Source organism: Elaeis guineensis, chromosome 4, assembly GCF_000442705.2.
Source record: "Elaeis guineensis isolate ETL-2024a chromosome 4, EG11, whole genome shotgun sequence".
Classification (NCBI taxonomy): Eukaryota; Viridiplantae; Streptophyta; class Magnoliopsida; order Arecales; family Arecaceae; genus Elaeis; species Elaeis guineensis.
Window position 1 is genome coordinate 23,442,975 of NC_025996.2, and position 72,089 is coordinate 23,515,063.

The 72,089-nt window shown below is 35.9% G+C and overlaps 3 protein-coding genes across 6 annotated transcripts; 1 reads left to right on the forward strand and 2 right to left on the reverse strand.

Annotated features, from left to right (window-relative positions):
- Positions 1-6,575: 6,575 nt before the first annotated feature.
- LOC105043355 (uncharacterized) lies at positions 6,576-20,515 on the reverse strand. The gene is made up of 4 exons (XM_010920875.4): positions 20,003-20,515; positions 11,695-11,931; positions 11,376-11,593; positions 6,576-6,988 (listed from the first exon to the last, which is right to left on the reverse strand). The coding sequence occupies exons 1-4, from the start codon at positions 20,252-20,254 to the stop codon at positions 6,814-6,816; spliced, it is 882 nt and encodes a 293-aa protein (XP_010919177.1). The 5' UTR covers positions 20,255-20,515; the 3' UTR covers positions 6,576-6,813.
- Positions 20,516-36,482: 15,967 nt separating this feature from the next.
- LOC105043354 (uncharacterized) lies at positions 36,483-54,877 on the forward strand. 3 transcript variants are annotated; one of them, XM_010920873.4, is made up of 13 exons: positions 36,483-36,835; positions 37,637-37,821; positions 37,888-37,991; positions 41,307-41,387; positions 41,703-41,806; positions 41,912-41,998; positions 45,104-45,306; positions 48,437-48,638; positions 48,758-48,808; positions 48,901-48,999; positions 49,309-49,368; positions 52,052-52,176; positions 53,616-54,877. In XM_010920873.4, exons 1-13 carry the CDS (start codon positions 36,632-36,634, stop codon positions 54,718-54,720), a joined length of 2,610 nt encoding a protein of 869 aa, XP_010919175.2. In that variant the 5' UTR covers positions 36,483-36,631; the 3' UTR covers positions 54,721-54,877. The 3 variants fall into 3 exon arrangements, with proteins under 3 accessions (XP_010919175.2, XP_010919176.2, XP_073111964.1); XM_010920874.4 differs by having other exon boundaries at positions 52,055-52,176; XM_073255863.1 differs by having other exon boundaries at positions 36,600-36,835; positions 37,627-37,821.
- Positions 54,878-63,307: 8,430 nt separating this feature from the next.
- Positions 63,308-70,513, reverse strand: LOC105043353 (4-hydroxy-tetrahydrodipicolinate synthase 2, chloroplastic). Of its 2 annotated transcripts, XM_073255864.1 has the most exons (4): positions 69,856-70,513; positions 69,159-69,245; positions 66,314-66,391; positions 63,308-64,388 (listed from the first exon to the last, which is right to left on the reverse strand). In XM_073255864.1, exons 3-4 carry the CDS (start codon positions 66,337-66,339, stop codon positions 63,461-63,463), a joined length of 954 nt encoding a protein of 317 aa, XP_073111965.1. In that variant the 5' UTR covers positions 66,340-66,391; positions 69,159-69,245; positions 69,856-70,513; the 3' UTR covers positions 63,308-63,460. The 2 variants fall into 2 exon arrangements, with proteins under 2 accessions (XP_073111965.1, XP_010919171.2); XM_010920869.4 differs by lacking the exon at positions 69,159-69,245 and having other exon boundaries at positions 69,856-70,512.
- Positions 70,514-72,089: the final 1,576 nt, after the last annotated feature.

Consider the following 72,089-nt stretch of genomic DNA (forward strand, 5'->3'; position numbering starts at 1 on the left):
TTTTGGAAGATAAAATGTAGGTGAGGGGGTGGGTCAGCTATCTGTCTTTGGACAGGAAGCAACCGTAGAATATGATGTGGCAGGCATGGACTGGCTGAATTTGCCAGTTAATAAATCATCTTAGAATTTTGAAAAACTATTTAGCATTAAAATTTTTGGAAATATTTGTGATATAGTTCATTTGTAACTTTGCTATTTCTTGCTCCTGGTTTAACAGTCTACATAGGATTAATTTAAGATAAAAAATGCATAATGGGACACTTTACATGGCAAGTTCTAGATCAATTAATAGAGCATGCTTTCTCATCAATACAATATGATTAAATTTTTTAAAATATTTAAATATTATTATTTTTTGAATCCAGTTGATCAATAGTGCATGCCAGAGATATTTATCTCATGAAAACTGTATTGCAAATAAGATAGTTTCTATATATAATGCATGACTTTTTCATGTAAAAAGCAAGGTAGTGGAGAACTGCTAGTAAAGCCCATTTATGAAACAAATATATAACAACTAATATGGCATGCAGTCTCATTTAAATCAAAAATACTATGCAGTCAACAAATTACTCTTTCCAATTATTCATCAAATGGCAACACATGAATGATGAATGGCCCAACCAGGCAATATAGCATTTCATGGCATGGATCTATAGGGTCAAGCATTTGATGCCTGGTTTCATGATCAAAGTATCATAACTTCCATGAGCACTTTTCTCGACATGCGAAAATACTCGGGGACCCAACCTTTGGGACCACACATTCGTACCTCTCACTACAATCTGAGTGTGCATCACCCCAATCCCATATACCACACTTGTTGCTACGTGTCTATGTTTCTTTTATAAAAAGAAGTTGTTTATATATTACATCTGGATGCAGTCATGCAAACGCACCACACCAGCCACGACGGTTGGGTGTTGCTTTTGGAGGAGAGAGGCAAGTGAAGCCCAAGCCCAAAAGCAAGGAATCTTTCCGGTTGTCGGGCTGACCTCAGCTATGATTTGCTTCTTCTCATGTTTCGCTGTTCAAATCCAAACAGGAATCCGTACTCCCCAATACGCCCGCTATCAAGTCCCGTTTCCGCTGACCCGCTACTTGCTGTGTGTGGATGAACAGGAAACGCAGTACCAATTGTGTACGGGTTGCATGCTTCCAAGCAAGCAACAGAGAACGTGACAGGTGGAACGGGGCCGCTAAGTCCTAAATTAAACTCAAAAGAGTCAACGATTAATATTAATCCCTTGATATTTATAATGTTAATTCTTTGACCATATAATTAAAATCCCGAATCTCAAATCCAAAATATCCCTTAGCGCAAGCTCTGAAGGTAATTTCTTTGGATTCGATTTCGATTCTTTTTATCCACCCCCATACTTTAGTGTGCTTGAGTTGATTATTCTTCTCCTGATCTTTTTTAAAATTATTATCATATAAACTCTCAATAAACCACTAGCTAGAACTTCCACTCCACATATCGATGGCATAAAATCTAACTTAGTGATAATCTTTTATAGCATCATCTTTGATGAAATTTTTATTAAATTTATATCATAATTATAATACACATTTAAATAAATAGTGATATATTATGGATATTTTTTAAAAATAAATCAAATAGATTATAACAAAAATATCAAAATATGTATATCATAATAAATAACTATATAATAATAATAATAATATACTTGATAATAAATTTATCTTGCATATTGCAAAATAAAATAACCAATTAATTTGCAGAGGTTGATGCAAATTTATATTATAAGCTATGCTTGATATGAAAAGCAATAACATTGTGATTATAGTTTATCTAAGAAAAATATCAAATTTATATCTAAAGTTACATGTCATATTGTTTAGCAAAAAAATGTATGTGAAAAAATATAAAATATTTCTCACTGAAACATAGTAAATTGATCAAACTATAGTGAATAAATTTTAGAAACATTCCGAATAATCTCAACAAAAATTGGAGGAAAAAAGAAGTAGTAATATATTTTTTTAATCAATTTTTAATAAAAAATCTATACGAACTCCTCATAGAAAAAATGCACGTTTCTTTCAATACAGTTATTCATATAGCTTGTTTATATTCTCTTTTTACATTAAAAAAAAAAATGAGAGCACATCTATAAGAAACAAACTTTACTTTTTACGCAACCACCCTCATAATTTATGTATGCATGTTTTCTCCTTAAAAATATATGGATGCATCCTCATAAAAAATCATTTATATAGAAGTTCTCATAATTTTTTTATGTATTATTTTAGATCAAGTTATTGCTAGCTGACCAATGTCACGATCTAAACCATCCAGCTAATAATCGACTTTCTAAATCCTAAAACTCATCCCATTCACTCCCCCACCCGGGCTCCCCCAATGGGTCACTCCGCTGATCCCCCTTCCCCCGAGTCCACTTCTCCATCTCTTCCACCTCCGATCACTCACCTCGCTCCTAATCCCCTCCCTGCCTTCTCCCTCCCCTTCACCCTCTTCAAGTTTGATTTCACTTCTTCGATCACTCACCTCATTCCTGATCCTCTCTATACCTCCCCCTCCATCCTTTTCGATTTGATCTCATTCCTCTAGCACATCTATGACCATTCACCTCTTTTTCGATCTTCACTTCCCCTTCTCTCTACATCTGTTCTCTTACCCACATCGGGTTTGATCTCATTTCTTCAGATATCCACCTCATTCCCTATCCATCCCCCTCTCCATATTTCTTTAGGTTCTACCTTTGCCTTCGATATTTCTAAATGATAATCATGAATCTTGATTCGGCAAACAACTCCGTCTCTAATTGAATTTTCCACCATTCTCTTTATATTTTTTCATTAATTTTTTCACTGATTTCTCTTTTTTTTTTTTTCTCTTTCCAACCACTATCTCCTGCACAATTTCCTTTACAACCCTAACCCCAGCCTTAATTCTAACCCCAGCCTTAATTCTAACCCCAACCCCAACCCACTAACATAATCCTTTTATCCATCAACCCAATACCCCTTCGTCCAACCTGACAACCCAAAAACCCATTAACATGGATCTGTAACCCATAAATCCAAACCCTTTAACCCATTTCTATTAACACAAACCCAAACCTCTTAACTCACTAATTCGAAACCACATAATCCGAACCTATTAACCCATTAACCTGATGAGCCTAATTTCAATTTCAAAAACTTTTTTTTTCCTTCCCTTTGCATCGGTGAGCCCTTCCTCCTGTTTCCTTTCCCTTGCTTCAATAACCTCCTCAAATATCTCCCTTTTCCAATAACCTCCATTCTTTAACTTTTTATTTTTAGTCGAGAGTAGAAGGAAGCTACATCCAGAACAGCAACCCTCTCAATACTCCCCTCAGATGATGCACTTTATGGAACATGGAAGGCGCCTGAAATCCAAGTAGCAACCCTCATACAACTGATAAGAAAATCCTATTTTTTCATACGACGTTATAAAGGATTGGAAGGCTGCACTATCCTGGGTAGTAACCTCCAAGAATATGATGATAAACTAATTAAGAGGAAAATAAAGAACAACGCTAAGTTCTTTATATTTTCTTGAAATACTCGGGGCTTCTTTTACCTCTCTTGATCTGGACGCCAATCCCTTATCTTTCCACTATTTAACCAGAGTCTATGTTTCTCCCATGCTCTTGTAATCCTCCTATCTTTTTGTTTCTTTAGATCGGTATTTAAATGATTTGGCCCTAACCTGGGAATGATCCAGAAATGACCAATCGGCTCCATTCCGGAAATTTTTTACTCCTGAGATTAGAAGTTTCTTTGGCTCCTTTAAAGCATCTATCAATGAAATTATCCTGTTAACCATTCAAATTTCCTTTCCTCGTTTAAATACAGCATGATCAAATCTCTCTCGCCTATGTATAATGTAAGGGTCCCTCCGCCCCATCCTATCACCCATCGAACGTTTTTTTTTTTTTTTAACCGTGTTTTCCTTTCCACAGGTGCACTGGGTGGTCAATGCGGACCAGGGACATGGATCGGTCGTGCGAGATGCTGGTATGGCCGGCAAGGGTCCACATGGACTGATGACGTGGACAAAATCATATGGCGCGACAAGGGTTGATGATGCAGGCACGAAAACCGAGAAATAGAAGATGGCGTGATCCGGACGCTTCAATTCAATGCATCTGCACCATCTTACTGCATCCACTTCAATGCTCTAATTAATTATTGTTTATTGTATGTACCGTAACTAAGAAGGGAGGGTTCAGCCCTTCTAAAATAGCGACACACGTTACCGTAGGGGGAGTCTGGAACTTCTGTTTTATATTTTGTATAGATATCAAGAAAAAGATAAAGAAAGAGTGGATGATGTTGGTTGGAATAGTTTTATGCGCGGAAAGGGAGTGAATTGGTGACGGTAGCCACCGTTCTACGGCACGATCCGTTACTTTATTTCTGTGGTTGGAATAAAATAAGAAGGGGAAGAGGCACCATAACAAGCTCAGAGCTTGCAAGTTGGAAAAGAAAGGTCGGGCCTTTCCAGGACAATCATTAACAAAGCCTGTTTCTGCTGAAGAAGAATTAAATTATTATTATAGCCGTGGTTACCAAGTTAAACCTCCGTGACTCAATCACAGCTGACACGACCTATCAAAAAAAATAATAATAATAAGAGAGAGAGGCGCGGGCGTGCCATCAAGAAATGTAGGTTTGGATGCTCTGCTACTTAATTTTTAAGTTATGTTTGGCGACACTAAATTATTTTTTAAAAAATTATTATAATTAAATTATTAATAATATTAATTATTATATTTGATATATATAAATAATATTATAATAAAATTATTAAAAATTTTGATTGATATTGATATAACAATCATATTATCGATAATATAAAATTAAATTTTAAAATATTTTTAATAATTTTTTATATTTTTTTGATAAAAAATAACAGGAATGATATGAACGTGATGATGACGTGGAGAAATGATGGACGAAGGGGTGTAAAAAATTATGGACACTGAAGAGATGGGGAGAGAGCTAGAGGAGCATTAGAGTGATGGAGGACAAAGACGGAAGAGCTACGAGCAGACAAAAAGAAATAAGGAGCCGTGTGCCGAAGGCGCACATGGAGGAAGATGAGAGGAGGGAAAGGATTGGACAATAAGATTTGTATAATTTTTTTGAAAGATAATTTTATTTAAAATTTTTATTATAATATTATTAAATAATAATAATTTAAATAATTATATTTTTTAAAATAATATAAATTATCATTCAAAAAATATATCTAACATAATAATACAGATATTATATTAAATTATCAGCAATGTAGATAGATCGTGAGTTATCAAATATAATTTTACATCAACTATCATGAATAACCTGTCACATCATATATCTTGGAGCTTGATACACCATTCCTTCCACGATACTGTTGCAGCAACGTTAATACGATACATGATATGCTATGATGATGACGGAAAGCTGCTGTCTCTAAAGTGAATGGCATATTGGCTATTCAGTATGAAACCATACTCCATGCTCCAAAAGTGGCACGCCAGAGGGTCCTATTTGTAGAAAATCCTATTTTCCGATTTGCAAGGTGAAGGAGAAACATCGCATGAACAGAGATAGCTAGCCTTTTTTCTTGCAGTAAAATAGTAAAAACTTGTATTTCAAAGTCACTTTTTCCTTTCTATTTATTCTGACTTATTTTATGTTTTGTGTCATTCTTTTACAATCAATCATAGCCTATAGTTTCATCAACATTACTTTATTATTATTATTATTTTTGGTAAAGTAACATTACTGCATTATTGCCGTTCCTGGTAAGGATGAAAATTTTAATATTTTATTTATTTGTGCAAGGCGTATCGTTCTTGGTTCAATCCCTCGCCTGAGGTTCCCTTCAACAGAATGTGGACCCTTGTTTTAACTCTGAGCCCTGGCGAGCGCTGGGCTCGGCCAGCCAGCAGCGATGGAGTCAGGCTCAGGTAGGAAGGGTCCACATAGCCAACGCCAAGTTTGCTAGTGATAAAGAGGACCGCAACAGCCTACATGATTATGATTTAAGTGACGCCCGTTCTTCGGATTGCACCTACAGATAAAAATAGAATAACAGTCAACTTTTCTTAATTTTTTAAATAAATTAGATGACGGTAGGATTTGAAATCACATTGCATGTTTCTACATCCAGAAACTTTACCAAGCCTGTCGGCACCATGAAAGCATATGTCTCTCAAAAGGGAGCCTGGAAAGGCAAGGTTTCTGTGAATAGGATCAATCAATATTAGGTTTAAAAGAATGGAAAGCCCGAGTGATCTAAAATTGTTCCAAGAGGTCTCGATCTCGATGATTTGGCACCGGGTGTACGCATATCCATCATTCATGTTGGAAAACAGCCTTTAAACATTGGATCAATGATGTAAAAATGTCGTGTTAATAACTTGACAACTTGAGATGATAGCATTTACAAGCAATGGTTAGGTAGATACAATCCACAACCTTTTGTTCAGAAAAGGGGGAGGAAAGGTAAAAAGGAGAGATTTATAAATTATACAATTTTCTTCCCTATGTGAAAAAAAAAAAAAAAAAATACAGTCACAGCTTTCTTTTTCGCATCTGCTACTTATTGTGAAGCTTTTAAAAGCAATATCAGACTCCCCTCCCATCTAACTGTTAAGTGAAGGTAGTGCACGCAAGTAATTGTTCAGATAAGCAGAATATCTGTTAGCGTGTTTGGGCAAACGAGAAAGCAGCAGAGAGTGCTCTATGAATGCTCAACCACAAACATAAACTTCTGTGGTCTACGCATACTTCGATGAATCACCCAGGTTACCTGAGCTCATCCTCGGCTTGAAGGGTTTGAAGAGTTCTCTTGGCATAAACCGTGATGGCTGCAGTGGCAGCTACAGCAACAATGAAGCCAAGAGCATCGTAAATGATCTGCTCCACTGAAAGGAAATCACCTCTACTGGTTGCATCTGCCAAGGCCTGGAGCAGTCTCCCACTGTTCTCACAAGTGATACAGATTTTTTTAAAAAAAAAGCAAGATCACGTTACCTCTTGCAAATGGAGATACTATCTTCGCTATTCAAAAGCAAGAACATATCATAAAAACTTCAAATGGGGTCAGAAAAAGAGTGCAACTAACTGATGTGTTGATTTTGGAGACAACCCAGGGTTAACTTTATTTATCTGCTAAAGTAGCCCGTATGAGCTAGTGTTAGTAACAGAAGAAATGAGAATGCTTTTTGGCTGTATCCCACAAGACACTGGAGTAACAAGTTTTGGTGGCCTCTGTAATGTGTTAGAAATGCTCTCTCGGAATCACATCCAAAAAGAGAACAGAAATCATACCACCTGAAAGATTCTCGACTATTTTTACCCCCCCACCCAAAAAAAAGATTCTCAACCATTCTAGACATTAAATATTTAGGATTCCATCATTGTGCAGGGTACGAAGAGATGTTCAAACAAAGCTATGTAATAGATCACAGCAGTTGTCAGCCAAAATAATAAAACTACCATGAAGAAAACTCACGCAATAAAGGGGAAAAAAGAAATGACTTCAATGGGTTGAACTGTGACACTATTGGTTGACACAGCTTCACCAACTTGCCATCCGATTCCAAGAAAAAGGGCCTTGATCCAAATAAATGACATATCCATTTCCAATGTGAATCTGCCACCTGGCGTGTCAGAAATCAGAGATCTCTTTTCCTTCAATTTGAAGCCAACTTTTGATTGGATTAAGAAATCATTATATACGCAATCCAGTGAAGAGATGATACGGACACATCAAAGCCTTCTGCCCAGGCTATATAAGCTTAATTTTAAGAAATTAATTGTCTCTCCAGATCAAGGAATCAGATGGTGGGGCAATGACTGCGAGAAGAAAGATGGTCGGTTCGCGTTGCTGAACTTATAGATCAGATGGCCACTAAATATGGCTCCCATTATCATTAAGAGAACATCAAGTTAAGATGTCCTTGAATCATTTATTATTACTCCATATGATTTCTTTATATTTATCTTATTCTTTTCAACTTGCATTTACCTCTTGGGCCCTCCTAATCAGTGTTACATGTGAAAATGTGGCAGAAATTGTTCAAACAGTTCTCCGTTATATCCTTAAATCTACTTCATGCCCATCAGACCCTTTTCATAGATCAACATTTTAATCCATGAAACCAACCTGGCCTTACAATTGACACCAAGGTGGTTCTGCAATGTATCTAACCTATACAATTTGTTGAAACATCCAATACATCCATCCATCCCTTTAGGTCATAAAATAAAGCAGCAGATGGAAGCAAGTTAATTATGCAATCATGTTAAGTCAATAGTTATTGTGTAAGACACCATCCATTTCTCCACTGCACTTAATTTATTTTATTCTAGGCAAACGTTTATATATTAATTGTCGAGAACATGTAGCAGCCAATTGTCTGGATTCTGGGATGTCATTGAGAAGTAGGAATCTATGTTATCAAAGGATTTCCTGCAATTGTTTCTCAGCCTTTCGGAAGTATCATGATCATCCAATAAAAAGGTTTCCATTTGTTCAACTGAATGGCTTGAACACCTATTGATTTGAACAACTGATTTCAGAATTGAAGATTCAGACCTTTCAAACTGAACTTGGTTGACTACATCCTTAATCTAATTAGCTGATATTATGTAATCTGCAAAAAATGTGAACCAACAGGTCACCTCTGGAATATCAGCTTGTAGTGACAATTGGAGCTCCCTTGTCTTCTACAAGATCTCAGAGAAAAAAGAATTATCCATGAAAAGATGCATTTGAAACTCATTACCTTACCTGCCTGAGTTTGGAGGACCACCCTCTTTCATATTTTCATACATGCTTTGGAAGTTTAATATGGAGTAATTTGTGAAGTATAATGTATCCCTTTCTTCTGATACATACCATTTGGAATTCGAATAGTATGTTAACTGAGCCCAGCTTTGTTTGCTCGTTATTTTTTTCTCCAAATTTGTAATGGTGTCACATTTAATTTTAAAGCTCTCTTTCTCAACAGTCACTAAAGCTAACTTTTGAAAAAGCTCTCTGTCTACATCATCCTTATGCAAGGCTCTTTCTCTTGTCCTTCTCCCCTAGAATATTTACTTCAAGTCTTCCACCATCTTAGGAAGCATCCATTTTGTGCTTCTTGGATCTCAATCTAGATTCCCGCACCTTAGCACACCCTGTGACTCAAATTTCAATTTTTGCATCTCTTGCACGTGCATGCAAATATCCATGCCTTTGCTTGCACAGTTCTAATAATGATATTGTCCATGCATAGAGATTCACAAACTTGAGACATCAATGGTAAATGGAGATGATGCAAGACCTGATATACTCTTCCGATAGACATATGAGTGGAAGCAGGTATAGATCAGATGTGATCTGAAAATAATCCAGGTTGGGCTACACGTTCCAAGCAGATACCCTCTCTCCAACATGACTAGGTCAGAAATTCGAACATAGCGCCACTGGACCTAACTGTATCGGTAGATTGGCCAATTTGACCTAACCTGCTAAAGCACAGACAAGACCTGACTTAAAGAATACCCAATACACAAAAGGGTCAAGTGTGAGGCCATCAGACAAGCAAGCCGTTAATAAACAGCTTGTGTGTTGCTAGTAAACAAGCCACAATGGATTTTGACTCAACTAGAAAAAAAGGTTATTACCAATTTAAGTTCCTGGAAATCAGTTATCCTGGGAGGAGCCAAGTGGGGACAGACCTAATGTTTGGTAATTTTTTATACAGAGTGGCTGCTCCAGGACTTGAACCTGTGCCATTGCATTTGTTAGCCCAAGCCTTTACCAATGCACTAAGCAAGAGCCCTTAACTTTTATTTGACTCTGAAAAAGGGGGGGAAAAGAACAGAACTTAAGCTTTCTCTAGCTTGATTCAAGCCCAAAAATAAATGCATCCTGAAAAAATAAATGAATCCTCAACATTTCTGGAAGAAGGCCATGGTTTTGAGTGATGAAAGATTTGTGACATCTCATCGCTGTCTATGTTGGGTCGGCACCGGTGCTTTAACATTATGTCATTACTAGGTTATACGTGAGCCACTATTATCAACTGGTGTTTATCCACATGTCTTCATACCAGAAGACCACAATCTATATATGCATGTACTACTAAAAACAAGAATTTTTGGTATTTTCCTCATCATTCTTCTTGGTAGCACCTAACCTTAAAATGACTACAGTGTTCCCTATTGCATTAAGTAACTCATTTAATTGTTGAATGGTGACATGATTCTATAGAATGTAATTTAAGCAACTTCAGGTTGGGCTTAAACTGTGCCCAGGATTGCCCACATACAACCAAAACTTATTCATGCCTCAAGTTTTAGGCCTTGGCACGACTTAAACCAATAAAATTGAAACCCAGAGCCTTGTCAAAGTTGGCCGAGCCTGATGGGCCTCAAGCCAGCCTAGGCCCATTTCCAACCCTAACTCAACAAAAGAACTATCTTATAATATTATGCTAAATCACTTATACAGCATTTTGCATTAGTTGTATTCATTCACGGAACCGCATTCCAAACCTAATGGAAATTTTTCATATATACAGAGGTGTGTTTATCTGCATGTTTATATAGTGATGCATCCATATTTCAAATACCAAATTTAAGTAAATATTACATATGTAAATGGATTGACATGTGCCAAGTCCTTCAGCCAATCTTTCTACACATGACTCCAATAAAACTTATGACCCAGTGTTGAGAAAATAATTTTTTAGCTCCTGCATGGATAAAATAGTATGAAGAAAATATATCCAAAGGGAAGCAAGGCCTGCGGAAGTCAAATTACAGGTGGAAAAAATTTTCTGCATGTGCTATTAGCAGCAGTTCTTCTTAACTCTTTCCATGAAAATAAAAAAGCACAGTCATGATACAATCTTGATCCATAATGCCATGCCTATGCAACCATGTTAGCAGGTTAAATGGTCATATCAAACAACTTATATTAGTGCAAAAAAAAGTTCAATTAGATAGGCAAGAGTTTATTGAATCATGAAACAGTTCACGGGCTTCAACTAGGACTGCCAACACCAAGCATGTGCAATGGAAAAATAATCTGAAGCATCAAAAATGTGCTAAATATGCAATGGTAGTTTCAAACACACTATAACAACCATATGCAAGAGAAAGGTTTGTTTAGTGAGCATGCATAAATACAAGCATAAGCATATATTCTGTATGTATGTACTTACATATAACTAAACTACAATGTTTCAGACAATAAGCAAAAAAAAGAAAATATATTGCAGGTACAGTTATATTGTCAGCTTTTAGAACTACTGTATTTAAAAATAAAAGATGAGGAAAAAAAAGAACAGATATGGTATGAGGAGAGTTCCAACCTGTAAATTGTAAGAAAAATCTCATGCACCGTTCCTACCCATGAACCACATATGTATGGACCATACTTTACGTTTGTTGCCACAGCCGCATAATTAAAAATAAGATATGGAAATGGAGAAATCCTCAATAATGTGACAGCTCTAAATTGATGGAACCAATCTCCTTCACCAGCTAATCTTACAATAGCTGCTTTCTTGGGCCAATTCTCCAACCACCTCTGCATAAGAATTAATGGACAGATTCATGAAGCACTAAATAAAATGCAACAAATTTTCACAAAACAGACATAGACAAAAAGGAAGGGAAGTAGAGACTCACATGTATCCTACGACGAAAGTGAGAACCAATGAAAAATGGCAATGACATCCCTATCGTTATCCCCGCCATAATTAACAGAAAACCATAACCATAGCCAAATGTCATTCCAGCTATCCACATAGAAGGAGCAGAAGGCAACAATAGAGCAGGAAATAATGCAATAGAAATAAAAAGCAACATTCCAAGAACTGGTCTGCTAAAAGTTGTCATTTCCCAGTCCAAAATTGGTATAACCACCTGCCAGAAGAACAAATTTAACCCAATTAAGTCAAATGATTGAGAGAAAAAGGCTAAAGGTTGAGGTATTACCATCACTTTGGCACCATTCAAAAAAAAAAAAAAAAAAAACGTAATTTATTTCCATGAGTAGCTTTGTTGGATCATGATAAGATCTTATATTTCTCATAATTAGCTACAAAGTTAGAACCAATTCAGAATGTGAAGGTGAGGTTCAGAGTGAATGGAATTAGCTTCGCTGCATGGGTGGTATACTTAGCTGCATCAGCATGAGAAGATGGGGAAAACAAATAAAAAAAAAACTCACACGTGGGGTTGTGTGGTCTACAAGTTATGCTGTCCCTCATATAGCATTGAAGTTTCCAAAGGATCAGAAAATTAAAGATCAAAATTATACTGGCAAAGGGATGCTCTTGCCAACTAGCAAATGGTCACAAGTTCATCATCTGATTTGCAAGTTGATAAGGTGATTAAAGTAACACCTGTTTGTGCTGTTCCATACAGCTGAAAATATCTATATAACAATTCAGATGAAATTAGAAGTTGCTGGTGTGAAGATTCTTCTTTTCAATCCAAATTAAAGTCCAAAGGCAACTAAAGCAACTTGATTAAGCAGTGTATAAAAATGAGGGTAGGCAATAGAAGGACACCACACAGACCAGAAGCAGTATCTACATGACTTAAACAAAAGGCTTCTACTTAAATTCAGAATTTTAATGTTGTTGCAGTTCAGCAATAGAAGGACACCATCCAGAGCAGAAGCAATATCTACATGACTTAAGCAAAAGGCTTCTACTTAAATTCAGAATTTTAGTGTTGTTGCAGTTCAGTCATTATGTCTTGAACCTCTTCTTGTAAACTTCGCAAGTAAGGCATATGGAGATTCTGGATGGTGTCTCAAAAATTGAGTGTTTCTTTGTGTAATGTAATTAATCTAAATATTCAAAGGTAGTTATTTACTATATCAGCTCTTCCTTTTTGGTTGTTTTAAAGATACTTTTTTTTTTCTTCATAACATCTCTATTACAAACAAAACACAGATGATAAGTTGTTAATGCACTGCGCTTATATCAGGCTGGCAAAAGCAATGTTTGCTGCGAACTGGTATTGCGAATCTTGGGGAAGATAGTATTACAATTTTACATAACTTAAAATGAAACGAAAGAAAAAAAAACTTTCTTTGAAAAAGAAAAAAAAAGAGAGGAGGAGAAACCTTTGTCTAAGTCATTCAAGGTCTATTTGGTAGCAAGGAGAAAAATCAGCAAAACTAATTTATCTAGAAAAACAAAATATCTAGTTATTTGTCTTTCATGAAAAAACAAAGAAAAAGAAAGAAAAAATAATTTCCATGTTTGCTGGAAATTTTATTTTTTTGTTCCAGAAAAAAAAAGTGCAGTTATCTCCATAGAGGAGAAGGAAGCTTTTTTCCTCTCCATGTCATCCAATTTTCTAGCCAATCAAACAGATGAAGAAATTTAAAAAAAAAAAGTTCCAAAAAAGAATTTCTTTTCCTTTCCAATAGGCTCGCTTACAACCAGACAGTTGCTTACAGAACCATATTTAAGTGAAAATTTCAAACTTAACTAGCATAATAAGCCATAATGATTTTCACCATGATTTTAAGCATAAATAATCAATGACTATATTTTGAAATGTTCAAATTTCTGACAAAGCCGACCATTCCTTAACCTCATACATTTGGCTACCAACTGCATTTAATGAAACAGTCAATAATCTAGAGGAACTACATTAAAAGTTCCCCAATCCAAATACTTTTGAAAATCTGTATTTAGAAATCATTCTCTACCATGCACCTCAACTTTTCCCCTGGCCCTCCTCCCCTCATTTGTCTCTGAACTCCCCCCTCCAAACTTCTTCTTTTTTTTGACATAAGTGATACATGTACTTCAAAAGTAAAGGACAACGAATATCAATAACTGCATTTGACCTAGTAATGGCAAAAAAAGTTATTGAATATTCAGTTGGTAGAATGAGAATTTCAGTTCCATCCCTGTATAGAAACTTAGCCATTAAGGATCAAGTATTCCACTCATTTCACTTTCTAAGATATACATTCTTGTTTATTAAGCAACTTGGAAGTTTTAATGGCTTGCATATCTACGAGATGCATATCTCCACACATGATCTACATGGATCAAAATTGCACATGGTGAAGGCACTTTAGCTGCATCTCAATCTCCAAAAGTAAAATTAGATACCCAAAGATGCAGAAAACATGGGTAACTACTGATTTATGGTTCTTTTAGATGAATCAAGTTCCCTTAGAGCAGAATGTACATCGAATCTTTCAAGTTTTTCTGTTAATAACTAATATTTCATATTTTTCTTCATTGCAAGACTGTAACATGAAACAATTTTATCTTACATTCCTGATTTCAAGTTTCCACTAACATCTTAATATTTTGCTATGGAGTTTCTAGGTTCCTGATGATCTATTTCATTGCAAACTAGACTATTCCAAATCAAAGACAAGGATAAAAATCATAGAAGGTAATGGAAGAGAACCAATCATTAGAAGAAGTTGATTGCAAAAGCCAACAGGGAAAAATGATGATGATCATGATCATGATAAGAATAATAATGGCGAGAGTCAAAGCATTCAAGACTTGCTAAGCAACACCAAGAGCATGAAAAACAGCCAAAACACATAACCCATTAGGGGCTCATCAGGGTCTAGAGTGCCGCATATTGTAGTCATGGTGGCAGGGATGATTGGCATGGTAGGAGATAAACTGTCATGCATGGCATGCTCCTAAATGGAGAAATTAAATATGCAACATTCTGCAAACATGCATGAAAGAAATATACACTAGGGAAATATACTTTTATCTGATTTTTGACCATTTTTATATTAAGGGCACAAATAAGCATGTGCTGAGTCATTCGAACCAAAATTTCTGACTCATATGGGAAACCCAGGATCTTTAAGTGCTTGATTTTGCTGAAGAACGTTGACAACTCAGGCCTTCCCCCAACTAAAAATTGACAACAAAAGGGTACAAAAAGGCACTATATTGTTCTCAGTTCTAAATGCACTCGGTCTCTTATGCCCGTTCCTTTGCCAGTTCAGAAAAAATAAATTCCACCTTATTTTCTCATTAATAGGGCTGGAACCTAGTCCAGATTTTTTAGGGATCATCTCCTCCACAGATCTTTTCCCCACTCTATTCTCCTGTAACTATCCTCTTTGCTAACCACAATGCCTCCAACTACCACCGCTCTCAGCCACCCAATTGTCCTGAAGTAATTTTGGAACTAATTTGAAGACTTCAGGCCCAACCTGGCTTGGCCTATGAGCAACCTTCGATGTCCATCAAATTAGTCGCAAAAACTGGATACCATAATCAATCTCAACATGTTCACCTCCACTTATCTATGAAACATAAGAAGCTAGAACTCTCTCCACATCAAATATCTCCTATAGGGGCAAGCTCATCTCTGCTAGCCAGCATCCTCTAATATATGGCTGAAGTCAAAACTTTTTAATTAAGACATGAAAAAACATGTCGCTTTGATGTCATTTTTCATTCAACTCTAAATGGTTTTAACTGATTTTGATCAATTTTAGATAAGTGTTCTGTTTTATACTATCAAAATCTTAGACATATTCCCACTAGTTTTCTCCATACTGGGAAACAAAATTTTCTGTGTCAAAAGGGGAGGTGAAAATGTCAATAGGAACAGGAAGAAGAGGATGGTAAAAATCAGCAAGAGAATAATCAAGAGCAAGAATGAAATATTAGTCTTCTTCATTCTTTTAGAATAATGCTACGGGGAACCCATTTTGTGCACACAAAATGTTCCATAGCCACATGGCATAAGGAGATTGGTGTAACTTGCAGGAATTATCGCCAAGGGAGGCTTAACTGAACATTAAGTTGCCAACTTTCCTTGTGCACATAATGGTCAGTTTTCTATGTTAAGAACTTGCAATTTTACAGGTTCAGTTTGTCCAAAGATGAAGAAATACAAAACAAGCCTGTACTATCTTTTCTCTCTTCTTCCTACTACTTTTTGTCCAATTTTAAGTTTAATAATCACTTCAAATAGCCACGTCATTCATAATTTTTTGGTCAAGATGATGTGGGTAGTGATTCGGCAAAGCATAAAAAGCATTGTAGGTTGTGAAAGCTTTAACTAGTCATGCATCATGCACAAGTTCCTTTTATTAATATTTTTCTTATGTTTCAAATTAAGAACTCTATAGCTTTAATAAGTAGTAGTATGATTATATCGCATATTATCAAGTAAAAGAATATCCAATGGTTGTATCTATCAAATCATGCTAACCATGTTGTAGTATTTCTATTTGTATTGTTCAACAATCAGGAACAGTTTTCATTTTAATTAATATGTTTAGAAAAAAATAGAATAATACTGTAATACCTATTGTTTTTCCATAACATCTATCAGCCCCATGGTATCATTTAATAACATTTTGATTTATTTAAATAAAAATCAAATTGTGAGAAACATAGCTTTTTTTTTTTTGGGAGGGGGCGGGAGCGGGGAGATAGAGGGATGGAGGGAAAGTCGCCTAGACCAAAAGTACCAAGGTTCAGATTTTTCAGAAAGCATCCATGAACGATTAGTTACTACAATAACACCCACTGAGCAAGACCCTGATACCAATACTATTCATCTCTACAGATCCTAATGGGTCCTATTGGAATTGTTTTGATTGTAATAGCCATGTTTTTTTCCGTAACATCTATCAGCTTTATGATAAATTTTTAAAATATTTTATATATTTAAATAAAAATCAAGATGTGACAACATATAGCTCATTCATTTTTTTTAGTTGGGGGAGGGGGGGGCGCGAGAGAGAGGGGAGAAGGGAAGGAAAGTCACCTAGACCATAATTACCAAGGTTCATATAGTTTTGGGTTGCACTATCCAACAACCCAAGACCATCCCCTAGTTAGCATAATTATAGCTTAACCTTTTAGCATGCTGACTTAGAAAGCATGCATCAACCATTAGGTACTATAGCTACACCCACTGGGCAAGATCCTAGCACCAATACTATTTATCTCTCCTGATTGTAATGACCAATCGGAATTGTTTCGAACATAGAACGATCCAAAACCTATAATTAGAAAATATTAAATTTTGAGATGGAGAAAGTACAGATCTTATATAACAAACATCTAATGCAACACTAGTCTCTTGGCATGAAAATTAGATCAAAATTTTTGGGGCAGCGATGAAGTCGAGACAACATCATATACAATATTGCTCATACAACATTCAAATCAATGAAGTGTTCTATAAAGATCTACAAATTACCTTAGACATAGAAGATTAAAATATAAAACATGACTTCTATTCTATGTGTTTTATCTCTCCTTTATAGCCCAAAGGACATTTGGGAAACAAGAATTCAGTTGTTTCTCTAAAATTCAGAATTTTGTCTGCAAAATAAAGAAGATCACACGAGAAGTCTCTCATTGATGCCCAAAAGCTATCTTCTGCAAATGGATTGTTATTCATCATTTAGAGCTCTATGATCCTGTTACCAAGATAATCCTGGTCACCAGAAACCAACCAGAATTATTCCATGGATGTTCCAATTATCAGGTTTACTAAGACAGAGGAGGGAGGGAAAGTCACCTGCACCACAAGTACCAAGGTTCAGATTTTTCAGAAAGCATCCATGAACGATTAGTTACTACAATTACACCCACTGAGCAAGACCCTGATACCAATACTATTCATCTCTACAGATCCTAATGGGTCCAATTGGAATTGTTTTGATTGTAATAGCTATGGTTTTTTCCATAACATCTATCAGCTTTATGATAAATTTTTAAAATATTTTATATATTTAAATAAAAATCAAGATGTGACAACATATAGCTCATTCCTTTTTTTCTTTTGGGGGGGAGGGGGGGAGAGAGAGGGGAGGAGGGAAGGAAAGTCACCTAGACCATAATTACCAAGGTTCATATAGTTTTGGGTTGCACTATCCAACAACCCAAGAGCATTCCCTAGTTAGCATAATTATAGCTTAACCTTTTAGCATGCTGACTTAGAAAGCATGCATGAACCATTAGGTAGTATAGCTACACCCACTGGGCAAGATCCTAGCACCAATACTATTCATCTCTCCTGCTTGTAATGACCAACCGGAATTGTTTCGAACATAGAATGATACAAAACCTATAATTAGAAAATATTAAATTTTGAGATGGAGAAAGTACAGATCTATATATAACAAACATCTAATGCAACACTAGTCTCTTGGCATGAAAATTAGATCAAAATTTTAGGGGCAGCAATGAAGTCGAGACAACATCATATAAATTAATTTGCACGTTTTCTAAGCAGAATCCTACAATATTGCTCATACAACATTCAAATCAATGAAGTGTTCTATAAAGATCTACAAATTACCTTAGACATAGAAGATTAAAATATAAAACATGACTTCCATTCTATGTGGTTTATGTCTCCTTTATAGCCCAAAGGACATTTGGGAAACAAGAATTCAGTTGTTTCTCCAGAATTCAGAATTTTATCTGCAAAATAAAGAAGATCACACGAGAAGTCTCTCATTGATGCCCAAAAGCTATCTTCTACAAATGGATAGTTATTCATCATTTAGAGCTCTATGATCCTGTTACCAAGATAATCCTGGTCACCAGAAACCAACCAGAATTATTCCATGGATGTTCCAATTATCAGGTTTACTAAGATATTAAGAATGATGCCTGTTATTTATCCTTTTCTTTCTTGTCTCCTTTTATTTTTCATAAAGTGGATATATAGCATGTCTTGGTTAGAAATGATAGGGCAGAATTTTTTTGAGATATGGCTTATTATTGTAGCTATAGAACCATATTATTAGCTATTACAATAATGACAAAATAAAAGCGTTGGGCAAGGTATTTGGGTGCCAATTAATGATCTTGATAAGTTATCTTTCCTCCAAGCAATTTTCAGCTATCAAAAGAATATAGAAGAATTAGAAACAGAAAACCACACACCCGCTCATGCGAGTGGCATGTATGCCTTCCAAGTGATGCTTTGATCCTTAACAAAAACAATGTAGAAAGATTAAGTTTAAAAAAAAAAAAAAGGACTAATGATCCCTCACAACATGTGCGATTCAGATCTCCCAAGTGAGGCTCCACATGCACGAGAGCAATCATTAAGCTTCCAATCCAAACTTCAGCTTGATGAAGATCTTCGAGAATATCTCAAGCAATATTTTGGCACATCAACTAAACAACACCTATGAAACAACTAAACAACACCTATGAAAAGGAATTCAAGATTAATGAATTCAGCCACAAAGGAAAGAGCATGAAAGAGCATCACGTTGCCAGCTACTAGGGTTTTGTGGCATCTTCAACACCTCTCAATGCAAAAACAGGAGACTTATCCAGTTAATCCTCTATGATACATTTTATCGTTCTATGATTCCATGCGTTCAAAAATTTCTTGACATCACAGCTATCATCAATGTTCAATATGCCAAACCCTCAGAATCAGCTTTATGTGTTTGAGTGGCATGAAGAAAATAGTACCGCTTTTCTTGATAGGTAACAGAAGCAATGCAAGATTTATTACCATAAAGAGTTCCTATATTTCGCCATCCTATCATGTTAGCCTGTTTTAAGCCGACACCAACTTTTTTCTTCTTGTAAATGAAAGTTCCTGGTTTTAAGTGCAAGAACCGAAATATTAGAGAGAGAGAGAGATTGCCATGAAATTGAATTAAATCAATTTCATCGTCGAAAGATTGACAGGCTGGTCGTTGGAATGAAATTACTCCCAATTAATAACAAGATCCAATCCAACTGATAAATATAAGCTTTAATTGAAGAATTCGCTTCAGAGAAAATGTAGGTATATAGCATAACGAACCAACGAAAGTAGTTTTCAATCAATGTCAACCCTTTCTTACTGCATACAACCCATAATTCTACATCTCAATGCAAAGCAATAATTGGTTCCAGAAAATATCAAAAGAAAAGAAAATAACCGCGAAGCAGAATATTGTACAAAAAAAAGAAAGAAAGAAAGAAAAGATTAAAGAAGATACCTTTTTGATGATAACCGGGCCAGCGCAGAGAATGAGAGCCGCCGCGCCAGCCAACAAACAAAGACACAAGAGAACCACCTTCACCCACCACCAGAGAGAACACCACTTCCTCGGAGGGCATTGCCCCTGTACCCCCACAAACCTCCCCGCCTCCGAATCGCCCAACCTCACATAATCTCCATTGCCGTCCTCCATTACCACCTTTTCCCCCGAAACCACGATATCATCCACGGATTGTGCCCGATACGTCATCCTCCGCACACAAATCGAACAAGCATCAAAATCCCTCGATCAAGCACCAAAAAAAAACGAATTCCCACCCAAAAACAGGGGGAAACAATAAATCGGGCAGATTTCGTGAAAAAGAAGCTTGGAGGCAGAAAGAAACCCCAAACTAAAAGTTTTCTCCCCAGTTTCTCGCTTACGGAAGCGTAAAGGCTCGGCCTTCGATCAAGACTCCGAATTGGGGGGAGGTGGAGGGTGGGATTGGTTTCAGAGAAGCAACGGCATTGCTCTCGTTGGAGGAATACCTACGCCCGGACGGAGACGGATTGAACGGCAAAAAAATAAAAGATCCAACATAGAAAAAGAGAGAACGAATATAGCGTAGTATATTTGGAAAAGGTCTCCTACTTTAATGTGATCTACTAACACCCAAAAATGAGACCGACAAACAAACCCAATGTCATGCGAGATAACCACGTGGTTCCCTGTGACGAGTTTTAGGGTCTGGTGTTGCGTTATGGAGTGCTAGACGAGGTGGTCCTTTTCTGGATTCCGTTGGTTGTGAAAAAGACGTGTGGACTGGTAGACGGGGGAACAGCTTTTCTTTTTTTATTTGATGAATTAATTTACGGAAATGACCTCGCAGTCGGGAGGCACGGGCAGTGTGTGGGCGCCACGTAACCGAGAATGGGGGGTGTGGAGGATTTGGTGGAGGGAATCGGTTGTGGCGGTGGAGTTCTCACGGTCAGTGATCTGTCATCAACCCATGGTCAGATCGATAGTGGAGAGCTTTGCCGACTCAAGTATTACCGACCGACGACTTTATTCTAGGCATAAGAGCATTTGCCAGCCAAAGCAATCGACCATCTTTATTCCCGAGCGCACGAAGAACAGAAGAATATCAGGATAAGAATTGTTGGACTTTAGAAGGAAAAGAAGGTTCTAAGTTTGGTACGAGATTTATTCATCTAAGGGAATGCATAAATAATAAGCTTAAGATAAACAATGAGATTATTAAATAATTAGTTTCATATATGATCCCCTACTTTGTCTTAAACATGGCATGTTTAATGGGTTGGGATCTTACGTCTAAAGGTTTGGTGAGATGGTAGTAAAGTTCATGCTGATGTGATGGAGTGCAACCATGTGTCATTGGGATCCTTGACACATTATTGACTTGTCAATTATCAAGATGATGTAGGATGAGAGATCAACTAAGGATGCATTTGGTTCGTGGTCACAATCAGAATCAGAATAGAATTAATATGGTTATATTTTCTAATGCGTGTGGTTCATTTATAGATCTGAAATCGAATTCGGAATGAAATTAAATCCTAAAGGAGAGTTGGGATTGGATTTTAATATACTGAGTGATTCTATTTTTTAAAAAATTGGAATAAGAATGAGATTTTCTTCAATCAAATAGGTGGAATGAAAGTCATTCATTTCTATTTTTATTTCAGAGGCTAACTCCTTTCAACTAAACATGATTTTGTTTTAGTTTAAAAAGCATCTCTCTAAAGATGGTGGATCCATCAAATTTCACTTCACAAGTAGAGTAGATTAACTCTACAATATTATAGCCAAAAGGAAAGATACAGAGCTATGGATGAAAGTCTAGAATTAGCTGGTCGCTATTAGCATTTGGATTTATACAGTACATGCGGTTGGTGAGGGAGAGGAGAGAGCACTGTGACGCCAAGATATATAGTTTCATCAATCCAAGGACTTCAAAATAGCTTTCATGAATATGAATACACTTCTCCGAGACTAGCTACTTCGTGATCACAATAGGTTTTGGATGGGAACAGCCACCTATTTGGGTTGACCATGGTTGTCTAAAAATTTCCTCCAAACAAAAATGTTGCCATTGAACTGCACCAAAATAAATTATTATCAAGAACTTTATTTGCAATAAAATCCCGATATGGCTAGATAAAAAAAAATGAAATGTACCATAAATGTCTTGTCTCGGTAATTTTCTCGATGAAAGGCTTGTGAAACACTTATAACTCTTTTTGTTTGATAAGATCAATCAATTTAAGCCTAGTTCTTCAAATTTACCAAGATATACGATACATGATTGGATTACAATTTAGAAGAGAAAAAGATTGATCACAATATGCCCTCTTGTCTCTTCTGGAGCACATGCTTTGTTTATCTTTTATTGAATTTGGTATAAATCAATCAAACTAACTCACCCACGATCCCCACTCATGCTTAAGTAGGTTAAATCCCTCATGATTGGTGATAATGGTGCATAGTGCAACATATGCACCTCCGTTGCAACTTAGTTAACTTTAACTTCATATTTAGATTAGGAAGAACTCATTATTTTGGCAACTCCTTGAGTACTTGAACTTTGAAGACTCGTTTGGTTCGTAGAAAGAACTTTTTTTTATAGAAAATAACTTCCTAAAAAGTGACTTCTAGAAAATTACTTTCTCAAAATATAATTTTGATATATTCGGTTGATCATTGGAAAGTAGCTTATTACAAAATGGCTTAACTTTCGTTAAGCATCTATTTTTCTGAAAAAATTATGCAAAATATATATTATACTCTTAATAAATATAAGATCATGTCTTTTTGCTCTCAAATTTTATATAAATAATAATATTATATTGATATAAATAGAAATATGATATTAATATTATAAAATATAATAATTTATTAAACTAAGATAATATTAATATATATTAATATAATATTAATATTTGAATATAATGAAGTTACCACTAAAGATATATAAATATAATATTATATTAATATAAATATATTCATATAAATATTATATTAATAATAATTTAATACATTAAGATATTAATGATATATTAATATAATATTAATATTTTAATATAATAAATTTATTAATAAAGATATAATTATATTACTAAATATGATATTATATTAATATATAATATATTCATATAAATACTATATTAATTAAAAAAATATTATTAGTATAAATATTAAAATAATATTAATATATTGTAAGTATTATAATATTTATATTAATATAAATATTTAGATAATATTAATATAATATATTAATATTTATAAGGATAATATTAAATGATATTTTCAAGAATTTATATGCTCCATAATCACGTATTTATAAAATCATCATTATCATTATTTTTGATTTACAATCTTAAAATGATATTTTTGGAAAGAAAAAAGGGCTGTCAATTTTTATCTCATAGGAGGTCTCAAAATTCACCTCCTCCATGAGTTTTCACTTTCTATAAAATATAAAAAGTATCTTCGCATGAAAAAAGCTTTTCTATTCTTTCTTCTCGTAAAATTTCAATCAAACAAGAAGACTTCTTTTCATTTTTTAGGAACTGCTACTTTCTCCCTCCACTTCCCACGAACCAAATGTGTCCTAAGAACATTCTCTAGTTAATCCTGCTTCTGCAGGGTCTAAAATTTGGCTTATGAGATGCACTTGAGTAGAGATATGACCTAGCTAACCAAGCTTCACCAATGTAATTAGGTCGCAAGGGGGAGGGGGAGGGGGGTTGGATTGGTGATGTGCAGTGGCTTGATCATAGTTCTAAGCTCTAAGATGAAAGCAAATGTGAGAGAACATCTATGATATTGATGCCAAACTAGTCGAAGACCCGCACGTTACGTGAGACTGAATGTACGAAAATAATTTTTCTTCTAAATTTGATCAGATTGAAAAAAAAAATTATATATAAATAATAAAATAATATTCATTCAAATTCTTAGGATCATTTCATATTCTCAACTAACTATATAAATAGGCTTTAATTGTAAAAATATAATAATACCATACATGAATAATATAATTTAATATAAAGAGGTATTAGGTTTTAATTGTAAGAATATAATAATACTATATATTAATAACATAATTTGATGTGAAGAGGTATTTTTTTCAGGTGGCATAACAAAACTCATTTGAAAAGCTGAGTTGGCAGCACTCCAATACTCCTTCGTACAGTATTATTTTATATATATATATACACACACACACAATAAGTTTAATGTACTTAATTCACTAGATCTGGGAAGGTATTTATGGTCAAAAATACCTATATTCGAGGAGTAGGTTAAGAATACATATACTATCAATCAGTGAATTGGACCGACTGTTTTATTCTTTGTTATAGATTTCACAAGATTCACCATTATAGACATAAATGTAAACACCAATTTCATAATTGATGGTCATAAAGCTAATGGCATGACAAATACAACTTAATATTATTTTATATAGAGAAACCGCCCCATATCTCAAGTGATATGCATCAGGAATTAAGGATGACGTGCATGTTTGATGACTTTAAAATAGGTAGGCTCTTTTTAAAGGGTGATGATTCTCAATGGAGATCATGTACTGTTTTGCCACATCATCACCTTGATTACAAATCTTGCTAATATTTTGGCTAATTATCCTCTATTTGGAGTTCTACTTTTTTCTTCCCTAATTTTTGTTATATGCAAAGTTTTCATCTCATCAAGAATATTGGTCTGTACAAGCATAGGGGACTCGTGGGTATGATATGATAAATATCTTCATTTGTATACTGATATTGTAATACCCCAACCCCAGCAACAAATCTTACCGTATGAATCTCGAAGCATTGAATGAAAAAAAGAAAAATTGAGAGAAGACTCCCTCCTCCCAAATGACTTCTAAACAAAGTTGAAAAACCACCACCGGGGAGGAGTTAAACTCCCACCTTTCGGTCCTATTTAAGGGGAAGAGAGCTTTCCCCTCGTTTTCGTCAAAAATTTAGGCTCATACCGGTGAAATCACCAAAATTTTCTTTTCGACAGCCTCCACTGTGTTCACCGAAAATCGTAGTCGAGCGTCACCTGGAAAGCCAGATAGCGGCTAGCAATAGTTGATCAACCCTCCCTTTCTTTCTCAGTTGTTAGCTCATGGATTGTGGTCGACGAGCTACCTAATTTTGTCGAAAAAGGGACTTGGTTAAATTTCCTATTTTCTTTGATTTTTTGAATTTTTTTGATTTTTTCGATGGTTGTTGTTACCATCGACTGCCTGTCGATGATCCCTTGTCCGTGCTGCCCCGACTTGCATCCTCGACCATCGCTATTATGGGGGAGAAGCTTCCTTGTTCTAAGGTAGAAGGGGAATGGGTAGGTCCCCCATTCCGCCAAGAGAGAAGATGAAGAAAAAAAGAAAGGAGAGAGGTTTCTCTCTGTTTTCTCTTCTTTCTTGATCTTTCTCTTTCTGAAATTATTTCTCTCTCCACCTTCTCTCTATTCTATCTATAAATTTTCTCTTTCTAATTTTTTTTCTCTCTCTATGATGACTTCTCCCTCTAAGATTAGTCTAGTGAAGGACTTTCTTTCGATGATTTTGATTGAGCTTAGTGAAAGATTTTGTTCGCAGTCATCGGATAGCATGCCGACACCTATCTTGATCAAATTAAATTCATCTAAATTCAATTATCCGTGATTTATGTTAGACCATATATATGTTAGTTCGTTCATGATTTGATTAATTCATCTTGATCGGACCATCTGGGATTGCAAATGATTATATTCCACTTTGATTAATTTTTCTCTCCTCTAATATTTTCTCTCTACTTAATTTATGAAATCAGTAAAAAGTCTGAGCTCTATAGCTTTGAGGTCAAATTGATCTATTAAAGAGACTTTGAACTATTTAATTAGATCATGATTGAATAAAATTATCATGATATGATCGATTTGAACTATTGGATGCAGCTATCCATCAATCATATCTTTTTTGATTATTCGTATCCTTTCTAATTATTGGACCTAATTATATATAGGGGTATAGTTATCTGGACAAGAAGATGTCCAGTAGTGGGATACTGTAATATGATCTATAAATTAAAAAATTAAAAAAAAATTATGAAATTATATGGATTTATTGAAATATGTGTAAGATAAGTAATACTTTATTTTTTTTGATTTATCAAAAATTATAAAATATTTTTTGTATTAAATTATTTATGATTTATAAATTCGATATGTTATATTTTGGATTGCCAAATATGCCCTTTTTTTGATACATTAAATGATTTATGATCGATCGTATTGATTTTAATATGGATTATATCGATTGATTTCGATGTCGTCTGATTTATGACTTTCTAAATTAGAATATGAAAAAAATATTTTGATTTAAGATAAATTTTGACTCACAGTCTGATTATGTATCAAACCCCATTGATGGAAATTAAATGCTAGTACTTTGATATCCCATCAATGGGGCAACTAAACACTGGTACTTTGACACAGGTTGTGGTTGGTACTCTGATACTCCATCAGTGGGGTGGTTACATACTACTTCTCTAATACCCTATTAGTGAGGATTATGCATTGATATTTTGATACCCTATCAGTGGGATGGTTAAATGCTGGTACTTGATATTCTGTCAGTACGGATTAAGCACTGGTATTTTGATTTAGTTCATGGCTGTTGAGATGAATATATTGTTATGAAGAAAATCAATTTATGAACAACATTAAATTTGTATGGATCTTATTTGATTAATATTATATATTTTAAATTAATATATTTTATATATTTATTTTTAATATATTATTATTGCTGAATTTATCTAGCTAAGATATACATTATTTATTGCATTGTCTAGTTCATTGTCCTATATTTTATTATTTTTATATACTCAGAAGACTAGCTTGATTTGGGGTTTCGATTTGGAGGAGTGAATTAGAAGCAGAATTTGATATCTTTATTTAGATTATGATTTATTGAGGTTGATAGAAAACTATGAAATATTATTTCATAAGATATTTGATTTAGTTCAACATTAATTATTTGAATTTTATTCTGTTGTTGTTTTATGATATTGTAATGAGATACCTTGCATGCTTATAGAGAGAGTTCTCTATGAATATATGATAATTGATGCAGCCCCTATTTGTGATCTCGAGTTGAGGGCATTATGTATATATATATTAGCAATTGGACACATGCAATATATGCTAGAAAAAAAGACAAAAGAAAGATAGTGAATGATAGAGCTTTATTTATTTAGGAATTTCAATCAAAAAGCCTAATATATATGGGAGTCAAAATAGATGAAGGTATAACTTTAATTCATTTGGAAGTTTTATGAAAGAAACTTAATTTAATTGAGAAAATAGGAGAGAGAGCATAGCAATTGATGTGGTTAAGAAAATGGGATAACAAAGAAAATCCCAAGAGGAACAAGATAGATCATAAAAGTAATTGATGTTAAATTATACATGAAAATGGTGTATCATGATCTTAAATAAATTGCCAATAAATAGCATGGATACTTGATGCATCAGCTCATATATCATATTACACATGAAAATGCATACGTTAAGAATATGCCATACATATCCACCGTCAATGCAGCAATTGCACTTACCAATAACGGTGAGACAAACCTTATATACAAGTATGATATCTAAATGATGTAGAGAGATATCAATTTATGCAATAAAAACAAATAATTTGGGGGATAAAGAATGTCATATAAATTGTAAGCACAATATATTCAATAAGCAATTGATAATTTTGGATTTGATAAGTCAATTAGGAAAAGATTATATAACACAACAATTTAATATTTTAGTAGACAAACTAATTATCTATTTATATCAACCCATCTGATTTTTCAGAATACGGTATTAAGACTATACATCTTCCTACTATACATTGGGTTTATTTCCCACTGATATACACTGGCAATTCAATACCAAGACTGTAGCAACATTTAAAATATCAATTGACCTTGGGACGGAGATGAGAGAGAGCTACAATGATGTGGTATTGCCATTTTTTCTATGTTTTTTCTAGAGATTTTTCCAAATTCTGGATGGGAAAGGCATCTCCTTTTGCTATTCGTTCAATAAGCGATTTTTTTAAAAAAATTATATAGACGAAAAGGACCAGAGGAACCAGCGAAGAAGTCACAAAACTACGGAGTACTTTACCTAATTAATTTTTTAAAAAAAATTATTTATAAAAATAACTTAATTTTTAAATCATTTATCGGATTGATGCAAAAAAGATAAAATATCATTTTGAATGGCATTTTATCATCGCCACGTCACCCACCTTTTTTCCCATTTTCCACGTAGACGACGTCAAAAAAAAAAATTAAAATCGCCAAATCAAATGGCATTTTTAAAAACACCATATTATTTGACGATTTTAATTTTTTTTCAAAAAAAAAAAAAAAGAAAAAAAATAAAAATAAAAATTTTAAATTTTTTTAAAAATAAAAATTATAATTTTGATAAAAATAAAAATTATCATTTCAAATTAGCATCCCCATTTCAAATTATCTTTTTAAAAAAATATCTGAAAAAATTATTGTAAAAAAATTAAAAATACCATAAAAAAAAATTGAAAAGAATAGAAATTATAATTTTAAATTTTAAAAAATAAAAATTTTAATTTTAATTCAAATAACAATCATCATTTAAATTACAATCTCCTTTTCAAATTAATTTTTTTAAAAAATTCATTAAAAAAATGAGAAAAAAATAAAAATTATAATTTTGAATGAATTTTAAAAAATAAAAATTTTAATTTTAATTTAAATAAAAAATATAATTTTAAATTATTTTCTCCATTTAAAATTATTTTTTTTAAAAAAATATCTTAAAAAATCTTAAAAATTTTAAAAAATAAAAAATATCATAAAAAAGAAAAAAATGAGAAAAAAATAAAAATTATAATTTTAATTTAAAAAAATAAAAATTTTAATTTAAATAAAAAATATCATTTCAAATTACTTTCTTCATTTCAAATTAATTTTTAAAAAAAAAGATGTCCAAAAAAATAAAAATTAAAAAGTGCCATAAAAAAGTCAAAAATTTAAAAAAATGGGAAAAAAAATAAAAATTATAATTTTAAATTTAAAATAAATAAAATTTTTAATTTTAATTAAAATAAAAAATATCATTTCAAATAACTTTTCCATTTTAAATTAATTTATTTAAAAAATATTTCAAACAAATGAAAAAAATACTAAAAAAAATTAACAAAAATAAAAAAATAGTAAAAATGGGAAAAAATTAAAATTAAAATTTTAAATTATAAAAAAAATTAAAATTTTAATTTGAATTCAAAAAAATAAAAGAAAAAAATGCCATAAAAAAGTGAAAAAAAAGAAAAAATATGAAAAAAATAAAAATTATAAATTGAAATTATAAAAAAAAATTTAACTTTAATTCAAATAAAAAATATCATTTTAAATTACTTTTCTATTTTAAATTATTTTTTAAAAAATATCTGAAAAAAATTGGTGTAAAAAAAATAAAAACATCATAAAAAAAGAAAAAAGGGAAAAGAATTGAATTGAAAAAAATAAAATTTAATTCTAATTCTAATTCAAAAATAAAAATTATAATTTTGAATTTAAAAAAATAAAAATTCTAATTATAATTCAAATAAAAAACATCATTTCAAATTATTAAATTAATTTAAATTTAATTTTTTAAAAAATATTCCAAACAAAGAAAAAAATACCTAAAAAATATCAAAAAGGGTAAAAATGGGAGAAAATTATAATTATAATTTTAAAATATAAAAATTTTAATTTGATTCCAAAAACAAAAAAAATGCCATAAAAGAAGTGAATAAAAGGAGAAAAAATGGTAAAAAAATAAAAATTATAATTATAATTTTTTTAAAAAAATTAACTTTAATTTAAATAAAAAATTATCATTTCAAATTACTATCTCTATTTTAAATTAATTTTATTTATTAAAAAATTACATAAAAATAACTAAAAATATTAAAAATATCATAAAAAAGAAAAAAAATTGAAAGAAAATGCCAAAGAGAATGACATTTTTTGAAACGCCATTTCTTTTGACATTTTTGAAGCATAAAACCCCAAAAAAAAATCCCTCTCTCCCTCTTCTCCGATGTTTCTTCGATATTTTCTCCTCTCCGATGGCACGACGCGAGCTCCTGGCAGTGGTGAGCTCCCTCCTCTCTCTTTCCTCTTTCTCTCTCTCCTCTTCCTCTCTCTCTCCCTCTTTTTTCTTGGCCCGTCGGCGACAGACGACCGGTGGCGGGCCCGCGCACCCCCGCCGGTTGGTCCACCGGTGGGCCACCAGCGGCTGCCCCGCCCCTCCCTTCCCTTGGCGGCCCCCTCTTCTCTCCCTCTTCCTCTTCTCTCCCTCTTTTTCCTTGGCCCACCGCGATAGATGGCCGACGGCGGGCCCGCGCACCCCCATCGGTTGGTCTGCCGGAGGCCGCCCCGCCGCTCCTTTTCCCTTGGCCGGCCCCCTCTCTCTCCCTCTTCCTCTCTCCTCCCTCTTCTCTCCCTCTTCCTCTCTCTCTCTCCCTCTTTTTCCTTGGCCCGCCGGTGACAGACGGCCGGCGGCGGGCCCGCGCGCCCCCGTCGGTTGGTCGTTGGTGGGCTGCCCCGCCCCTCCCCTTCCCTTGGCCGGCCCCCTCTTCTCTCCCTCTTCCTGTCTCTCTCCCTCTTCTCTCCCTCTTCCTCTCTCTCTCCCCCTCTTTTTCCTTGGCCCGCCGGCGACAGACGGTCGGTGGCGAGCCCGCGCGCCCCCGTCGGTTGGTCTGCCGGTGGGCCACCGACAGCCGCCCCACCCCTCCCCTTCCTTGACCGCCCCCTCTTCTCTCCCTCTTCCTCTCTCTCTCCTTCTTTTTCCTTGGCCTGCCGGCGACGGGCCTACGTGCCCCGACGGCGGCCCCCCGACGGTGGCCCCATGGCGGCACCCCCGCGGTGGGCCCCGACGGTGGGCCCAGCGACAGGCTGTGGAGGGCCCCGATGGTGGGCCCTAACGGCGGCCCCGTGGCAGCGGGCCCCCGACGGTGGCCCTCCGATAGCGGGCCCGTGCGGCCCTGCGGCGTCCTTCTATTTCGATTTTTTTATTTTTTTATTTTTATCTCATTATTTTTTATTTTTATCTCATTAGATTCAGATTTATTTTAAAATTCGATTCGATCCTAATTTAAAAATTTTAAAATATATTACATTTCATGAAAACGTAAACCTGTCAGTTGACCAATGTAGGATATTCTACGATATCTGTATAAAATATATATTTGAATATATATTTTTGTACGAATACCGTAAAATATATACATTGGTCAATTGATTGTCCAATTTAGACAGTTTGAGAATTGCATTTAATTCTATAGGTAATTATATTATTTGAATAATATGCGGAGGATTCGAGAAAATTTCAGACAGTATTTTTCTTTAGTTCTTCTTACACATTTTCAGTCGTGTGGGGAAACTAAGAAAAAATACTGTCAAAATTTTTTTCAGTCTCTTTTGCATATCATTTGATTAATGTAATTAACCTATAGAATTAATATAATTTCTGAATGGATAGGATCTATCTGTACCTATTTGTTGATGATATGATGTATTTATCATGTAAATCTTTTGAAACGATAAAATAATTAGTAATACTAAATATTTTGATTTTGTTTTTGTCATAGGTTTCTCTGAGAAAATAGTTAGTACTCGAGTTCGTGTACTATTATATTATGATAGCATGACACAGAATGATGAAACTGGTGTGCAGTACAGTCACCCTGCAAATCGGATGATTAGAGTATCTTCATCATTATCACGTCAAGAATTATTGGACTATTTATACAGCAGTATTCCTGTAGACAAAAAAAAATATGAAATAAAATTGAAATAAAAATCTCTAATCTATTGGAACAGTTAATACAGAGTAATTATATCTTAGTTTCAATTGATGACGATGAAGATGTCGAAAAAATGCTGACCTTTCCTTTGAAATATTCAGAATGTCGATTTTTAGAATTATATATTGAAAAAGAAGATGTACCGAGCTTTGGATACTATAGTCGGCTTTTAACTCAAGCGGACAATAATGTTGGGCCTTCCTCACCTTTTGTAACTCCTATGGTGCCAATCAATAGTGTTGAGGCCGTATTTGCAGAACAATATTTCACTACTGCCAGTCTTAGTTGTCCAATTATTCAGAGTCCTATGGTGACTTCTCCTGTGTCTTCTGCTATGGTGACTTCTCTTTTGCTAGAAGTAGTGGTAAGTGCGGGAGACATACTTATATAGGAAATGATGACTGGGTAGTCGGTGGAATAAATTCTGATAATCTGAATTTTGAGTCAGATGAAAGTGGAGATGAAGACTATTGGATGGATGAGGACAGTAGCAGTAATGGTGATGATGGTGAAGATGAGAATAATGATGAAGATGTTCAGGCTAATATTAATGTCGGAGAATCTCAACCTCATTTGCACGAACCCCCATAATTTTTTAACGATATAAATTTAGATGATGGTGGTTGTGTTAGTGCTGGTCGAAGATTGAACTCTGACTATCAGTTTTAGGACTCCTTGATGACTGAATTTTCTAAAGGTCTAATGTTTGAGAGTAAAGATTATGTAAGGAGAGCTGTTGATCTTTATCACATTATGAAGCATTGGACATACAATGTAGTTCAGTCGTATTCGAAATTACGGTCCGTACGATGCGCATCATCAGATAATGTTCAAAATTATAAATGGAGGCTTCGTGCTGTATTGTTGAAAAAATATGGATATTTTCAAATCATAAAATATGAGGGTCCTCATACTTGTTTGTTTATGGGGTTGAGTCGAGACCACAAACATATCAGTGGAAGGATGATTGGCACACTAGTCCGATATATTGTTGAAAAAGATCTCGATGTTAAAGTTGAAGCTATTGTGGCAACCGCTAATGATCAATTTCAATATACAGTGTCATACAGAAAAGTATGGTGTGGAAAGCAGAAGGCATTGGTTGATATTTATGGAGAATGAGAGTCGTCTTATGCTAAATTATCTTATTATATGGCTGCATTTCAACATGCAAATCTCGGTACAGTTATTTCATGAAATTTTTTTCAAACTGTGAATTCCAATGTCTGAGTTTTAAATTATATTTTTTGAGCTTTCAAACCATATATCCAGGGTTTTACGCACTACCATCCTGTAATTAGCATTGATGACACGCACTTGTATGGAAAGTTTAAAGATAAGATGTTAATTGCAATAGGAATTGATGCAGAGAATGGATATTTTTATTAGCATATGTAATTGTGGATGAGGAGACGACTGTAAGTTGGAGTTGGTTTCTTTTCCAGCTCAGAACACATATCGTCAAAGATAGAAATGGAATATGCTTATTTTCTGACAGGCATCTATGTATATTAAATACTATCGCAGATGAATCTATTGGATGGAGTCCACCACGTGCCTATCACCGATACTGCTTAAGATATATCTACAGTAATTTCAACACTCATTTTAAAAATGTGCAGTTGAAAAGAGCAGTATGACAAGCAGGAAGCACTCATCAAGTTCGCAAGTTCAACTTTATCATGAGTACGATCAGAACAGTGAATGAAGAGGCTTGGAGCTGGTTGTCCAAGATAGAAAAGGAGAAGTGGACATTGGCACATGATGATGGCCTGTGCTATGGTGTCTTAACTATAAATTTGTCGAAATTTTTAACAGTGTTTTACGAGGAGTTAGAAATGTGCCTATTACAGCTTGTGTTCAAATGATATTTTATCGTTTTGTGAAATACTTCAATACGAGGCATGCCCAAGTCTTGAGATATGTAGAGGAGAATCTAAATAATCTTTTTACTCCTCATGTTGCAATTAAGATTGCTGAAGATCAAGTTAAAGCTAACCAGCACCGAGTAACAGCATTCAACCTTCAAAGAGGCATATATGAAGTGCTTACGAGGAGAGCAAGCACAGGGTTACGAGGTGGAGAAAATTTTTATACTGTTACTTTAGCTGAAAGAAAATATTCTTGTGAAAAGTGAAGCATGTACAAATATCCATGTTCACACATTTTAACTGTATGTCAAGAAATTGCTTTACATTTTAGTGGTTTTGTGGATGATGGATATACAATTACAGCATATATGAATGCTTGGAGTGATGACTTTAATCCATTACGACATGAAGATTATTGGATGCATACACGTATGTTCAAATATATTCCTGATCATCATTGTTTGAGACCCAAGCAGAAAGGTAGACCAAAGTCAACAAGATTACGAAATGAGATGGATGATAGGCAAATAAGAAGTAAGAACCACTATGGCATTTGTAAGGAATAGGATCATGACTGCCGCTGTTGTCCTAGGATACTTCAACATACTTCAATTTCAAGTAGTGGAAAAAATTAAAAGCTTTGAAGATGTATTTTGTCATTGTTTTATGCATTTCTATGAGATTGTATTTGAATATACGTGTTTAATATCCAGAAATGAACTGAATTTTATGTTTAAGTTGTATTGTGTGACAATATCGTGTTTAAAATATATTTCTCATAAAATGAATGGCTATCATATTTCTTATTTTTTAATACATTTGTGATAATATCATTATTTTAGATTCATTAGCGTATTATGGCTTACGATCTGCGGCATTCCGGTCCTCGAGACAGCAATATTCTTAAATTGCAAGAGCACAATCGATCACATACTATTTTAGATGGCGGCGTAAGCATTCCAATCCTATTTACTATTAATTTTTTTTTAAAAAGTCATATACATTATCTAATTATTATATTTTATTGCAGGAGCCCAGACACTTTCATCTACGATGATCCGATGCTGACTTTTGGAGGACAGAGGACATCCCATATAGAGTGCTGGATTATTTATGATATCTTGAATTTTATGGAGTATATCGGATTGGTCGTATACAGATGGACGTTGTCTTATTACTGCTTTGCTTGAGAGATGGCATCTAGAGACACACACATTTCATCTTCCATTTGGTGAGGCGACCATCACTTTACAGGATGTCAGCATCCTTACTGGACTACTACTTGATGGCGTTCGAGTTACCGGAGTTGATCCCACGCTTAGAATTTTTATTTTTTTTTGACATATTTTTTAAAAAAATTAATTTTAAATGAAAAAATAATTTGAAATGATATTTTTTATTTGAATTAAAATTAAAATTTTTATTTTTTTAATTCAAAATTATAACTTTTATTTTTCTCTCATTTCTTTCTCATTTTTTATGGTATATTTTATTTTTTTAAATTTTTAAGATTTTCTTTGTGATATCTTTTTAAAAAATTAATTTTAAATGGAGAAAATAATTTGAATTTATCTTTTTTATTTAAATTTAATTTTTTTAAAATTTAAAATTATAATTTTTATTTTTTTCTCATTTTTTTTCTTTGTTTGAAATAGTTTTTAAAAAAATAATTTGAAATGGGGAAAGTAATATGAAATGATATTTTTTATTTTAATTAAAATTAAAAATTTTATTTATTTTAAATTAAAAGTTATAATTTTTAGTTTTTTCCTATTTTTTTAAATTTTTTACTTTTTTATGGTATTTTTTTAATTTTTATTTTTTTGACATATTTTTTAAAAAAATTAATTTGAAATGGAGAAAGTAATTTGAAATTATGTTTTTTATTTGAATTAAAATTAAAATTTTTATTTTTTTAAATTAAAAATTATAATTTTGATTTTTTCTCATTTCTTTCTCATTTTTTATGATATTTTTTAATTTTTTAATTTTTAAGATTTCTTTTTGAGATATTTTTTTAAAATTAATTTTAAATGGACAAAATAATTTAAAATTATCTTTTTTATTTGAATTAAAATTAAAAATTTTATTTTTTAAAATTTATTCAAAATTATAATTTTTATTTTTTTCTCATTTTTTCTTTTTTTATGATATTTTTTTAAAAAAATTAATTTGAAAATGAGATTGTAATTTGAAATGATAATTTTTATTTAAATTAAAATTAAAATTTTTATTTTTTAAAATTTAGAATTATTATTTCTATTTCTTTTCAATTTTTTTTATGGTATTTTTAATTTTTTTATATAAATTTTTTTTAGATATTTTTAAAAAAGATAATTTGAGATGGGGATACTAATTTAAATGATAATTTTTATTTTTATCAAAATTATAATTTTTAATTTTTTATAAATTTAAAATTTTAATTTTTATTATTTTTTTGAAAAAAATTGAAATCATTAAAATAAATATTATTTTTTAAAATATTATTTATTTTGATGATTTTAATTTATTTTTTTAATATTATCTATATAAAAAATAGAGGATGACGTGATGACGATCAAACGTCATTTAAAATGTTGTTTTGTCTTTTTTACATCAACTTAATAAATAAATTAAAAATTATATTATTTTTATAAATAATTTTTTTTTAAAATTAATTAGGTAAAGCACTGCCGTCGAAGATTGCTACCGTAAAAGCCCAAACTCCTACCCGGATACAGGCACCCGGACATATTTCGCCCCACGCGGCCGCGCCCCGCGTCCAGGCTTTCTGACGCTTCTTGCGTACGAAAGCCGTGATCTTTTCCCTACCTCCGTTACTCTCCCGGCCCCACACTCCTCGCTCTGGAAACGACGGCAATGGCGGTGGACTCCGCCGGCGATCCAGCGAAGGACGACGTATCGTCGGCGTCTTGCCCGTCGGTGCACAAATTGGTGGTGAGCTCCAAGGACGAGATCCGCGCCGTCGCCCGCAAGTTCTCCGACCAGCCCGTCCAGAACCCCGACCCCGGCGTCTGGGCCGTCCTTACCGCCATCTCCAAGAACGCCCGCCAGCGCCCCCAGGTATCCCCTATGTCTCTTTGCCGTCCACTCTCTTGAAGAACTCCTCCAATCTTGGCCCTAATCCTATCCCTAACCCTAGTTTCTTTCTGCTGTGCGACGGCGTTGTGCTGCGCTGGTACGCGTGCGGCAGCACCGGTCCTTTTTTTATTTTTGTTGTTAATTACCCGAACCAATCTTCGGTTCTCCGGAGATTCTGACGCCGTGGAATAGTAGAAAGTCGTTATCTTTTTTGACTGCAAGAGGTTTAGATGTCACGCTATAGGTGATTGACTCTCAGCCACCAACTTTGCGAACTATTCTCACGATTCTTGTTGAGAAATAGCAATCACGTTAGATTGATCATTCATATATTGAAGCATCTCTATTGTTTCCTGGCTATAAGCTGTTTTGACCTTAGGCTACGAGCTTTATACCGTATGCTTGGGGATTTACTTCATATAAAGTCCGTACTTCTAAAGGGTTGTATGCTTTCTCATATGCTTTTCTAACACTTCTTCAAAAGTTGCACTGTAAATTTCTTTGATCCCACAATTGTTTCCGAGTCTGATGAACAAAATCTGATCTTTCATTTTGATCAAGGTGCAACCTTTGTTCCTCATTGCACATGAACAAATCATCTTGATCAGTTCCGCGTCGTGTTTTCTCCAACTAATGCAACTTTTTGGATTCAACTAAAGCTCACAGTTTTACTTGATTTTTCTTACTTTGTCCATGTTTGTCAAAGAACTATGCTTTAAAACTCCTCCATTATATTAATTGTCATCTCTTGATAACCTTGCTGATGGAGATAGTTTATACAAGGGAATGAATATTCTTTTGAGTGCGGATGAGCATTGCCTGGGTCGATGTGTAGACGATACACGTTTCCAGATTGGAGCACTTGCAGTTAGTGCTAGACATTGCAGAATTTTTAGGGACAGAGTAGCAGCTGCTGATGGAGGGCTGGATCCCAATTTGCCTGTGCCAGTTTTTCTAAAAGATACAAGGTTGTACTCATAATTGATTTATCAGATGATTGTATGTACGTAAACTGATCTGCCCTAGCTTTGCAGCACAAATGGGACGTATCTCAACTGGAAAAGGCTAAGAAAACATTCTCCTCAAGTTAGACTTCAGCATGGAGATATAATATCTTTTATTGCTCCTCCTGATGATGGTAATATACGAGAATTTTTCTCATAAAAGTTGCATTATTAATCTGTTTTTTATTATGCATAACAGTGAAAACTTTTAATAGACCTCTAAGAACTGAAATATGTTTTTTTATACTTAAACACATGTTGTTGCCAATCCTGATTTTGAAATTATAAACTATTTATACACCTTTACTGATCAGGGCACTATTGGCGATATGGCCATCAGTTTTATGCTTCTGAGATTGCTATAGCCCTCCATGCAATCAGGACATCTTTATCAATCTTTATGTTAAATAGAAGGAAAAAAATGCAACACAGTGAAAGCAGAATGTGGTGGAAATTTAGGACATGCATATGCAGAATCATCCCCCTTTTGTTTCGTTGAATTGATATTGTGAAACTAATGAATTTTATTTACTGAGAGATTTTGTCAAGATTAGATATTTAAGAGGTGCACAATGGGTTTTATGTTTTAAAAGTGAATTTTGTATCTCCTCATGCAATCTTAAAATGCTTCTAGTTGATGGATTGATGATACTGGAAGAAGATTACATAGGGCAGAGGGAAGAGAAAGGAAGTGTCACAACAATGAATTATTGAAGCACAATTAAATTAGCCCTTAATTGTCAGTTTGCATCAACCCTATGTGTTACCAGGACCCCTCTTCTACTTTCTCACCATTTCCTGCCATTTTTTTTTTCCTCATTCAGCTTGTGAAGAAGGTTAGGAAGGGTTGTGCAGCTTGTCCCACTCAAACCATACACAATCATATACAGGAAAAAAAGATAAGAGAAGGAAAGAAACACAGACATTCTTGTGTGCATGCAATCTTGACTGGCTGTAGTTGTTCATCTTCCACTCAAACCACACACAATAAGGCAACAGGGAGCATAGTCTTTCGTGCTGCTCCCCTTTATTGTCCTAGTGATGATCTTAGTACAACTAATGGAATCCAATGGAATTGCTTAGTTGTAATTGTACTTTATAGTTGGATATGTGGGGAAGAAATCATGACTTAAATCTATTCACGTGTAAAATTTATATGATAAATCCATTGATAAAACCTTGCCCCAAATGGTTATTAGGGTGAATTTAATGATAGAGGCCTTAAGCAATATGAATCATACCCCTCAAGTTCTCAAATTATTAATGTAATCTTTAAGAAATCACACCTTTATAGTATTTATGGGGTTATGTGAAGAGGGTCCGCCTTGGTGCAACAGTAAGGTTAATCCATTATGACCCGAGTGCCACAGTTTCAAAACACAGAAATAGCCTCTCCGCACCCCAGACCCTCTATTGGGGGGAGCCTCATACACTTGGCCACCCCTTTTTTGTGGGATTTTGTGAATCAATTGAACACTTGAGATAGATATTTTGTGTATGGTCACATCTAATGCCTAAAAGGGGAATGTTGATGATGAATTCCAGTTTCCATCCATAATCCAGCCTAGCCATTAAGGGCACATCATTTGAGTACTATATGTAGCACTATGATTGCACCAAGCAATTTGCCTATCCCCAATAGTTTTGTAAGTTTTTGCATAGAGAATATGTCATCTATGGACACCATTACTCATGAGATGGATTCTTAACACTAACCTTTTGGTGAGAAACTGGCTGGTCGGTCAGTATAAGATCCTTCTTTGATGGGTCAAGGAATAACTAGTTGTGGTTGACCACTGTCTACTAGTGCAGCTATACACCTTTAACCTTATGTATAGCTAAGAATGCAGGTGTTACAGCAATAATCTCATGGCTTGCTTTGAAACTAATCTTGTAATCGCTGAAGTTGTCACAAAAAATGGACTCTTCACCTATTCATGTTCCGTGTGACTCATACTCATTACCATATGAGGCATCTGCATGAATGAAAACTATGACATAAAATGTGATCACATCATCAATAATGTGAACAGCTTTTAGGCTCTTCAATTCCACCATTAGGGATGAGACAAGACAAACCAAGCTGAGTAGTAGGCTGCCTAGGTTCAGCTTTCCACGTGAAAGGGCTAATTTAGCTCAAGCTGAGTTCCAACCAAACTTAACAGAGGTATCAAGCTCAGATTAGAACTCACATGAGCTGAGCTTGAACAATCTTGAACAAGCTTCATACAAAGCCAATTTGAGCTTTTATTTGTTTCTGGAAACCTCAACTGTTAAGACTTAAGAGTCTGTTTAGTAGTCGAACTTTATGAACTATTTCAGCTTGTCTTGTTTCCTGGAGCTCAAATGAGCTTATACCAAGCCAATCCCGAGCTGTTCATGAGCATCTTGGATCTTGTGCAGGCCAACAACGGATATTAATGTAATGTGGTTGCAGGCCTTGTATCCTATCTTCTCGTTTTTGCTATATGCAGTATATACTTGCAATCCTAACCACAACTTGGCTGATATGGGAGCCAATATATTGATGCATTTTTAGGTGACAATTTGATTGTTAATATATTCGATAAAAATATATGCTGATTGAGAATAGGGTCATCTTACCTGCTAACCTTGTGCATGAAATTGATATGATCTTCATCCACCACTTATAATAAAAGTTAATCTTTCCTTTTTACCTTGCAAACCTCTTCCTATAAGAATCAGCCACATAGTGCTCATAACCAAGCCCTTCAAAAATGCAGCAGCTATAGTATATTCTAATATTAAGCACATATTCTGGAATTTACTGCATGAGGCCGTGGTCATTCCGCTCCACATCTCTCTCTCTCTCTCTCTCTCTCTCTCACAGCTATAATTACTTTTATATGTTAAATATATGAAACGCTTTGTTTAATTTTGTTTTTAGGAGAAATGAGAGAAGTGCACCTCCCATAATTAAGATTGGTATTATGAAATTGCCTAAATCATAAAAAATCTTTAATTAATTTTGGAGGATCACAGCTGTCCAATCTACTTGTGCATTGCAAGTTGAGATCACAACTACTTACAATAACTCTCCCATGCACTGCACATACCAAACTCTTATGCATTTAAAATGTGAACATATCATATAGCAAAGTTGAGATGCCCTCACTTGCAGAATTGCTTCCTGTGTCCCACCCTTTTTCCCCCTAGATCTTGCGATTCATGAGCTGTTGGATTTATCGAAATTTTTTTGTATATGATAGTGGCTGTTAGCTATCTGGCTTCATTGATATATTATTTGGATTTTCTACTGTGCCCTGGGCTTTTGTTAATTTCAGTATCCTTTATATGGCTACCCTTGTTTCATCTTGTTTCTGTTCTTTAGGCAACACATTCTTTAGCATCTTTTTAACTTGATTAATATTGCTTTATATGTTGTGCTCTTTTGTTTTATTTGTTTTTGTTGTTGTCATGTTTTTCAGATAACTCTTATGCATTTGTATATCGAGAAGTGCAAAAAACCACTTCTTTAGCAACTGGTGCAGCTTTGAAAAGAAAGTCAGGTATAATGTTAACGAGCCACACGTATGTGTGTAAGTATGCTGCTTTGTCTGCGTTCTAATTCACATGCTTTGAAAATTGGGGAATGTAATTGTTTGTTGGAAAAGTTAAAACTCATGCATACCTATATTCAAACAGATATCCATCCATCCATCCTTTCCCACCTGCAATTGCCACTTCCCGAATATGTTCCTAGTCGGGTTGTTCTAGAAAATCAAACTTGTGATTATGTTTGTGCTCAAAAGTGCTCTTTGAGCTTAATTTTGGTCTCACCACTAATCTTTAATATATCTCATTTTGTATATGCAATCCTGAAGAGGATGTTGTTGCTGAAAGCAAGAGGCTGAAAGGTATTGGCATTGGTGCACCTGATGGCCCAGTTTCACTAGATGATGTACGAAGCCTTCAACGGTCGAACACGGTATCCATCACAGAGAATTATAATAGCCCTAGCTTTAATCAGGAGAGGATGGGGTTGATATTCTGTTCGAAAAGGTTTTGTCTTGATTATTTGAAATATATGCAGGAGCTTAGGCAGCAATTGGAATCTCATGTTCTCACAGTTGAGAACTTGCGTAGCGAAAATCGGGCATCCATTGCTCAACATGAGAAGGTATGTTTTTTTTTTTCTCATTGTTCTCTAGCTCTATATGACTTTTCATTTCATTCTCATATGCAAAATTTTGTGTGATATTCTCATATACACAGTTTTCTGTGTTTCAAAATTACTATAGTTTCTCAACATTCTCTGATATTTCCGCATTATTTTTAATTTATTTTGAGCTGCACACTTCTTAGAAACTGAATTTAGTCATATTAAAACAAACATGGCATCTCATATAATTACTGAATGGCATGAAACTTTCCTAGTACTTGTGCTCTGAATGGGGCAGTATCCAATTTTCTTGTTCAGATTAATTGTTTCTTAATTGACACTCGTACATCAAATCTTGAATGGAAAATTTTTGTCTTGGAGCTCAATTAAAATAACATTTCTCCCTAGCAAGGATTCAAGTCTTGGTGGGACATCCCACGGGACATCAAGATGGGGTATCATCCCATGCGTTAGGCCAAGACTGTCTCACTATCGTCCTTGCATCCCGATTGACACATCTTGGGATATCCCTTGTCCTAAGTGCCGGGACAGCGATATGTGATGTTCCATGGGAAAACCGGGATAGCCCTACACTAGGGGATTTAAAACCTTCCTCCTTAGAACTTGTTAATCCATTTATCGTGTGATTTGCATTAAGACTACTTTAAACTTGATTTATAGCTATGTGGGTGCTTGCTAATTTGCTACCTAACATGGAGATACAGTCTCTAGAGTCTAGACATTGTTCTGGTATATTGAGAAGTTTTGACAATAAATTAGTAATGAGCATGCTGAACTTCTTGTGTCAGCCTTGACACATATGTATCAAGGACTTTTCCATCTAAACATACTTGGGAGATATTTCACCTGATGCTTTATGAGTGTCAATGACATAATATGTGTGCATGTTCGTCCCTGTTCCCCTGCTGCCCCACCTTCCGCATCTTTCTTTTTTTCTTATTTCCTCTTCTAATCTTGTTCTCAACATATCTATTTTTTATGCACTGCTGTTTTCTTCTTTTCTTATTGTTTTTTCCCACTTGTCTCTACAATGTTTTATATTTTTATTGGTATGGATCAGGAACTGTAACTGTAATTTACAATTAGACCATCAATTTGTAACTCTAGAGTTTCTTTTTTCTTTCATCTTCTTGTCTGATCTTCCAAGGTATAATGGTTTTATTATTATTATTATTATTATTATTATTATTATTATTATTATTATTATTATTGCCTGTAGCTGTTTGATGTTCAGGAGGGGATTAAATATTTGTTCTCATTACCTGTCCAGTAATGAGCCGTGGCATGTGTATAAAGGAAAATCCTCATATTTTAGGATGACTATTTTATCATAGAGCATAAAATTTGCCATTTTCGGTAGAAAATTGATATCACAAAAAATGAATTGCCAACTTCATGAACCTTTTCCATATGTGGTCAGACAACTTGATTGATTTATTGTATTCCACCCAAATCCCCCTTCGCCAAAGGAGGCTAATGTTTCCTTTTCTTAAGAAGGGGTTATCAATATCATCATCATATAGTCTCTACAACCACTTCCTAAGAGGGTTGTGTTCACAATAGGGGATATGCTTCGAGCTTTCTCCTTGCCCATGTACTAGCAAACTTTTATTCTGAGGAATTAAATTATAGAGTGTTAAGAAGTCTTATAGAGATCTGATGGTGAGGAAACATGGATTGATTTTGGCATGATTCACTCATAGTTTTACTTAGAAGCTTGGTATAGAGGCTTAAGGACATCTACTTGAGGTGATACTTCTCGATTAATCTTTCTTGTCTTATTAATTTTCCACTTTAGTTACTTAAATTTAACACTTTTAGGTCATACTTTTTTGTTTTGCTGAGGTAGAAGCCCCTTGATGTGGATTCAAGCTAGTTGAAGGTAGTCAAATCCCCTAGGTGGTCCTGTAAATGCCTAGGTGGAATATCCAGGTTGCTAGGCATGAGCCTGAATGAAAAGAGAAATTATTAAAGATCAACACAATTGTATGCTTTCATATGTAGTTCCTTAAAATCAATGAAAGCACATCAAAGAACATTTTATTGATTAAGGTTTCTTGTCCCAGCCTGTGCTGCCAAGTACTGTAGTGACCCATAAGGTACCAGTAATATATGGAGCTCAATACAGTACCATACCAGCACCTACAGTCTCACTTCCTGCAGCATACAGTGTATCAGTGTGGGGTTGTATCATTATAGACCACAGTACCACGACTGAAGGTCTTGATATTAGCAGAAAGTAAGTTTGCATAATTTAGTTACTTTATTTTTTTCTTGATATTTTTTCTGTTAAGCGATTTAAAGTATTTAAAGTTCCTTAACATGTTTAAGCATCAATTAACATCTGAGTGGACATGCTATAGTTGGACTCAACTTATCTCTCTTGAATAAATACTTTTTTGCTTAAAGAGGGAATTAATTAAAATTAAGTATCTTCATAAATTAACAAACCAGGTGCTTGCCTGAGACAAAGGCAGTCCTTGGGCTGTGAGGCATCTACCTATGTACTTGGACAGCCAACTTGCTTGGCGCTAGGTGCCTATGTGATTGGGTTGTCTGCATGCTTAGGTGGGAACACCATGTGCCAAGGTGTTCATCCATGACAACCTTGAGCTAGAAAGGTTGAATATCTTGGAATTCTTGAAAATGATGGGATGCTAAAAGATGTCTGCTACAAGCATTTTTTTTAAAATATGATTTTTGCTTAAATGTGTTGTTATTGAAGGAATATTCGAAATATGAAAAAATTTTGCCCAACTTTTAATTTGAGGATCACATTTAGTGTCTCCCTAAATCACAGAAAGAATATTTCTACAGGCTAACAGGTTCATGACATGCACTATTTTTGTTGATTAAAAGTGGCATTTGGCAATTCCTGTGCTACATGAAACATTGGTCTTTGCTGGATATTGAGTTCCATGCAGACGGTTTCATTCCAGACCTACATCTACTTCAAATGTTGTTCTACTTTTTGCGGTCTCTTGGAGGCTCTCTGCTGTAATAATGACCAAGTCGCTTTTGCTACTTTCCTCCCTTATTAAAATGAGACCTGTCATTTTAGCTCTCTGGTGCATGTTTTATTAATGAAATTGAACTCTGCAGGAGATGAAGGAGCTAAAGGAGATGGTATCAAATTCTTTTCTCGATCAAATTAAAGAGCTGCAGCATGTGTTAGATGGGAAGCAGAAAGAAGTAGATATGCTCAACACATTGTCAGCTGAATTACGGAATTCAGTAAAAGATCTTAATGAAAGGCTTAGTGCATCCATGCAATCACGAGTTGATGCTGATGAGATAATTCAGAGGTAAAAGCATTATGTTTGACATTCTAACATAATAGGTGCCCAATTTTTCAATTCAGATTAAATTTGTGACCTATGGTTTCTTTGTTGATTTGAACTTTTTGCCACAGTTCTTAAATGCATGAGTATCAGTGTTTGTTATATTTCCATCCCTGTTATGTTTATGAATTTTTATGCAATACGTCCAGGCACATGCTTAGGGCAGGATGCAATGAGGTGGTTGTTTGTGTAATTATATTATCAAGTCCTGGGAGTCTTTAAATGAATGATAACCTTAAAAAAGAGGTCCATGCAATGTTTAAGGGAAAATGATTGAATATGCTAATACATTTTTTTTTTTTAAGTACCAGTGGGTTCATATTATGTAGTTAGCCATGAGCGAGTGCTGGTATCACCAGTTTCTTGCTGCATACTTGTTCATTTAGGCTGCAGTTTTACTGTAAAACGACTAGTGTCATACACCTAATGAATTTACCTTATTTTTGGTCCTGATTAGTTAGAAGATTTCTTTTATTATTATTATTATTATTTTAAATTTTTACCCTTTGCTGTATAATTATTTGAGTTTTTTTTTTTTTTTTTAAATATCCAACAGTTCACAAATATGGCCCTCCATGCAGCAATTATCAGTTTATGTATTATTTCTGGAGCATATGTATTAAGGAGGGTTTCGTGCAAAGACAGTGTTTTCTTGTAATTTAACTGAGTTGTTAAATGCACCCAAATGAAATAGTTTGCAGGCTAACAATGATATGATCAGTGTGTGTTATGAGAATACCCTTGTTGCTTTCAAGTGCCTTGGAATATTGGAAGGGTATTTAGATAAATTAGGTGGTGTGTAAAGCTCTCCTCTTAGCCCTTTTGTGCTATAACCCTATAGGCCTGCCTATGTATGTGTTTCACTGCCTGACAAAAAGTGTGCCTGCATGGCAGGTGCATTTGCGTGATGCTATATGCTTATGGATGGAGTAAGTCTTAAAGTTGTCTAGTTTTCCTACTTCACATCATGTATTTGTAACTTTGTGCATCTTTCTTTTTCTTAGAATGACATTCTTTGAAGACATGCTTGCTTGTGCCTCATGTCTTCGTCAGATCAGTTTTTTCTTCACTGAGTTCTCTTTGGCAGCTACCAGTTTTCCTCTTTAACAAAATTTTTAGTCCATTCCATTAACACCTTATTGTGTTGCCTTAAATAATATGTACATAGAATTTAAATAAATGAGTACATAGTTCAAAGTGAAATTTAGGCCATCAACCTGTCATCAGAGTGCAAAAAATGCTGTCGGTATGGTTGTTGCCTATGAGCAATGTGATAAGAAAAATATGCAAGGTGTCGTTTATTATGTAATTAAAACAGAAATTTGATAAGATGATTTTGTTGCATTTCACATACAGTTGAAAACCTGAAACTGAATTTGTATGCAAATTCAAAGTCAAACTCAACTGTGAACTCATTTTTAGATGGTAATGATCATCCATTTCTAGAAATTAAAGATATTTTAAAAGCTAGACTTGTTTAAGATGAGACATGGCACACCTAAAGAACATGCTTCTGTTGAAGATGATAACTGTTAGATGGAAGAACTACCATTATCAGATTTGATCAACACAAAGTTTGTGTATGAAGCTATTGTAGGATTCAGGAAAACTTGTTCATCAAAAGAAGTATTTGGTGATCATGTTTCATGTGATGTTTATTTGTTCATCAAAAGAAGTATTTGGTGATCATGTTTCATGTGATATTTATTTTTCGATCTGTCATAGAACAATCAAACCAAGAGAATAGTATCATATCTTGATTATCTATCATGTTTACTGATCTAAAGATGAGGAGTGAAATACCAGACAACCATTTCATCCAATATCAATGTGTCTTAATTTCAGATCATATTTGGAGTGCCATCAGTTTACAATGTTGAAACCTTCATTTATGGGAGTTAATCTTCATAAATGGATTATTGTTTTTAGCCCTAATATTTACCATATTTTGCTTGTGTTTCTAGGATAGTAGCCTTATATAAAGTGATCTATGGCTTTTAGATTGGAACTTTTGAAGAAAAATTCTAGTCATCTTAGAAAGATGGAGCCATGGATGTAATTGTATACCCTTTTTTTAATGAATATGGAGGTTAAGAAATGCTGGGTAGAAGTGAGAATATCCGTGAGACAGTGGATGAATTTTCTAATTCATGAATTAAGGAGTGAATATGTTAAGATGGTGCAAACACCTTTCAGAGTCCTAATGAATCGTGAGTAGTACTATTCTAAATTAAGTATGATGGGTGAAACATTTTTATTTTCTAGATCTTACCTTTTTAAAAAAGAAATGTTGGGGCATTTTTTGATTTTGTGGTATTGATATTGGTAATTTTTTTGTTAGCTATTGTTGTGGGGGTTTAGTCCCACATTGGTTGTGAGTCAGGGGTACTCCGCCATAGGAGACATTCTCTCTCTCAAGAGGTATCTTTTGGGCCAAAGCCTAGGGAACAAAGCTGTGAGGCCCAGCAGCCGCAAGCTTATAAGCTATGGCAACCGCAAGCGTACCAGCTACGGGCCAAGGGCCGTAAGTCTATAAGCTACGGTATGCACGTGGCTAAAGCGGACAATACCTCTTGCTGGGATGAGCCCTCCGTCCGTATGAGCGCCGGAGTTCCTTGACCACAATAAATGACGCTAGAGGAAGGGTCCTCCAATAAGACAGTTTCCCTGACTAGGAGGGGGGCTATTGTTGTGGGGGGTTTAGTCCTACATCAGTTGTGAGTCAGGGGTACTCTGCCTTATATGGGATAGGAGACACTTTTTCCCTTAAGAGGCGTCTTTTGGGCCAAAGTCTAAGGGATAAAGTCGTGAAGCCTGGCAACCGCAAACGTACCAGCTACGGCCCAAGAGCCACAAGCCTATAAGCTACGGCAACTGCAAGTGTGCCAGCTACGGCTCAAGAGTTGCGAGTTTATAAGCTATGGTATGCACGCGGTCAAAACGGACAATGCATTTTGCTGGGATGAGCCTTCTGTCCGTATGAGCTCCAGAGTCTCTTGACCACAATTAATATATTTTTCTGTACTAAGCTTTTCTCACATCCCTTTTTTTTTCTGGATCATACAAAGACATAAAGCCTGATGTTTTCTTGCAGTCAGAAAGCGACCATATCTGAACTTGAGTCCCAGTTAGATGAAGAAAGACACTTGAGAAGGGAGGAGAGAGAAAAGGCTGCAGCAGACCTGAAATCTGCATTACAGAAAGCTCATTCAGAGGCTCAAGAGGAAATTAAGCGGCAGGCTGATGTTTACACAAGACAACATAAAGAGCAGCAGGAAGTTATCAGTAAACTTCAGGTTTGCAGATTATTCTAGTAATATTTAAGTAACTGTAAAACAACATGTAGTCATACCAGTGAAGATGTATCATATTTTTATATATAAATGGTTACTTTTTTCCCTTTGTACATTCTCAGGAGTCAGAAAAAGAAAGTCGTTTGCTTGTGGAAACACTAAGATCTAAACTGGTAACTGGACTGCAACTAAACTGTCATCCTGTCATGTTTATGGTACTGTTTCTTGTATTCTTGTGTTGTAATCATTTGCTTCTCTTAAATAGGAAGATGCAAGGGAAAGCCTTATGATGTCTGAGAAAAAAGTGAGGCAACTGGAAGTCCAGGTTCAAGATGAACAACTAGCCTTGGCTAACTGTAGAAAGGTATGCTGAGCTGCATAAAACTTTTATTTTAATTAGATTTGGAGATAGGCATGAGAATAACTTTGATAAGTGATATTACTTCAACACTTAAATTAATTTTAATTGGTGATATAAAAAATAAAAATCATTTTTTGAAAATTAGGAAATAAGACAAATTTTACCCCTTCCTGTGAGGCATTACATGAGCCTTGTCCTGATAGCAGACCTGCTCACTTAGTGGCTAAAATATACTTATTGTTGCTGATTGTAGCACTATCTACTACTGTTAAGGGAAGCCTCATGCTCTCATTTACTTCTATTGTTGAACAGAAATCAGAAATGCTGGAGTCTGAATTGAAAAGACTGAAGAAGGAACTTGAAAGTGAAAAGGTAGACATAGTATGCCTTTTGTGAATATATTCTCATCTAAGGATTCTGATGGTACGGAGTTTTCTTTGTTTACTGATTCATATAAGATTTTTTACTGATTCATATCAGGTTTTTTCAGAGTTTTCTTCGTAAGGATCCTTTGAGATGGTAAAGAAAAATTACCTCATCCATGCACATGCACATGCACATGTAAAAGAGTGGCATGCATTTAATAGCATCTGTGTGTTCTCTCATTGAGTTGGTCCTGGTATTACTGAATAGCAGAACTAGCAGGTTATATCTGGTTCTTATTCAATGCTTTGATCACCCGATGGAACAGCATGCTCTGAGTGCTGTAAGATGTGCAGCATGTTCGCTCGTGATATAGTGAGCCATGGTCCATGTATTATGTGATTCTTGGATGGGATGTGCGGTATGCATGTTTCTGGGTTTTCTAGTTGTTCACCAGGCATAAGATCTATCTCAGTCCAGTATATTTTTCACATTATATGTGACTATAATTGGTAGTCAGACATCTGTTTCATATTTTTTTTCTCTCTCTCTCTCTCGAACCATTAAAAGAGATCAAAAAAATTCAAAAATTAAGACAATAAAGAAAAATAAGGAACAGTACATTCTTGTCTTTTAGCATTGGAAATGGATCATACACATAGATATAATAAAAAAGAAACAGAATGGTAAACTTTATTAAAACTTGAGGGAATTAAATCATGAAAGATGCTTTTTTTTTTCCAAGGTTTGCTGCTGAAATATTAGAAGAAAAGGTGAAATTGGACAACTAATGGAGATCGGAAATCGGAATCTTAAAAAAATACAAAAAGCAAATAGCAGCAAAATACAGGAAATAGGAAAGAAAAATCTGTCTTCAACAATGGAGCTTCCTTGCTAAATTCCTCCTTTATTCATATACACTTTCTTATTTGTGAGGCATGCACCATTGCTTATTACCGCCCCATGCAAATTTTCCATCATCATAGAATGTCTTTTGATGAATGGGACATAAGTAGGATATAAATTTATCAATATTGTGTTTTGTCAGAATCTTAAAATAGCATATGATTGCACTTTCAGCTGGATCCCAGTAGACTTATCCAATTGTATGATTCAAAGGTCTACATACATGGGGAAATTGCCTCCCGCTGTTCTTGCTCCACCTATGGTCTCAAATGTGTCACCCTTCAAGCACTTCTATGTTTTCCTGCTTTTGTTTGTCAGCTTTACAATGTTCTTTCAGCTATACCTTACAAATATAGATGTCTGTGTAACACCAAAGATAAGAATATAGCTATAACATGCAAGCTTCATCTTATTGATCTTTCTTTGCTGTGCATTCTTTAAAGGCTCCATGTGCTGTTAGGTCTTCCCATCCTTTCTGACCATGCTGCACTTTCCAGCCACTCCTTGCAGGAGCCTTCTTGAATCTTTATTTCATGTGCTGACACACTATCATATGGTTCTTCAATTTCCATCAATTTGTTTTCCCACTCTTCTGCCTCCCCGGTCTAGGTACTTTTAGGCTCTATCCTTAGGTTTTAGCAGGCATCTACCTTTTCATCTCCACTATTCCCATCCTACATGTGACTCATGGAAATCTGTTAATACTAGTTCTGCTGATGGCCTAATTAACCATGCCCCTATTATGTTGAGGAGACTATCAAGGTCAATGTTTTAAGTTTTGGTATTAGGCCTTGTACTGGTTCCTTGACGATACATTATGATATGCCTTCATAGTGATACATGGTGCACTTGTGGAGTTGGCGCAGCACCTATACCATGTGTTGGTATGGTGGCATACTGAGCCTTTGTACTATACTAATAACAAACCAGATTGATATGGTACTCTTTGCATTACCCAATATATTTGATACTCAAAAACCTTGATCATAGTAATTTACATTGTCTACCTTCTGATTCTACATGTCACATTATCATTTCACATAGCTATTTATGGTTGTATGGACCTTGGATTTTTGGATCTCATAGATGCTTGTTTGTAATCATTTTTATTCATCATCTATTATGTCTGACTGGCGACTGGACACCACTCTCCTCTTCTGCACACTTCTGATCTAATTTAAGATTGTCCTCTCAAGTTGATGGTTTTAAATAGCTAGATCTTGCTTCTTTGAAAAAAAAAGGTTGAGATTTTGCTCATGCTTGTGATCTAAGTAAATACTTTTTATGTGAATTCTATATATATATATCAAGTTTTCGACGTCTCACTTCCTAAAATTATAACCACAATATGATTTTCTTGTTCTTGAAGCTGATTTCTTTTTGCTTCAGGTTAGTCAGCATTTATGATTTTTTTTTCTTTTTTTTTTAAAAAATTGATTTGAAACACCGAAACAGCCTCCCTCGATGTGGGGCTAAGGCAACACACATCTAACCCTCCCTAGACTCCACAATATCAGGATCCTTGTGCATTTGGCTGTCCTTTTTTTATGCATGATTTCTTTAATGAATCTATTCATGCCGCTATTTCTTGTACTTCTAAATACCATTGTAGGCATGATATATTTATATCAAATGCCTGATACTTTGGCTGTGTTAGTCATTTGCTGCTTGTGTATATTGAGATGGATTCTATTTTAGCTGCATCATGATTTTGTACGAACTGAGTAACCTTAAGGCCTAAATGCATTTCCCTGCTTTGTCTGAGAATTTTGTATGCTATTCTTAGCAGGTGGCCCGAGAAGAAGCATGGGCAAAGGTCTCAGCTCTTGAGCTTGAAATAGCTGCTGCGATTCGTGATCTTTCTATTGAGAAACAAAGGTTCCAAGGAGCCAGGGAAAGAATAATTCTACGGTAAGCATAGAAAACATTTTTGTTAAAGAAAAACTGGATGCAGATTTTAAAATGTTCTGCATAATAGTTTGAAAGTGAAACATTTTGTTTCTAAATCTGCATCCATTTTTGTGCATACAAGTAAAACACAACAAGATGATAATTTACATAATATGCTTGCTTTTGAGAATTGTTCAAATTCATCTTTCTTCATTCTGGATTGCTTATAATCATTAGCTCCTATGTCTTTTTATTATCTAGGTGAAGCATGGCTTGAACTGATAATGATGCTTACCATGTTATACTATAGTTACATGGAAGCATGATCCTAGCTCTCTTTTGTTTAATCGAACTGCAAATCATGTGTTTCCAAGAGTAAATGACAATTCAAGCTAATACTTTCATGCGTGCTTGGAATATTCGTAAGTGATGGATGCCAAAAGTCATGAAGTAGACCACTGTGCACCAGCTGCTCTACTGAGTGTTCCAATGTGCACTGGTGTCCTCGTAATAGCAAATTTTGGTACAATTTTGTTCCAACCTACATTTTTTTAAATATATTTTGCACCTGGAAAAACTTCAGATGTGTGATTGTTATTGCATTTATATTATGTACTCTTTTTTTTTTTTTGGCAATTATGACATTCTATCCAAAATGCTTCTTAGTTCCTATTATTGAAATATTTTGCTGTATGGACTAAAGGCAACCTAAAGGGGAGTATCTGTAGTATTACTTTTACAGTATGGTCTGCTGAACCATAATTGTATATCTAAAACCAGTCTCCAAATACATGGAATTTGATGCATGTTGAGGTCCTATTGATGTTGTGTATTATTTTGCGTACGATGGCTGTCACATTCTTGAGTGAAATCAGGTGCCAATGTGAACTATGACAGTTTGACCTATAACACTCGTATGGCTCATACAGACGCAGATACATACATACATACGTATATATGTATGTGTGTGTGTGTGTGTCATGTCTCTACCTCGTTTGCTGCATGATCTGTCTACTCACTGGTGGCAATTTTTAATCATTGATTATGACATAAGTTAAAGAAAAACCATCTTTTGTTGAATGGACCTATGGCACCATTTTGTTCAGTGAACTCAGTGTGCACCTCACTGTAGAATGGTTGTTTGGTCCTTTAGTAAACACTGCATTTTATTTCAATTTTTGGGTCAGTAGAAATGATTTGCCAGAAAATGATGTTTTCCTCTCTTTGCTATAGTTAAATATCAAATGAATCATTGTGAAGAGTGTATCCGTTTTTCCTTTACATATTTAGAAATTTTACTGCTAATTACCATTGGGATTTTTCCTTGCATGTAAGATTACATTAGTCCCTCTGTGGCTAACATAAAGGGTGACCCTATTGCTTAGGATATTTGGATTTTTCTCTATATAATAAATAGCATTGTCTCTCCCGTATATAACCCTCTTATGGCTGACATCCAGGGAAACCCAATTGCGTGCTTTCTATTCAACAACTGAGGAGATTACTGCACTGTTTGCGAAACAGCAGGAACAGCTGAAGGCCATGCAGAAGACTTTGGAGGATGAGGAGAATTATGAGAATGCATCAATAGGCATTGATCTGAATGAACCAGCACTGAGAAATGTGAATGTGGCATGTGTCAGTCAAAGAGGAGGAGAAGCTCAACCGAGCAACAATACAAGAGAAGCTTCTGCTGCTGCTACTCCAAAGAACGCCCAAACCATGAATGACAGTTCTGATGATGATGCCGGCACTACAGAGAAGCATGATTTTGACCTGGGAAGCCAAGATGGCAATACCCAAGATTTAGAATGCATGAATGCAGATAGATTGGTTAAAGAATTTGGTCCAGACATTTATGGTGTGGGCCCTGCTGTGGTTCCTGATGGGGAGCCTACAGACACCGAGCGGGTTCTTGGAACAGAAAGCCAAGCTGGTGATGCTTGCTTGGATGAACAAAACACTGCTTTGCAAAAATGCAGCAATCTGGGAGGAGACACGATGCAGCTTGATGATGAAGCCCAGGTCCAGGAAAACACACAACCTCCTGGGAAACTTGAAGGCCTAACTGGTGGTTGCTCCAAGTCAAGACTGGAGGATACAGAGACTGGTACAATCAGGACTGCTGATCTTTTGGCCTCTGAAGTTGCTGGGAGCTGGGCAGTGAGCACAGCCCCTTCTGTCAATGGAGAGAATGAATCTCCACAAAGCATGAGCGATCCTGGTGCTGGTGGCGGAGACGCAGGAACTGCTATTGCTACCGCTGCACTGCTGACCTGCTCTGATGGCCAGGCAGCAGGGAGTCAGAGCAATGGTGTTAATGCAGTCTCTAAGCTGAGCAAGGAACATCAGGTGCTGAATGCGATGATTGAAATAGTCGCCCCTGATTTCAGGAAGCAGTTCCAGGGTGTTGGAGGGGAAGAGAAGAATGAGTCCATGTCTGATGCAGAAACGGAGGAGGGTAGCAACAATGGTGATGCATCTACTAGCAATATGGAAGATGCTTCGGAGGATGATGCTGCAGATGATGACAATGAAGTGATGATTGAAGATTCTGTTGGGTGAATATGAAAGTGAAGATGAGACGATGGACGAGGTAGGTATGGTTCAGGAAGTTTTTTTTTTGATTGTAGATATGTGAATAAATTTTTTCCATGTATTTTAATAGTATGTAGACGTCAGAAGGAAAGACTATTTTCTTGCAATGAATTGAAATTTCTCATGCTTTCAGCGGTCTATGTTGGCTTGACATAGGTTTGTGCCTAACCATTCAAATGGCCGTGTATGAACTGCTATTTCCAGGCAATCAAGTAATTTCAGATCTTGCCAGGCAGGTTTGTTGGCTGATCAGATATGTATGTACCAGCTCTGGCTTAAGTTCATTTCTTTGGGCCCATTTAGAATGTATCTTGATTGTGGAGGAATATAAAGCCCTGGATGTGGGCTATTGTTTGCTGTGAAATTATCATCAACGTTCTTCTCCTTGCTGCTTGTGATTCATGAAACTAATTCAAGCAGAAGGAATATTTGATCGGTCACAGGTTGCTTGAACTAGTGGAGTATACTATTCGCGCTTTTTTAAAATATGTATGTATGTGTGTGTGTATGTATATTTAATGTATGTAAAGGTGCTCTTGAAATTGGTGCCAAGACTTGCACCGTGCACCATGACAGCATGCAGTAAAAGTTGGAAAAGGGTCGTAAGTTGAAACAGAATCGATCACGCATCAAGTACGCACACACACGCACAAACACGAATTACTACATATGTATGTATGTAAAAGGGTGCTTTGGAAATGGTGCGTAGTCTTGCACCGTGCGCTTGGATATTATACGGTGAAAGTTGTAAAAGAGAAATTGATGCGAAAATGATCGAACATCAATAATATATTCCTGGTCACAGGCAAGGAGGTGCTTTAGGAACCGTGTGTTTGGTTGTCTTGCGGTGGGTGCTTTGCTCTTAAGGTAGGTCATGGAAGGTTCCACGTGGTAACAAGGGTAACCTTGCTGCTTGCCTGATGGAAATTGAAAATGACTTTCGTGTGGGGATCAGGGCCTAAGTAGGCCTCTAAATTCCTGATAAATTACTACCATTACTATATGCTGTCATCCTGATGGAACTGTGTCATGGAGGATTCGTAATTCTTTTTCCCTGATCATCGAGTAGCAAGTGCATGGGAAAAAATTCCATGCAAATGAACATGATTTTTGCTCATCTTCTTCCCTTCTCATAGTTTCGGGTATGCTTTTTAGTTACATGTATGCATGTGCTTTATGTCTTTTTTTCACTTGTGATGCAGAGTCTAAAGGAAGCACATGGCAGTTAAAATTCACATCAGGGTTAGGAAGTTAGAAGAAAGTGGAAATGGACCCCATTCTGTCCATCGACTTGATCTGTTCTTCCTCTGATGCTGAGGAGAGTAGTTCGAGAAAACACACCAGTGTGATTCATTTGGAGACGACCATTTGCCTGTCAGGTGATGGTGGGGCCCAACTCACGTGCTTTTCACTTTTATGTATTAATTTGCCATCCATGTAGTAAGGCGTACGTTCTCCACCATTACAACAGGGCTAAACAGGTACTCGTAGTTGTTGAGATACTTTCCGAGGGGACTGCCATGTTCCCTTGTGGCGGGTGTCTACCTACGCTGCGAGTGTGCCCGCAACCCTGGGTGCTTACGTGATGGTGGTCTCTGCGCTCATTTGGTTCGCAGAATTTTTTTTTTTTTAAAAATAATTTTTTAAAACATAAAATTTTTATTTTTTGAAAATAAAATTTTAATTTATTTAATTAAATATTAAAATATAATTTATTATAAAATAACTTATATTTAGATAAGCATCTAATTTTTTGAAAAAACTGTGTAAAATACCTTTGATACTCTCGATAGATATAAAATCATACATTTTTACTTATAAACTTTATATAAATATAAATATTATATTTATATTAATATAAATATAATATAAATATATTATAATATAATATTAGATCATAATAATTTATTGTGTTAATATAATATTAATATATTAATATTATATGAATATTTTAATATAATAAATTTATTAATATAGATATAAATATAATATAATATTAATATTAATAAAAATATAATATTAATATAAATATTAAAATAATATTAAAATATAATAAATATTAATATTATATTTATATAATATATATTTATATAAATATTAAGATAATATTAATATAATATATATTACTATTTAGTATTTCATTCTAATTATCTATTGATATTTTATTAAATTTTAGCTATGTATCTTAAAAAGATATTTTAGAAAAAAAAAGTACCACCACTTTTAATATCATGGGAAGTGACAAAATCCATCTCCCCTATAAATTTTCACTTCTCATGAAATATGGGAAGTGACTTCCCATAAAAAATATTTTTCTACTCTCTTTGCTCTTAAAATTTCAACCAAACAAGAGTTCCCTTCTCCACTTTTTAGAAAATACCTTTTTTTTTCCTTTACTTTCTGTCAACCAAATGAGTCCTCTATTGTGAGGCTAAAGTATGTTAGGATTTGACGCCTCGAGATTCGATCTATATTGAGCCCACAATGAGGTTCGCGATGAAAAACGGAATCCAACGAGATCAAAATCATCCCAAACGGAGTTCGGACGGAGGAGATACATACCCTGGGAGCCTATTTTTCCAGTCCACCGTGGATCGGGTGGTGCACCGAGAGGTCTGTGGACCGTGTGGATGTTTTTCATACATTTCTTACAGTCCATGGCACTATTCCATAAATCGATCGTGATTGGATGGCTCTGGGATGCTTACGGTGATCATCCAACGGTTCAGATCCTTATATAGGCATGATTAGGAGTTCTAATCGCTATCTAACATGAATTTAAACCCTTTAAAAGACCTGATCGGTGAACTGGAGAGTGTGTGGTGGATTTTGTTCAACTAAACACCAGTGGTGGTCTCGAGGCTTGGTGCGGCGTGGATTGAGGAGAGTGCAGGAAAATCGAGAGCCCACACGAAGAGAGAGAGACCCATGGTGCTGTGAGGAGAAAGAGCAGAGGCTCTTAAACAGCGGATAGCAGTTGCTTCAAGGGTTCACGGAGGTTTTCCTAGAGAGAACTTTTGAGAGGGAGAACTTCCTATGAGGGAGAAATTGGGTGTACGAGGGTTGAGGATGAGATCTCCTCTTATAAATTTTTTTTTTCATAGTGAAGTTTGCATGCCCTATGGAGGTGAGCCCTTTTTTAGCTGATCCACGTATTTTGATTGTTTCTGTTTTATTTCTTCTTTTTTCCTGCTATATCGTGCAGTACCGAAAAGATCTTAGGAGGTGGTGTCCTGGCCAGACATCCATCCAACAAGTGGTATCAAAACGAGGCGGTACAAAGACGCAGATTGCAGCGGTGGTGAGCAAGATTGAAGATGGAGAAGACATGATCAATCAAGATGGAGATTAACAAGTTTGATGGAAAGAGCAATTTCTTCTTATGACAGGCAAGGGTGAAGGACGTACTTATCCAGCAAGAATTGATCGATGCTCTCTTGTGCGAGGAGAAGCTGACCACCATGGAGGTGCGGGATTAGAACGGCTATAAATGCAGGCGGTGAGTACCATCCGCATGTATTTAGTGGATGAGGTGGTGATCCATATACTTAGCGAGACTTTTCCGACGGTGCTGTAGTCGAAGCTCGAGGAGTTGTATATGGCGAAGTCTCTCACCAATACTCTTTTCCTCTGGAGATAGTTCTACCAGCTGTGGATGACTGAGGGACAAAGCATGCAGGAGCATCTAAGCTACTTCCAGAAGATCCTCACCGACCTCCTCAGTATTGGTGAGAATGTTAAGGAGAAGACCAGGATACTGGTTTTGCTAGCATTGCTTCCATCTTCGTACGAGTCCTTGGTGACTGCTCTTCTAGTGAGAAAGAGCCCCATCAAGATGAATGAGATCATCGCGGCGATACTTTGGAATGAGGTTCTCAGGAGAGAGAACCCGGCTTCAAGCTCAAATGGTGGTAGCTCAGCTTTGATGGCTTTTGGAGGAGCAGGAGGCGGTAGACGGAGCGACAGAAGATCGCGACGAGGGCGGTCCAAGTCCAGGAGGGACTTGAGCAAAACCAGATGTTACCGATGTGAGGAGTTGGGGCATTTAGCCAGAGATTGCCCTCAACTCAAAAATCAGATGATGGCTGTTGTGGCGACGGCCAGCAGTGATTCAGAGGGAGATATCGTGGAGATATCTGATGAGGTATCTACTTCTTCCCAGCAATGGATATTAGATTCTACATGCACCCATCATGTATGTTGCAGATAAGAGCAATTTGACTTCTTGGAGAACAGTGAGGGCACTGTTTATCTGCTGGATGGATCGAGCCGTGCGATCAGAAGCATCGAGACAGTCAGCTGGAATACACATGATGGTGCAGTGAGGAGATTGGGGGAGGTCTGATACATACATGATTTCAGACGGAATCTTATCTTACTGAGCAGACTGGATTCGAGAAGCTATAGGACGGTAGCTGGTTGAGGAATCCTAAGGGTGCTATGCGGCGATAGGATTGTGCTGGAGGAAAAGAAGGGGAGGAGAGGACATTATTATCTGTCAAGGAGCCCAGTGCGAGGTGGAGCTTCAGGAGCCAGGTGGAGCCCAGTGCAAAGTGGAGCTCTAGGTGGAGGTGGATCGGGCAGGAGAATCGAGAGGATGAGAGGCGACGTCGTAAGGTGAGATTCCTATTGCCGCAGGATGATGCCCCGAGCAGATCTCAGGTCAGGAAGAGTACAGCATACGACAGAGATGGGATCAAGCGGTCTGGCTTGACTCCCATGTTTGCCCATTTATGATTAGCAGACGATTGCCCTAGGGCATGGGGGCGAGGAGATCCAAAAGCTCTCGGAGTTAGGAAGAGGCCGAATATCGAGTTGAGGTGGAGATTGTTAGGATTTAACATCTCAAGATTCGGTCCATATTGAGCCCACAACGAGGTTCGTGATGAAAAATGGAGTCCAACGAGACCAAGATCACCCCAAACGGAGTCCGGACGGAGGAGATACGCGTGTTTGAAGTCGGTACAGAATTCGAGGTGGCGGAGGACCGCCGGCATCCAGCGGCGGGCCGGCGGAGCAGCGGCGGTGTGGTCACGCGTGGCGGGGTGCGGCTCAGCATGCGGCAGGGCGTGGGCTGGGTGGGCCTGGCCCAGGCGCAACGCGAGGCCCGGCATGGGGCGCCAGGCCCGGGCGCGCGGGGCGCAACCCAGGCTAGCGCGCGGGCTGGCCCCGGCCCACACGTGCTCTGGGAGCCTGTTTTCTCAGTCCACTGTGGATCGGACGGTGCACCGGGAGGTCTGTGGACCACGTGGGCATTTTCTATGCGTTTCTCACGGTCCACGATACTATTCCATGGACCGATCACGATCAAGTGACTCTGGGAGGCTTGCGGTGATGATCCAACGGTCCATGCCCTTATATGGGCATGATTAGGAGTTCTAATCATGATCTAACACGGATTAAAACCCTTTAAAAGAGCTTGATCGGTGAACAGGAGAGTGTGTGGTGGATTTTGTTCAACAAAACACTCGTGGTGGTCTCGTGGCTTGGTGCGGCGCTGATTGAGGAGAGCGCAAGAAAACTGAGAGCCCACGGGAAGAGAGAGAGACCCATGGCGCTGTGAGGAGCAGAGGCTCCTGAACAGCGGATAGTGGTTGCTTTAGGGGTTCAGGGGGATCTTCCTAGAGAGAGCTTTTGAGAGAGAGAACTTTCTGTGAGGGAGAAATTGGATGTACGAGGGTTGAGGGTGAGATCTCTTCTTGTAAAATTTTTTTTTCATAGTGAAGTTTGCATGCCCCGTGAAGGTAAGTCTGTTTTAGCTGATTCACATATTTTGATTGTTTCTGTTTTATTTCTTTCTTCTTGCTGCATCGCTTAGTATCGAAAAAATTTTGGGAGGTGGTGTTCTGGCTAGACATCCATCCAATAAAGCATTCACAAATAAAAAGTAAGTTTTTAATCTCTGCCCCCTTACCCTCCCTCCCCTCCAAAAATGAAAAGGAAAAATGGTAGAACACAATCTCAATTTATTAAATTATGAATTTCGATCCCATCATCCAAATTTGATCCGCTTCCAAGATACTCCGAGAGATCGGTACTTTTGGTTGTTAGAATTTGAACCTAATTTCTTAACTCTGGATTTAATACAAGCAAAATCTAAAAATTAATATTCATTAATATATATATATATATATATATATATATATATATATATATATATATATATTAAAACAGAGATCTCTCAATGGAGAGGCCTTTGTTTGACATGCCGGCATTTGGAAATAAGAGAGGGAGCTGTGTGCGTCGCCTAAGCTTCCCTGTTCGATTGCACGTGAGGTTGCTTGTTCGGCTGCTTTTTCGCTTGGCTTCATTCGCTTCAAGCCTTTCACCCAATTAAGACTCCTAAGGATGGAGAACCAGAAGGAGGGGGGAGGGAAATAGAATTTGGAGGAGTGCATCCGCATGTTGGCAGCGGAGCTAGAGGGGGTGGTATATGAGTGGGCGAAGGTATTTTGGGAAGAAAGGCTAAGGAGGTTGGGCTGGAGAGAGAGAGGAGGTTAGGAGGAAGAAGGATTGGTGGAGGGCTCTCCTATTGTGGGTGGAGGATAAGAGGAGTTAGGTGAAGGTTAGAAAGAGGAAAGAGAAGAATGTAAAAAAGAAAATGATGGACATTGTTGAGAGAGAGGAGAGGGTGGGTTCTGTTTTTTTCAGTACTACAAGAAGGGAGAGGAGAAGAGTACGATTTTAAGAGAAGAAGCTGGAGTACTTTATTTGAAAATTTTATTTAGTTTTCTAATTTGGCATTTAGTAATAATTTATAGTTCAAAGTTTAAATAAATAGAAAAAAATATGGGTTAAACTATATTTATCAGTCAACCTACAAAAGAAAAACTATATTTTAGGGAGTGGAAGATAAGAAAAGTGATTATTGTGAGATTAATGAATGATCTGTGAACTATTTTAGACTGTATTATTTGAGTTAATGATATGTTAATTGCTTTAATGATTAAGATTTTGATGAAAAATGATTTTTATCAAATCAAATATATTTTCAGCAGAGATGCATCCTATAGTGGATGATAGGATGTTATAGGGACCAGTAATGTCATTTTTTTAGAGGGAGAAAAAGTAAAAGTTTAGCTTGACATCATTTTGATTCGGTCTTTAGAGAAAGAAAATAGACTGGCATTTTACTCGATAACTATTTAGAGATACATAGTGTGAAGATGGGGAGACGGATGGTCCCTGTTTGGAATTTGAAACTCTTGGTGTGATCTTTCAACGTGACATCTAATAATATATATATATATATATATATATATATATATATATATATATATATATATTAAAATAGAGAGAAAATTTTAAATTTTTAAAAAATAAAATAATTTATAAATAACTAATAATCTATATTATGTATGAAATATTTTTATTATTTTTTAAAAAAATATATAATATATATTAATAAATTAATAAAATAAAATATTTTTAAATAAAAAAATTATATTCCGTGCATGGAATAGGATTATAAGCTAGTTATCTTATATAATCGCGCGCTTGCTTACAAAGTACTGCAACCTCGAGAGTAGGATGAGCACTGATTCGCATGCTCGTTAAATAGCTTTATGAAATAAAGCGTTGATTTCCTACCAAAAAAACATAAAAGCTTTGAGTTGAGCATCACTCTATTTCGCATCCAACATAACTGCAGTTCTTCGCACATTCTTTACTCAAATAACAATAAAACAATTATTAGTTGGTGCCCCACAATATAATCTAATCGTTATCAAGTTATAAACGGACTCTCGCCTAATATCTAGTATTAGCTTTGAATAAAGCTTCTTATCATCCAATTTTAATTTTATGAATTACGATCCAGGTCGGATGGAAGCCACATCTGAGTTACTGGCACCCTTATTTCTGTCACTTATTGCCGTATCGAAGGCAAGCTAACCTTGTTGACAGAACCACCTAACATTCAGATTATTTTGGTAGTTGCAAAAAGAATAACTGATGTTCCTAGCCAAAAAGAATAATAACAGCAATAATAAATCGACTTTCAAATTCTGCTACAGAAAAAACCAGAAACCGTTCCACATCCCTCAACAGATACATGCTATGTGATGCTTCTGTTGGCATACCCACCCCATTCCTGCCAGTTGAAAACAAAGCATGCATGTGGAATCGCGCACACTTTGTGTAAAATGCTGAAAAACGCCCACTGAGTTACAAACCGTAGTATGAGAAAACATTTGGCAATGATTTTTGTTTTAAAATAAGAAAGAATCGATGCAGATTTCCCGGTTTATTAGTAAATTTAAAATTGTCATAAGACCCAAACTAATATACCAGACCCATCAGTGCAACATTGCTGAGAAACTTAGACACCACTAAAGTCCGCTTTCCGAGATCGACAAGTGTGTTCAATGCACTATATCAAACAAAAATTGCATCATTTCTCTCTCCTTTCTCTTTGTCTCTCTCAAAAAGCATCATAAAAATGATTATTTACCTCAGTGGACACTCAGGCGGATGAATTTCTTTTGTCGTGCCAGGAAATATGAAACTCCTCCATCCGCAACTGAACCAAATAATTAAAGCAATGCCCAAAATCTAAGATAACGTTTTAATACTGAGTATACTCGCCAGTTCAACTCTAATCAGTTTCATTTGTGATTACAGGTCATACAACACTATTATCCGGTTATCAATTCACCCAACAACAGCTAGAAAAGTCGTCAAAATGCCAAGCATAATAAAGCATACGCTAATATCGACCCACCAGTATGAAGTCATCATCATCAAGGACTTGTACATCCTTATCTCCAACAAAATTCTCCCTTCCGATGGCCTCCACCATACTGACAAATTCAAGTCTTCTTTCAAGGGGAAGAGGAACATATGGCAACCTGAAAACAGGTCTTATCGCTCCCAGTTGAGCCAGAGCAGTGTTAAGGCCTATAGGATTTGGCTCACGAAACAACCAATCAATCAAAGGCATCAGCTTGGAGTTCAGAGAAGGATTCTTTCCTCGAAACATAAGATCATGCATCAGACCTGGAACAAGGTTGCTAACAACAGATATCACTCCATTTGCCCCATAAGTCCACCTAGAATCATGACATTCATTGTCATTACCACTCCATATTACTATCCCTTTATCTGTATATTCCTTGACACGATTATTTCCGACACATTCTTTGACACCTGCCATGTTAGGATTCTGCGAAACCATATGTATAACGGATGGAGGAATATCTTGTCCAGTTCTTGATGGCACATTGTAGATGATGGTTGGGCCCATGGAGAGAACAGTCTCAAAATGTGAGACTAGTCCTTGGGAGGACGTCTTCCCATAATAAGGATTGATATGAAGGGCTGCATGCATGCCTACAGCAAAGCCCTGTTCAGATGCATGGATCGCCTCTCTTGTTGAGTTGCTTCCGGTGTTCCCTATCACTTTAATTGATGTACCAAAACAATTGACAGTATGCCCGATGAGCATGATGTGTTCATCCCAGCTCATGAGATGGCCCTCTCCTGTTGTACCTCCCACTATTACACCCTCAACACCATTGATAATCTGCATGTGCATCAGGGCATCATAGGCTTCAAGGTCAAATCTCCCATCAGGCAAATATGGGGTCTTGATGGCTGTGACTAATCTGAGGCTCTTAATATCATCCACTGATGTCCTGAAGCAGCAAATACCAAGAGAATTATTAGGAGCAGAAGAATATGCATTCGGCCATTCAAGCCTCGAATATTATGGCAGTCAAGGCAAGCATTAATCCCCTGAACTATGAGAGAAAATGAAATAAGAGAATATTAAGCTCCAAGACAGTATCTTCCAATAGACCTATAGAACAACTAATAAATTGGCAAATATCATGATCTCACAAAACTAATCTTCTTTCATTAAGCTACGAAGGTATCTACTGATAGAGAGGATGTTAACCAGGTCTAACTGAGCCATCATAATAGATTGCACTGCCTATGTTATGATCAGTAGAACTGTCAGATTGGGATCAATGATTATGCGGTTTTCTTTCACATGGAAGCATGATCATGAAACTATGTTGAGAAAGAAAACTCTTAAACATCAAACAAGAGGGAACAAATTTGTCCTTTTTGTAAGGTAGGCATGCATGATGCATGCATGCGTGTGTGACAGAGAGTCCTACTGGTAGCATCTGAGCCTAAATCACATCAATGCAGGGTAAACAACAGGCCATCAGAATTGAGAACCCTTTACTGATGATCCATAAAATATTGAAAAAAAAAAAACATCTAAAATAACAAACCAAATACTCTAAAGGTTTCTTACCACCATATCAAGAGAGCCAAATGTATCACAATTGTAGATCAATAGATCTGTAATGCCAAAATGCTTGGTAGTTCCTATAGATTTAAAATCCAAAACAGTGATCAAGAACTGAACATCTTTGAAAGATGTGGACATTCTGTGGACTTGTACGTTTCCAGACCATAAAAATTATTCCCTTCCATGAAAACATTTTGTTTTGTCACAAATTAATTCAAAGCAAGAACTTTTGGTCCTCAGATATTTTAAGTTGAAAGATCATGATTGATGGTCTGGATTCTAAATATACATGATCTCTCATGACAATTTAGACATATAACATTTGGCACAAATCCTATTTAGCTGTAGCTCAAATTGTACAAGAGAAGATCCATATCATTACACGATAAAAGCAATATGGCAACAGATGGTTGAGTCATAAAGCATATTTTTGCTCAAACTATAAGAAACTTTTTAAACATGGAGAATTTGGTGTGTTGTCCCCTTAATAATATTGCAGGAAGGAGAATTTTCTAATAGACCAGGAAGAGAAAGAAAAAGAAATAGGAAAATATCAGAATCATAGTGATGATGTGTTTGCATGTATAAGATAGTGTCAGTCGCTCGAAAGGAAAGGAAATATATGGGCAACTAAAACCAAATAAGTGTGAAATGGTTCTCACAGATGGTTAAGTTGGTCCATGCAAACAATAGGTGGAAAAAGTATATCATTCACAGCCACAATTTAGAAGAAGTGCTTTACAGAATTAAAATAGCAATAAAATTGTTGTCTAGAGACTATAAAGCTGGAAGACATGGAAGGAAAGGTGAAGACAACCTCAAATGTATGATATTGAAAGGTAAGACCTACCTGAAGCAGCAGGAACAAGTGGCATGAGCTGAACTAATAGAAAGGCGGGTTGTGAATTACTCAGACTATTCAACACTACAAGGAGGAATACAATATGGATTGTATTGTCAAGTGGGCATCAATACTGTGAAGGTGACTTGCCAGCCCAAATCACAGAGAAGGTAGAACATTTTATAAAGCAAATGGAAGTCAGGCATGCATATCATGTTTGAAATTTTTTCTTTGCATAAATCATAAGTTTTGAAAATGATGTAGTGGAATTTGTCTTCCTAGAAGCTTTAACTACAGTCCTTGATTGCAGTTGAATAGCACAATTACAAACGTTAGCACTTAAAAGTTTAGTGGACAGCTTGGCAAACTATATCTATAATAGTAAATATATAAGAAGACTAATCATTAACTCCATATCCCCATGCACAAGCAAAATGCTACCATATTTAGCTAACCTGTTTTTGACTTCAAGGCTGCGCATAGGAAGATAATTTGAAATAACAGATGCTTCTGGAGATCTCCATCTTTCTGTCCTGCATGTATGTACATGCGAAACATAATATTAGGTCAGAACATGCACCAGTCATCCATGCAAATGAAGTAGAACTGCACAAACTGTCTTGTGACAGAAAATATCCCGAAGAGCTTCCGCAGCCTCATGTATCCATTGCCAGTATTATGTCCATCAATGCAAACACTGCTTAATTTATTTTGTTTCTGTAAACAGAACATGAACTGACAAAAGCTTTTTAGATCTTCATGGAGAGAATGGTGAATCCCATGTAATAGCCAAAATCTCCACCAGTCCATTAGTATCATGTTTCCATCTTGGACTGGACAAGCAATAAGAACTTTGCTTCAGGTTTGCTATTGATGTGGAACAAGAAAAGGAAAAAGAAGGGCAGCAGTAAAAACAGATATGGAAGAGGGGGGAAACAGTGGCAAAACAATTCTCTAAAGTATGTGTTTTTTCTTTTAAATTTTTAAACTACATTCAATTATCTTTTCCCTTCTTGACCATAATCTTCCTTTTTGTTTGTTAGTGTTGCGTCAGCTAATTGAAGATTTATTAATTGACATGCCAAATGGTTGCATTTCATTTAGCTATATCACATAATTTTTCATATTACTAGATTGGTTGTACTTCTGGAATAAGAGTTCCAACTTTATCTAACATTATTTGGCACAGCTTAACTATAATGACAGCATCATAACCTGCTTTTTGTAATCAGGACCAAGGGAAATCGCACGAGTTCTTGGTGCTGAAGTTGATCAACAGATAGTTGACACCTCCACCTTGTCAAGTATGCTTGGAGCTTGTCATCAAATATAGCATGCAAGCATCCAAAACAATCAAAAGCCCCCATTTATTGCATGCAAATTTGGCAATAACAAACACAATTTACCCTCATTCCCTCTTTATATAACAAAACTGCCAATACACTCCAATACCTCCCTATCCACTTCGTCTTCTATGATGCTCACCACAATTAAAGTGCATCCTTTCTTTTGCTCCTTCCACATCTCATTTTCAAGAAAAAAAAACACATATGAATTGTGAATCTTTGTCATATAACAAATTGGAAGCTTAATCTTTTTCACTTAAGCTAGTGTTGTACAGGAGTCTTACAAACTCATAATTGTGACTAGTTATCAGCATTTCTCAGTTGCAGCCTTATCTTCTGCACAACCAGGGAAACAAACAAAAGAAAACCGGCTCCAAGCATCCATTCTCTTCCCTAACATAAGAGCACATTTTGATCACATAAGAAATATGTTCAATCTCTAATAGCACATTTTGATCATCTATTCTCTTATCCATATTTTTCATGGATAAGATAAATCACTTAATTATCAGAATTTCTTACCCTATTCTTAAGGATAAGCCTTCAGCAGCCTCTAGGGACCGTTGGATTTTTTTTCCCCTCACAGGGTTGTTTCCCTCAACAGCTCCTTTCATGGGGAGTAGCTATTTTATCATCTGCCCTCTTCTTCCTCATATAAAGAATATCTCAAAGCTTATCAACTACACATTGGTGCTCATGCATTGTAAGAAAAATGTCCTCCACTCTACCCTAAAGGTCCTATAATCAAAGAATTAAAGTATCTCATCCATGCCAGCCTGACAGTGGCATGGTATATGCCATGTTTGTGCCATGCCATGTCGGTCCTTGGCAGCATTCACAGCTACTGATACAGCAGTGCGCCAAGCACTAGCACACAGCCATGTTGTATGCCGATAAAGAACTAGCAAGATACATGCCAGTCCACTAGCATGGATGACGCTTTAATCCATGCCTTGACTAATGTAATAACACCTATAAAGTTTTCACTACCAATCTCCTACAAAGCAAATATCAGTGCAATCCATTTGAAGCCTCTAAACAAAGACATGTATAGCAACACTTTGGTTTTGGCATAGTTATACTCAAATGAATGGTAGGTTCACCTTCCTATTCTATGCTGGTTTAATTCCAAATATGAATAGAAGCTATAAATACATGTGGCCCACACAGAATGGTCTCAGATGACTAGACAGACCCAACCGTTGGGGCATCCAATTGCAAGTTAGTATGGAATAACAAAATTTAGGGCATATTTCATTGTCCATAAGTGAATGGACAGGGACTCACTTCATTGAAGTGCCTTTAGCTTCCCACCAGCCAAAGTTAAATTTTTTATTTACAAACCCAATTTCTCTCATAATGGGAACTCACTTTGGGCCACTTTGAGACAACCAAACACCTGAAGTGACTTTTTGCATGCTTGCAGTGACTTCGTGTGCCCACTTACTGGCAACCAAACATGCCATTAGTGATTTTTCTTTCATTACTTGTGCATCTGAATCGTACACAAACTGTTGAGGCATTCCAAACATGCCTAATGCTCTGAAAACGATAACCAACATATCCTCTATTAAGTTCTAGGGAACTTTGAATGAAACTTCCATTAAATTTGCTAAGGATGAATTCATTGTACATTCTCAAAGTCTTTAAGCTTTTATTTCTATCTTGGTTTAAGGTATATATGCATACACATACATTTGTACATAAGTACCATGTATGGTATAATGTGCGCGCACACACACACACATATATGCAGAGAGAGAGAGAGAGAGAGAGAGAGAGAGAGAGAGACCATCAATCATAATTGTACAGAAATTAGACTTAATTGTTAGCACAGGTGGCAAGGAAACCTCAAAGCATGGAGGATGGTTGTGCTATTCACTGGATGTACACAGATTTGGAAGCAAAGGAACTAAAAATTTTCATAACAACCTCCATTAATAATGGACAATACCTGGTAGTCGATCATCCCATCTATTTCTTTGTTTTTCCAAGGAAGAAGCCCTCTCCTTGCAATCATAACATGATGTCTGGTGTTATCCTGTTTGAGTAACCTTACTTTAGTTGTCTTCTTTTGTTCGTTCTTTGTTTCAAGCATCACCATCCCTCATTCTCTTGTTGAAGAGGTGATGCAACTTCTTTCTCTTTTACTGATGGTTGCTCAAAGCCTCTAGATTAACTCTTCTTGTTTTCCAAAGGAGCTGAGAATGAAATTATATCACTTCTAAATATAATAAAGTTTCTCACCCCAAGACCAAACCCACACACTTATGCAATCTCCCATTTTCACCAAGGCAATCTTTTGCTCTCCGAAACCATCAAATTATCCACAGCATCCCCATTGCTCACTGATCTAACATCACTCCCTAAAATATCAAGCGAAAAACGGAGGGGGAAAAGAAAAAAATTCTAACCTATCAGAGCCCCTTCATCCAGCATCCATCACATCCTACCACCAGCAAAGATTTTTCTTTTGCCCTGCATTATCTTTCTTTCTTTCCCTTTTTTTTTTTTTTTTTGAGGAAAAAAAGGGGGCACTCCTCAAATAATCCGGGTCATCTACATAAATCTTAAAAGGACTAAAAAAAAACAAAAGTAAGTTTTCTGCCAAAGTGGAACTGTAATCCTTACGATCAAATCCAAAAACCAACCTTGTATTGGTCCCGGTGGCTGGACGGCGAACATCCAGGCCAAAGCTCAGCGCCACGTTCCTCGAACCTAGCGCTTGGTTCATCAACAGCGACGACGCCATTCCCTCCCTCTCTCTTTCCCTTCTCGTCAAGTCGAAGAATGGAGCAAAAAAAAAAAAATATCGACTTTCTAACAGCCAAGCAACGCGACCGATTCCCTAAGCGGTGATGGTGATGATGGTGGTGGCGGCGGGGGCAATACAAATGGAAATAATAATATTAATCATAAAGAAAAGGTTGGCAGCAGTGGCGGCGGTGCCGACGGCGGAGGAGGTGCAGTCCATGAGAGGGTTCTTGAGGCGGCGGACGCAGAGGTGGTGCACGGGGAAGAGTGAGCAAGGGAGGTGGCCTTTGGCCGTCTAGGGTTATATTCGCTTTTGTAGCACGAGCAGCGGGTGGGAAGCCGCCGTAGCAGTGAGCCACAGAACTCGGCCTGGAAATCGGAATGGTGTTTTGAACATGTCAAGAAGTAGGGCCCCGCCCACGGATTGTGATACAAACTGCATGTGATCTGGGCCCGATTTTCTCATTTATTTGATTGAAAAGCATGGATTTCTCATTGAACGCAACCAGTGCGTCGTCCTGTTGAAAGAAATTGAAGGAGCAAAGTGGACGAGATTAAGTTTTCTTTGGAATTCTTTTAGATTGCAATATGTGGCTGATGGTGGATCAGGAGATTCCTGATGAGATGCGATGCATGTATCGCACTTTTTTAACCACACTCTGAAAGTAGTGCAATAGAAAGATGCATCAGACCTCATTCATACATAGTGGTGCAAACCATTTCTTATAATTTGACTAGAAAAAGAATAAATTTGCATTACCATTCTAGTATTCGATATGTCCTAGTGTTATGCATATGCCGTGCATGCGAAAAAGAAGCATGGATGGTTGTCATCACGTCGACCAAAGAGTTGATAATTGGAATCCAATCTGAAGCAAGGATGGTGCTTTTTTGAAAAAAAATTAATCAAAGAAGTACGTTTAGAATGTCTCACTAGCTGATGCCAACGTCGGCATGGATGCTGGCCCCCAAGACCATGGACATATGGTAGGGATAGTATGTATTATAAAATAGTGATTTTATTAACTCATGTGTAAAATAATAATACATGCAGAAGTGAGACATTTGATGTCATCATCCAATCAAGAATTTCTTAGTATAATATTAGATCTGTCGACGTTATCTTGGAACAAGCAGCGTAGCAAGGGATGTGATCTTTGAAAGTTAGCTCATATGTATCCTCCACAAGGTATATAGGTATGGATTGCATATAATTCCATAGTTTAGAAAACGGCTCATCAACTTGTCCTATTTTTAACTATAAAACAGAAAACAGGACTTTAGAACTAAACTTTTAGACTCCCATGCTCATTCCCCATCTTGAGGAAACAATTGGTGTCACCTCATTTGTCAGATTCTATATTTCAGTTAGTGTCCGATATTTCGTTTAGCTGCAGAAAGCCTATTCCTTGGCATAGGTTGTTCCATCTGCCTTCTCTAAGGTGCCATATCCACTTTCTTTCTCGTTCAAACTAATAAATAGTACTTGCCATCAATTTAAAAAACCTTATCAATGGTTCCATTCTGTAGTTGCAGGCCTTACTATGAGATTAAAGTTTTTGGGTTCACCGGCAGCACTTTATTTGGTCTAATAGAGCTTGAGCAATTATATGCTTAAAAATTTTCTCAAAGGTGGTGATAGGTCGGTTCATGAAGGTTATAAGGTGGAGGAATGAGGACCTAGGACGCTTTGCTTCAAAGCAGTAAGCGCTTGATAATCCAAGCTTTGCTTTGTTATGCCAATAAATAGGAAATATATGGTAAGAATGATAGTACTTAATTTTCCTCAAAAAATAAGAATGCTGCTATTGCCTTTGAAACTATAGAAATGGTGGACACATTTTTGTGAGGCCAATGAGACAGCTACTGTAACATCCCGTTAACTCACCCAAATAGATTAGCTGAAAAGTATTATTTAAATTTTTTCGTCCTATATAAATATCGAAGATCGTCCCAACAAATAATTAAGATAGGATTAAATACATATCCACATAAATCTTCATATAGGAGATATTATTTGGATTCTTTGATTTTGTATAAGTAGTTAAGATCTTTCCAATAAATAACAGATGGGGAACTAAATATATATCTGTACAGATTCTCATCGTAGTAAAAAAAGATAAGTTGACAA

What these genes read in the sequence shown, in the direction of transcription:
- LOC105043355 (XM_010920875.4), bottom strand. Translation starts at nt 20,254, where the DNA reads ATGACGTATCGGGCACAATCCGTGGATGATATCGTGGTTTCGGGGGAA. An exon ending in GCCCGGTTATCATCAAAAAG is followed by an intron (nt 11,932 to 20,002) that starts GTATCTTCTTTA and finishes TTCTTCTGGCAG; the next exon opens with GTGGTTATACCAATTTTGGA. An exon ending in ACTTTCGTCGTAGGATACAT is followed by an intron (nt 11,594 to 11,694) that starts GTGAGTCTCTAC and finishes ATTCTTATGCAG; the next exon opens with AGGTGGTTGGAGAATTGGCC.
- LOC105043354 (XM_010920873.4), top strand. Translation starts at nt 36,632, where the DNA reads ATGGCGGTGGACTCCGCCGGCGATCCAGCGAAGGACGACGTATCGTCG. An exon ending in GCCTTCAACGGTCGAACACG is followed by an intron (nt 41,807 to 41,911) that starts GTATCCATCACA and finishes AAATATATGCAG; the next exon opens with GAGCTTAGGCAGCAATTGGA. An exon ending in GCTGATGAGATAATTCAGAG is followed by an intron (nt 45,307 to 48,436) that starts GTAAAAGCATTA and finishes GTTTTCTTGCAG; the next exon opens with TCAGAAAGCGACCATATCTG.
- LOC105043353 (XM_010920869.4), bottom strand. Translation starts at nt 69,956, where the DNA reads ATGGCGTCGTCGCTGTTGATGAACCAAGCGCTAGGTTCGAGGAACGTG. An exon ending in GCCACCGGGACCAATACAAG is followed by an intron (nt 66,392 to 69,855) that starts GTTGGTTTTTGG and finishes ACATACATGCAG; the next exon opens with GACAGAAAGATGGAGATCTC. An exon ending in AGCCTTGAAGTCAAAAACAG is followed by an intron (nt 64,389 to 66,313) that starts GTTAGCTAAATA and finishes TTGCTGCTTCAG; the next exon opens with GACATCAGTGGATGATATTA.